At 47.9% G+C, this 64,293-nt stretch overlaps 1 protein-coding gene across 1 annotated transcript; it reads right to left on the bottom strand.

Moving 5' to 3' along the window:
- Positions 1 to 3,643: 3,643 nt before the first annotated feature.
- On the bottom strand, positions 3,644 to 34,268 carry LOC142187316 (matrix metalloproteinase-21-like). Its single transcript, XM_075261540.1, has 6 exons — positions 34,087 to 34,268; positions 18,286 to 18,446; positions 13,624 to 14,365; positions 10,334 to 10,473; positions 4,115 to 4,256; positions 3,644 to 3,927 (listed from the first exon to the last, which is right to left on the bottom strand). Exons 2-6 carry the CDS (start codon positions 18,427 to 18,429, stop codon positions 3,644 to 3,646), a joined length of 1,452 nt encoding a protein of 483 aa, XP_075117641.1. The 5' UTR covers positions 18,430 to 18,446; positions 34,087 to 34,268.
- Positions 34,269 to 64,293: the final 30,025 nt, after the last annotated feature.

Genomic DNA, 64,293 nt, shown 5'->3' with positions numbered 1-64,293 from the left:
CTATTCTGCTGGTGCAGTCACTGTGTACATACATTACATTACTTATCCTGTATTATACTCCAGAGCTGCGCTCACTATTCTGCTGGTGCAGTCACTGTGTACATACATTACATTACTTATCCTGTATTATACTCCAGAGCTGCGCTCACTATTCTGCTGGTGCAGTCACTGTGTACATACATTACATTACTTATCCTGTATTATACTCCAGAGCTGCGCTCACTATTCTGCTGGTACAGTCACTGTGTACATACATTACATTACTTATCCTGTATTATACTCCAGAGCTGCGCTCACTATTCTGCTGGTACAGTCACTGTGTACATACATTACATTACTTATCCTGTATTATACTCCAGAGCTGCGCTCACTATTCTGCTGGTGCAGTCACTGTGTACATACATTACATTACTTATCCTGTATTATACTCCAGAGCTGCGCTCACTATTCTGCTGGTACAGTCACTGTGTACATACATTACATTACTTATCCTGTATTATACCCCAGAGCTGCGCTCACTATTCTGCTGGTACAGTCACTGTGTACATACATTACATTACTTATCCTGTATTATACCCCAGAGCTGCGCTCACTATTCTGCTGGTACAGTCACTGTGTACATACATGACATTACTTATCCTGTATTATACTCCAGAGCTGCGCTCACTATTCTGCTGATACAGTCACTGTGTACATACATTACATTACTTATCCTGTATTATACTCCAGAGCTGCGCTCACTATTCTGCTGGTACAGTCACTGTGTACATACATTACATTACTTATCCTGTATTATACTCCAGAGCTGCGCTCACTATTCTGCTGGTACAGTCACTGTGTACATACATTACATTACTTATCCTGTATTATACTCCAGAGCTGCGCTCACTATTCTGCTGGTACAGTCACTGTGTACATACATTACAATACTTATCCTGTATTATACTCCAGAGCTGCGCTCACTATTCTGCTGGTACAGTCACTGTGTATATACATTACATTACTTATCCTGTATTACACTCCAGAGCTGCGCTCACTATTCTGCTGGTACAGTCACTGTGTACATACATTACATTACCTATCCTGTATTATACTCCAGAGCTGCGCTCACTATTCTGCTGGTACAGTCACTGTGTACATACATTACATTACTTATCCTGTATTATACCCCAGAGCTGCGCTCACTATTCAGCTGGTGCAGTCACTGTGTACATACATTACATTACTTATCCTGTATTATACTCCAGAGCTGCGCTCACTATTCTGCTGGTACAGTCACTGTGTACATACATTACATTACTTATCCTGTATTATACTCCAGAGCTGCGCTCACTATTCTGCTGGTGCAGTCACTGTGTACATACATTACATTACTTATCCTGTATTATACTCCAGAGCTGCGCTCACTATTCTGCTGGTGCAGTCACTGTGTACATACATTACATTACTTAACCTTTATTATACTGCAGAGCTGCGCTCACTATTCTGCTGGTGCAGTCACTGTGTACATACATTACATTACTTATCCTGTATTATACTCCAGAGCTGCGCTCACTATTCTGCTGGTACAGTCACTGTGTACATACATTACATTACTTATCCTGTATTATACCCCAGAGCTGCGCTCACTATTCTGCTGGTGCAGTCACTGTGTACATACATTACATTACTTATCCTGTATTATACTCCAGAGCTGCGCTCACTATTCTGCCGGTGCAGTCACTGTGTACATACATTACATTACTTATCCTGTATTATACCCCAGAGCTGCGCTCACTATTCTGCTGGTACAGTCACTGTGTACATACATTACATTACTTATCCTGTATTATTCTCCAGAGCTGCGCTGACTATTCTGCTGGTACAGTCACTGTGTATATACATTACATTACTTATCCTGTATTATACTCCAGAGCTGCGCTCACTATTCTGCTGGTACAGTCACTGTGTACATACATTACATTACTTATCCTGTATTATACTCCAGAGCTGCGCTCACTATTCTGCTGGTACAGTCACTGTGTATATACATTACATTACTTATCCTGTATTATACTCCAGAGCTGCGCTCACTATTCTGCTGGTACAGTCACTGTGTACATACATTACATTACTTATCCTGTATTATACCCCAGAGCTGCTCTCACTATTCTGCTGGTACAGTCACTGTGTATATACATTACATTACTTATCCTGTATTATACTCCAGAGCTGCGCTCACTATTCTGCTGGTACAGTCACTGTGTACATACATTACATTACTTATCCTGTATTATACTCCAGAGCTGCGCTCACTATTCTGCTGGTGCAGTCACTGTGTACATACATTACATTACTTATCCTGTATTATACTCCAGAGCTGCGCTCACTATTCTGCTGGTGCAGTCACTGTGTACATACATTACATTACTTATCCTGTATTATACTCCAGAGCTGCGCTCACTATTCTGCTGGTGCAGTCACTGTGTACATACATTACATTACTTATCCTGTATTATACTCCAGAGCTGCGCTCACTATTCTGCTGGTACAGTCACTGTGTACATACATTACATTACTTATCCTGTATTATATTCCAGAGCTGCGCTCACTATTCTGCTGGTGCAGTCACTGTGTACATACATTACATTACTTATCCTGTATTATATTCCAGAGCTGCGCTCACTATTCTGCTGGTGCAGTCACTGTGTACATACATTACATTACTTATCCTGTATTATACTCCAGAGCTGCGCTCACTGTTCTGCTGGTACAGTCACTGTGTACATACATTACATTACTTATCCTGTATTATACCCCAGAGCTGCGCTCACTATTCTGCTGGTACAGTCACTGTGTACATACATTACATTACTTATCCTGTATTATACCCCAGAGCTGCGCTCACTATTCTGCTGGTACAGTCACTGTGTACATACATGACATTACTTATCCTGTATTATACTCCAGAGCTGCGCTCACTATTCTGCTGATACAGTCACTGTGTACATACATTACAATACTTATCCTGTATTATACCCCAGAGCTGCGCTCACTATTCTGCTGATACAGTCACTGTGTACATACATTACATTACTTATCCTGTATTATACTCCAGAGCTGCGCTCACTATTCTGCTGGTACAGTCACTGTGTACATACATTACATTACTTATCCTGTATTATACTCCAGAGCTGCGCTCACTATTCTGCTGGTACAGTCACTGTGTACATACATTACAATACTTATCCTGTATTATACTCCAGAGCTGCGCTCACTATTCTGCTGGTACAGTCACTGTGTATATACATTACATTACTTATCCTGTATTACACTCCAGAGCTGCGCTCACTATTCTGCTGGTACAGTCACTGTGTACATACATTACATTACCTATCCTGTATTATACTCCAGAGCTGCGCTCACTATTCTGCTGGTACAGTCACTGTGTACATACATTACATTACTTATCCTGTATTATACCCCAGAGCTGCGCTCACTATTCAGCTGGTGCAGTCACTGTGTACATACATTACATTACTTATCCTGTATTATACTCCAGAGCTGCGCTCACTATTCTGCTGGTACAGTCACTGTGTACATACATTACATTACTTATCCTGTATTATACTCCAGAGCTGCGCTCACTATTCTGCTGGTGCAGTCACTGTAGAGGTCCGCACGGGGTCCTCATACCTTTAAAAAACAGTGTGAGGTCATTGTCATGTCTCCAGATATGTAGGAAGGCATCGATGTCCGAGTCCGGGAGCCCCCTCCAGCCATTAGACAAGATTCGGGGGTCTCGGTACCGAGTCCGATTGTGACGGTTCTCATACATCCAGTACCAGCTCTTACGGAAGAAGTACGTCTGGAAAACTGCTTCACTTGGCGAACTGAGGTTTCTGCGAACCCAGTCAAAGACCGTGCTGAATCTTCCGGAACATCGACCTGTGAGAGAAGACGTAGACGCATCAAAAGATGGGGCTAAACCTGCAGGGAGGAGGCGAGATGGGTGGTCAGGAGAAGAGGTCTATCCAATAGGACAGCTGGTGATGGAGGACAGAACTCAGCCATGTATGAATGTCACCAGTAGGGGGCGACTACCTTCTCAGCCTGCCCCTCTGAAGATACCCACCGTACAACCTCTGGATCTCCCTGCGATCAGTTCTACCAAGTTCCATCCTGCTGCTCGCTGGGATGTAGTTTGGCTGCATCACTGAGGTCATCTCATTCATATGGCTGAGGCCAAGGACATGTCCAATCTCGTGTACCGCCACCTACGGGTGACACAGGACAAGTGTGAGGGAAGGGCAACACAAAACAAAGACAAGACACCCCAGTAATATACTCCTCTCCTCATGGTTGGTACACATACTCCTCTCCTCCTAGGTGGTACACATACTCCTCTCCTCCTAGGTGGTACACATACTCCTCTCCTCATAGGTGGTACACATACTCCTCTCCTCCTAGGTGGTACACATACTCCTCTCCTCATATATGGTACACATACTCCTCTCCTCCTAGGTGGTACACATACTCCTCTCCTCATATATGGTACACATACTCCTCTCACCTCATGGGTGGTACACATACTCCTCTCCTCCTAGGTGGTACACATACTCCTCTCCTCATAGGTGGTACACATACTCCTCTCCTAATAGGTGGTACACATACTCCTCTCACCTCATGGGTGGTACACATACTCCTCTCCTCCTAGGTGGTACACATACTCCTCTCCTCATAGGTGGTACACATACTCCTCTCCTAATAGGTGGTACACATACTCCTCTCACCTCATGGGTGGTACACATACTCCTCTCACCTCATGGGTGGTACACATACTCCTCTCCTCATGGTTGGTACACATACTCCTCTCCTCATAGGTGGTACACATACTCCCCTCCTCCTAGGTGGTACACATACTCCTCTCACCTCATGGATGGTACACATACTCCTCTCACCTCATGGGTGGTACACATACTCCTCTCACCTCATGAGTGGTACACATACTCCTCTCACCTCGTGGGTGGTACACATACTCCTCTCACCTCATGGGTGGTACACATACTCCTCTCCTCATATATGGTACACATACTCCTCTCACCTCATGGGTGGTACACATACTCCTCTCCTCCTAGGTGGTACACATACTCCTCTCCTCATAGGTGGTACACATACTCCTCTCCTAATAGGTGGTACACATACTCCTCTCACCTCATGGGTGGTACACATACTCCTCTCACCTCATGGGTGGTACACATACTCCTCTCACCTCATGGGTGGTACACATACTCCTCTCATCTCATGGGTGGTACACATACTCCTCTCCTCATGGTTGGTACACATACTCCTCTCCTCATAGGTGGTACACATACTCCCCTCCTCCTAGGTGGTACACATACTCCTCTCCTCATATATGGTACACATACTCCTCTCACCTCATGGGTGGTACACATACTCCTCTCACCTCGTGGGTGGTACACATACTCCTCTCACCTCATGGGTGGTACACATACTCCTCTCACCTCATGGGTGGTACACATACTCCTCTCACCTCATGGGTGGTACACATACTCCTCTCACCTCATGGGTGGTACACATCCTCCTCTCACCTCATATATGGTACACATACTCCTCTCACCTCATGGGTGGTACACATACTCCTCTCACCTCATGGGTGGTACACATACTCCTCTCTCCTCATAGGTGGTACACATACTCCTCTCACCTCATGGGTGGTACACATACTCCTCTCTCCTCATGGGTGGCACACATACTCCTTTCACCTCATGGGTGGTACACATATTCCTCACCTCATGGGTGGTACACATACTCCTCTCTCCTCATGTGTGGCACACATACTCCTCTCACCTCATGGGTGGTACACATATTCCTCACCTCATGGGTGGTACACATACTCCTCTCACCTCATGGGTGGTACACATATTCCTCACCTCATGGGTGGTACACATACTCCTCTCACCTCATGGGTGGTACACATACTCCTCTCTCCTCATGTGTGGCACACATACTCCTCTCACCTCATGGGTGGTACACATATTCCTCACCTCATGGGTGGTACACATACTCCTCTCACCTCATGGGTGGTACACATACTCCTCTCTCCTCATGGGTGGCACACATACTCCTCTCACCTCATGGGTGGTACACATACTCCTCTCACCTCATGGGTGGCACACATACTCCTCTCACCTCATGGGTGGTACACATACTCCTCTCACCTCATATATGGTACACATACTCCTCTCACCTCATGGGTGGTACACATACTCCTCTCACCTCATATATGGTACACATACTCCTCTCACCTCATATATGGTACACATACTCCTCTCACCTCATGGGTGGTACACATACTCCTCTCTCCTCATGGGTGGCACATACTCCTCTCACCTCATGGGTGGTACACATATTCCTCACCTCATGGGTGGTACACATACTCCTCTCACCTCATGGGTGGTACACATACTCCTCTCTCCTCATGGGTGGCACACATACTCCTCTCACCTCATGGGTGGTACACATACTCCTCTCACCTCATGGGTGGTACACATACTCCTCTCACCTCATATATGGTACACATACTCCTCTCACCTCATATATGGTACACATACTCCTCTCACCTCATGGGTGGCACACATACTCCTCTCACCTCATATATGGTACACATACTCCTCTCACCTCATGGGTGGTACACATACTCCTCTCACCTCATATATGGTACACATACTCCTCTCACCTCATATATGGTACACATACTCCTCTCTCCTCATGGGTGGTACACATACTCCTCTCACCTCATGGGTGGTACACATACTCCTCTCACCTCGTGGGTGGTACACATACTCCTCTCACCTCATGGGTGGTACACATACTCCTCTCTCCTCATGGGTGGTACACATACTCCTCTCTCCTCATGGGTGGTACACATACTCCTCTCTCCTCATGGGTGGTACACATACTCCTCTCACCTCATGGGTGGTACACATACTCCTCTCACCTCATGGGTGGTACACATACTCCTCTCTCCTCATGGGTGGTACACATACTCCTCTCACCTCATGGGTGGTACACATACTCCTCTCTCCTCATGGGTGGTACACATACTCCTCTCTCCTCATGGGTGGTACACATACTCCTCTCTCCTCATGGGTGGTACACATACCCCTCTCACCTCATGGGTGGTACACATACTCCTCTCACCTCATGGGTGGTACACATACTCCTCTCTCCTCATGGGTGGTACACATACTCCTCTCTCCTCATGGGTGGTACACATACTCCTCTCTTCTCATGGGTGGTACACATACCCCTCTCACCTCATGGGTGGTACACATACTCCTCTCACCTCATAAGTGGCACACATACTCCTCTCACCTCATGGGTGGTACACATACTCCTCTCTCCTCATGGGTGGTACACATACTCCTCTCTCCTCATGGGTGGTACACATACTCCTCTCTCCTCATGGGTGGTACACATACTCCTCTCTCCTCATGGGTGGTACACATACTCCTCTCACCTCATGGGTGGTACACATACTCCTCTCTCCTCATGGGTGGTACACATACCCCTCTCACCTCATGGGTGGTACACATACTCCTCTCACCTCATGGGTGGTACACATACTCCTCTCTCCTCATGGGTGGTACACATACTCCTCTCACCTCATGAGTGGTACACATACTCCTCTCTCCTCATGGGTGGTACACATACCCCTCTCACCTCATGGGTGGTACACATACTCCTCTCACCTCATGGGTGGTACACATACTCCTCTCTCCTCATGGGTGGTACACATACTCCTCTCACCTCATGAGTGGTACACATACTCCTCTCACCTCATGAGTGGTACACATACTCCTCTCTCCTCATGGGTGGTACACATACTCCTCTCTCCTCATGGGTGGTACACATACTCCTCTCACCTCATGGGTGGTACACATACTCCTCTCTCCTCATGGGTGGTACACATAATCCTCTCACCTCATGGGTGGTACACATCCTCCTCTCACCTCATATATGGTACACATACTCCTCTCACCTCATGGGTGGTACACATACTCCTCTCACCTCATGGGTGGTACACATACTCCTCTCTCCTCATGGGTGGTACACATACTCCTCTCACCTCATGGGTGGTACACATACTCCTCTCTCCTCATGGGTGGTACACATACTCCTCTCTCCTCATGGGTGGTACACATACTCCTCTCACCTCATGGGTGGTACACATACTCCTCTCACCTCATGGGTGGTACACATACTCCTCTCACCTCATGGGTGGTACACATACTCCTCTCTCCTCATGGGTGGTACACATACCCCTCTCACCTCATGGGTGGTACACATACTCCTCTCACCTCATGGGTGGTACACATACTCCTCTCACCTCATGGGTGGTACACATACTCCTCTCTCCTCATGGGTGGTACACATACCCCTCTCACCTCATGGGTGGTACACATACCCCTCTCACCTCATGGGTGGTACACATACTCCTCTCACCTCATGGGTGGTACACATACTCCTCTCACCTCATGGGTGGTACACATACTCCTCTCACCTCATGGGTGGTACACATACTCCTCTCTCCTCATGGGTGGTACACATACCCCTCTCACCTCATGGGTGGTACACATACTCCTCTCACCTCATGGGTGGTACACATACTCCTCTCACCTCATGGGTGGTACACATACTCCTCTCTCCTCATGGGTGGTACACATACTCCTCTCTCCTCATGGGTGGTACACATACTCCTCTCTCCTCATGGGTGGTACACATACCCCTCTCACCTCATGGGTGGTACACATACTCCTCTCACCTCATGGGTGGTACACATACTCCTCTCTCCTCATGGGTGGTACACATACTCCTCTCTCCTCATGGGTGGTACACATACTCCTCTCTTCTCATGGGTGGTACACATACCCCTCTCACCTCATGGGTGGTACACATACTCCTCTCACCTCATAAGTGGCACACATACTCCTCTCACCTCATGGGTGGTACACATACTCCTCTCTCCTCATGGGTGGTACACATACTCCTCTCTCCTCATGGGTGGTACACATACTCCTCTCTCCTCATGGGTGGTACACATACTCCTCTCTCCTCATGGGTGGTACACATACTCCTCTCACCTCATGGGTGGTACACATACTCCTCTCTCCTCATGGGTGGTACACATACCCCTCTCACCTCATGGGTGGTACACATACTCCTCTCACCTCATGGGTGGTACACATACTCCTCTCTCCTCATGGGTGGTACACATACTCCTCTCACCTCATGAGTGGTACACATACTCCTCTCTCCTCATGGGTGGTACACATACCCCTCTCACCTCATGGGTGGTACACATACTCCTCTCACCTCATGGGTGGTACACATACTCCTCTCTCCTCATGGGTGGTACACATACTCCTCTCACCTCATGAGTGGTACACATACTCCTCTCACCTCATGAGTGGTACACATACTCCTCTCTCCTCATGGGTGGTACACATACTCCTCTCTCCTCATGGGTGGTACACATACTCCTCTCACCTCATGGGTGGTACACATACTCCTCTCTCCTCATGGGTGGTACACATAATCCTCTCACCTCATGGGTGGTACACATCCTCCTCTCACCTCATATATGGTACACATACTCCTCTCACCTCATGGGTGGTACACATACTCCTCTCACCTCATGGGTGGTACACATACTCCTCTCTCCTCATGGGTGGTACACATACTCCTCTCACCTCATGGGTGGTACACATACTCCTCTCTCCTCATGGGTGGTACACATACTCCTCTCTCCTCATGGGTGGTACACATACCCCTCTCACCTCATGGGTGGTACACATACTCCTCTCACCTCATGGGTGGTACACATACTCCTCTCTCCTCATGGGTGGTACACATACTCCTCTCACCTCATGAGTGGTACACATACTCCTCTCACCTCATGAGTGGTACACATACTCCTCTCTCCTCATGGGTGGTACACATACTCCTCTCACCTCATGGGTGGTACACATACTCCTCTCACCTCATGGGTGGTACACATACTCCTCTCTCCTCATGGGTGGTACACATACTCCTCTCACCTCATGAGTGGTACACATACTCCTCTCACCTCATGAGTGGTACACATACTCCTCTCTCCTCATGGGTGGTACACATACTCCTCTCACCTCATGGGTGGTACACATACTCCTCTCACCTCATGGGTGGTACACATACTCCTCTCTCCTCATGGGTGGTACACATACTCCTCTCTCCTCATGGGTGGTACACATACTCCTCTCACCTCATGGGTGGCACACATGTTTCTCACCTTCAAGAGATTTATCCCCTCTTCACTACTGGGAGGCACAAAGTGTTCATCATCATCAAAATGGATGTCTCCAAGGTGCCAGGCGTGAGCAAACTCCCGGCCGATCCCATCAAAGAGCTGAGAACAGCCCAAGTGCCGGCCTACAGAACAAAGACAAAGTGGTAGAGGATGAAGCCGCAGAAGATCTGTCACTGTTATGGGGCACTGTGGCTATTACTGTTATGGGGGTGCTGTGGCTGTCACTATTATGGGGGGGCTGTGGCTGTCACTATTATGGGCGCTGTGGCTGTCACTATTATGGGGGCTGTGGCTGTCACTGTTATGGGGGGGCTGTGGCTGTCACTATTATGGGGGCTGTGGCTGTCACTGTTATGGGGCTCTGTGGCTGTCACTGTTATGGGGCTCTGTGGCTGTCACTATTATGGGCACTGGGGCTGTCACTATTATGGGGGCTGTGGCTGTCACTGTTATGGGGCTCTGTGGCTGTCACTGTTATGGGGCACTGTGGCTGTCACTGTTATGGGGCACTGTGGCTGTCACTGTTATGGGGCACTGTGGCTATTACTGTTATGGGGGCTGGGGCTGTCACTGTTATGGGGCACTGGGGCTGTCACTATTATGGGGGCTGTGGCTGTCACTGTTATGGGGCACTGTGGCTGTCACTGTTATGGGGCACTGTGGCTGTCACTATTATGGGGGCTGTGGCTGTCACTGTTATGGGGCACTGTGGCTGTCACTGTTATGGGGGCTGTGGCTGTCACTGTTATGGGGCACTGTGGCTGTCACTGTTATGGGGCTGTGGCTGTCACTGTTATGGGGCACTGTGGCTGTCACTGTTATGGAGCACTGTGGCTGTCACTGTTATGGGGCTCTGTGGCTGTCACTGTTATGGGGCACTGTGGCTGTCACTGTTATGGAGCACTGGGGCTGTCACTATTATGGAGCACTGGGGCTGTCACTGTTATGGGGCTGTGGCTGTCACTGTTATGGGGCTCTGGGGCTGTCACTGTTATGGGGCTCTGGGGCTGTCACTGTTATGGGGCACTGGGGCTGTCACTATTATGGGGGCTGTGGCTGTCACTGTTATGGGGCTCTGTGGCTGTCACTGTTATGGGGCACTGGGGCTGTCACTATTATGGGGGCTGTGGCTGTCACTGTTATGGGGCTCTGTGGCTGTCACTGTTATGGGGCTCTGTGGCTGTCACTATTATGGGGGCTGTGGCTGTCACTGTTATGGGGCACTGGGGCTGTCACTGTTATGGGGCTCTGGGGCTGTCACTGTTATGGGGCACTGTGGCTGTCACTGTTATGGGGCTCTGTGGCTGTCACTGTTATGGGGCACTGTGGCTGTCACTGTTATGGGGCTCTGTGGCTGTCACTGTTATGGGGCACTGTGGCTGTCACTGTTATGGGGCTCTGTGGCTGTCACTGTTATGGGGCACTGTGGCTGTCACTGTTATGGGGCTCTGTGGCTGTCACTGTTATGGGGCTCTGTGGCTGTCACTGTTATGGGGCACTGTGGCTGTCACTGTTATGGGGCTCTGTGGCTGTCACTGTTATGGGGCACTGGGGCTGTCACTGTTATGGGGCTCTGGGGCTGTCACTGTTATGGGGCACTGTGGCTGTCACTGTTATGGGGCTCTGGGGCTGTCACTGTTATGGGGCACTGTGGCTGTCACTGTTATGGGGCACTGGGGCTGTCACTGTTATGGGGCTCTGTGGCTGTCACTGTTATGGGGCACTGGGGCTGTCACTGTTATGGGGCTCTGGGGCTGTCACTGTTATGGGGCTCTGTGGCTGTCACTGTTATGGGGCTCTGGGGCTGTCACTGTTATGGGGCTCTGGGGCTGTCACTGTTATGGGGCTCTGGGGCTGTCACTGTTATGGGGCACTGTGGGTGTCACTGTTATGGGGCTCTGTGGCTGTCACTGTTATGGGGCTGTGGCTGTCACTGTTATGGGGCTCTGTGGCTGTCACTGTTATGGGGCTCTGGGGCTGTCACTGTTATGGGGCACTGTGGCTGTCACTGTTATGGGGCACTGTGGCTGTCACTGTTATGGGGCTCTGTGGCTGTCACTGTTATGGGGCTCTGTGGCTGTCACTGTTATGGGGCACTGTGGCTGTCACTGTTATGGGGCTCTGTGGCTGTCACTGTTATGGGGCTCTGTGGCTGTCACTGTTATGGGGCACTGGGGCTGTCACTGTTATGGGGCTCTGGGGCTGTCACTGTTATGGGGCACTGGGGCTGTCACTCTCATAAGAGATTATATTCAGTGGGGCATTACTGAGGTGTTATATAGTGTGGGGGTCATTAGTGGGATGATACCACATAGGGGGGGGGCATTATATGTGTTGGATAACTAAGGGGACTTTATTCTATAGGAGAGCTCTATACTGACATAAAGGGACAATGTGGGGCAGAGACAGGGAAGGTGGGACTGGCTGGGGTTAGAGGCCTGACTTACAAACTAAGGGAGGGGACAACTGGCATCTCTAGTCACACTCCTAATGTTAAAGAAGTTTTATGCTGATGAGGACCACTCCATATAACAGCCACTCCTTATTAGGACCACTCCATATAACAGCCACTCCTTATTAGGACCACTCCATATAACAGCCACTCCTTATTAGGACCACTCCATATAACAGCCACTCCTTATTAGGACCACTCCATATAACAGCCACTCCTTATTAGGACCACTCCATATAACAGCCACTCCTTATTAGGACCACTCCATATAACAGCCACTCCTTATTAGGACCACTCCATATAAGAGCCACTCCTTATTAGGACCACTCCATATAACAGCCACTCCTTATTAGGACCACTCCATATAACAGCCACTCCTTATTAGGACCACTCCATATAACAGCCACTCCTTATTAGGACCACTCCATATAACAGCCACTCCTTATTAGGACCACTCCATATAAGAGCCACACCATATGAGGACCACTCCATATAAGAGCCACACCATATGAGGACCACTCCATATAAGAGCCACACCATATGAGGACCACTCCATATAAGAGCCACACCATATGAGGACCACTCCTACTGTTGACTTTTGTCACTTAAGCCACCTCGATGATGGAGTTTGTAGATCACTGACCTGTTCCTCATCTACTCGTGGTCTGTATATGTCTCCCACTCCCCACCTGCCATTATATACAGATATTCTGGTGGTCTCTCTATACTGTATATCAGGACCCCGGAGTGCTGTGCAGAGTCACACAACTATTCCATCCTTCTTGAGAAGTCAGATGAGAAGGTAAGCATTGTTACTTACGGGTACCAAAGCCTAGTTTGATGTCAATGAGGTGAGCAGGAGAAGTCAAATCCTCTTCAAAATTGAGTGGCACCACTTCGCTCCAGATCCGAAAGGCCCTCATTAGTATGGACCTCTGCTGGTTGATGTTCAGCCACTTGCTGTAGCCCTCACCCAGCAGCCGCCATTTAATCGTAGGCTTGGAGAAGGCCCCTTTCTTATTTTTTGCCTTTCGTAGTTCGCTTCGTTTCTTTCTGACGTAACGTCCCAGGTTCTGTATATTCCTTGGGTTTGGTGGGACTGGTCTTATGTTCTCCTTGAGTTGCCTTCGTATCCTTTCACTGGCAGATATGAGGGGCAGAGCAGTGGAGGTGAAGAGTGAGTTCTCAGCATCTTTGGTATCTGAGGTGGCTCTCCCAATTGGGTTTACACCTTCACGTTTCTCTACATCAAAGATCTTACGATCAGGAACTCCACATCGTGGCGCATTCATGGCCTCCCGTGTGGCCTCATCCAGCAGACCCGTCACTTTCAGCCTGTTGGCCTCCTGAAATCTTTCTAATGCTCTGATGAATCTTGGATTCAGTGTTGTATCTGGAAGCTCAGGGATATCTGGTGGAGCGAAGGATGAGGATTGGCCCTCGATCAGATGGCTGGAGATGTCTGCTGGGGCTACATGCTCCCCTGATGATGGCGGAGATCCCCGGAATGGCAAAGAGTCCCAGCGGACAGGCTCAATCCAGCCATATTTCCTGAGGTAGGTCTTCAGAAAACGGAGAGAAGAAATACAAGATAGCTATGGCAATGTAAGGACACTAATTCGTCACAGTCATACCCGCACCACCCTCCATCACCTCTACCCGCACCACCCTCCATCACCTCTACCCGCACCACCCTCCATCACCTCTACCCGCGCCACCCTCCATCACCTCTACCCGCACCACCCATCATCACCTCTACCTGCACCACCCACCATCACCACTACCCGCACCACCCACCATCACCTCTACCCGCACCACCCTCCATCACCTCTACCCGCACCACCCACCATCACCTCTACCCGCACCACCCTCCATCACCTCTACCCGCACCACCCTCCATCACCTCTACCCGCACCACCCTCCATCACCTCTACCCGCGCCACCCTCCATCACCTCTACCCGCACCACCCATCATCACCTCTACCTGCACCACCCACCATCACCACTACCCGCACCACCCACCATCACCTCTACCCGCACCACCCTCCATCACCTCTACCCGCACCACCCACCATCACCTCTACCCGCACCACCCTCCATCACCTCTACCCCCACCACCCTCCATCACCTCTACCCGCACCACTCTCCATCACCTCTACCCGCGCCACCCTCCATCACCTCTACCCGCACCACCCATCATCACCTCTACCTGCACCACCCACCATCACCACTACCCACACTACCCTCCATCACCTCTACCCGCACCACCCACCATCACCTCTACCCGCGCCACCCTCCATCACCTCTACCCGCACCACCCTCCATCACCTCTATCTGCACCACCCACCATCACCACTACCCACACTACCCTCCATCACCTCTACCCGCACCACCCACCATCACCTCTACCCAAACCACCCTCCATCACCTCTACCCAAACCACCCTCCATCACCTCTACCCGCACCACCCTCCATCACCTCTACCCGCACCACCCACCATCACCTCTACCCGCACCACCCACCATCACCTCTACCCGCACCACCCTCCATCACCTCTACCCGCACCACCCTCCATCACCTCTACCCACACCACCCTCCATCACCTCTACCCGCACCACCCACCATCACCTCTACCCAAACCACCCTCCATCACCTCTTCCCAAACCACCCTCCATCACCTCTACCCACACCACCTTCCATCACCTCTACCCGCATCACCCACAATCACCTCTACCCACACCACCCTCCATCACCTCTACCCACACCACCCACCATCACCTCTACCCATACCACCCTCCATCACCTCTACCCACACCACCCATCATCACCTCTACCCGCACCACCCACCATCACCTCTACCCGCACCACCCACCATCACCTCTACCCGCACCACCCACCATCACCTCTACCCGCACCACCCACCATCACCTCTACCCGCACCAGCCTCCATCACCTCTACCCGCACCACCCTCCATCACCTCTACCCGCACCACCCATCATCACCTCTACCCGCACCACCCACCATCACCTCTACCCATACCACCCACCATCACCTCTACCCGCACCACCCACCATCACCTCTACCCACACCACCCATCATCACCTCTACCCGCACCACCCACCATCACCTCTACCCGCACCACCCACCATCACCTCTACCCGCACCACCCACCATCACCTCTACCCGCACCACCCACCATCACCTCTACCCGCACCACCCACCATCACCTCTACCCGCACCAGCCTCCATCACCTCTACCCGCACCACCCACTATCACCTCTACCCGCACCACCCACCATCACCTCTACCCGCACCACCCACCATCACCTCTACCCGCACCACCCACCATCACCTCTACCCGCACCAGCCTCCATCACCTCTACCCGCACCACCCTCCATCACCTCTACCCGCACCACCCACCATCACCTCTACCCGCACCACCCTCCATCACCTCTACCCATATCACCCACCATCACCTCTACCCGCACCACCCACCATCACCTCTACCCGCACCACCCACCATCACCTCTACCCGCACCAGCCTCCATCACCTCTACCCGCACCACCCTCCATCACCTCTACCCGCACCACCCATCATCACCTCTACCCGCACCACCCACCATCACCTCTACCCAAACCACCCACCATCACCTCTACCCGCACCACCCACCATCACCTCTACCCGCACCACCCTCCATCACCTCTACCCGCACCAGCCTCCATCACCTCTACCCGCACCAGCCTCCATCACCTCTACCCGCACCACCCACCATCACCTCTACCCGCACCATCACCTCTACCCACACCACCCACCATCACCTCTACCCGCACCACCCACCATCACCTCTACCCCCACCACCCACCATCACTTCTACCCGCACCACCCACCATCACCTCTACCCGCACCACCCTCCATCACCTCTACCCCCACCACCCTCCATCACCTCTACCCCCACCACCCACCATCACCTCTACCCGCACCACCCACCATCACCTCTACCCACACCACCCACCATCACCTCTACCCGCACCACCCACCATCACCTCTACCCGCACCACCCTCCATCACCTCTACCCCCACCACCCACCATCACCTCTACCCCCACCACCCTCCATCACCTCTACCCACACCACCCACCATCACCTCTACCCGCACCACCCACCATCACCTCTACCCGCACCACCCACCATCACCTCTACCCGCACCACCCACCATCACCTCTACCCGCACCACCCACCATCACCTCTACCCGCACCACCCACCATCACCTCTACCCGCACCACCCTCCATCACCTCTACCCACACCACCCACCATCACCTCTACCCGCACCACCCTCCATCACCTCTACCCACACCACCCACCATCACCTCTACCCGTACCACCCACCATCACCTCTACCCGCACCACCCACCATCACCTCTACCCGCACCACCCTCCATCACCTCTACCCACACCATCCTCCATCACCTCTACCCACACCACCCACCATCACCACTACCCGTACCACCCACCATCACCTCTACCCGCACCACCCTCCATCACCTCTACCCGCACCATCCTCCATCACCTCTACCCGCACCACCCACCATCACCTCTACCCGCACCACCCACCATCACCTCTACCCGCACCATCCTCCATCACCTCTACCCGCACCACCCACCATCACCTCTACCCGCACCACCCACCATCACCTCTACCCGCACCACCCTCCATCACCTCTACCCGCACCACCCACCATCACCTCTACCCGCACCACCCTCCATCACCTCTACCCGCACCACCCACCATCACCTCTACCCGCACCACCCACCATCACCTCTACCCGCACCACCCTCCATCACCTCTACCCACACCATCCTCCATCACCTCTACCCACACCACCCACCATCACCTCTACCCGCACCACCCTCCATCACCTCTACCCATACCACCCACCATCACCTCTACCCAAACCACCCTCCATCACCTCTACCCGCACCACCCACCATCACCTCTACCCGCACCACCCACCATCACCTCTACCCGCACCACCCTCCATCACCTCTACCCCCACCACCCACCATCACCTCTACCCCCACCACCCTCCATCACCTCTACCCACACCACCCACCATCACCTCTACCCGCACCACCCACCATCACCTCTACCCGCACCACCCTCCATCACCTCTACCCACACCATCCTCCATCACCTCTACCCACACCACCCACCATCACCTCTACCCGCACCACCCTCCATCACCTCTACCCGCACCACACTGTATCACCTTTTTGTACATTGCACTTCATCACCTCAGCTGGGGCACATTTTACCCTACAGCTCAATGCACAGATAGACTTTATCCCACCAGAAATCATCTCTACCCCAACCCACATTGCAACCAGGTGACTCTCTATTATCTCCAGCCTGCACTACACTCTATCATCCCACCATGCAAACCCCAACATTTATTCCCAACCCAACCCGGACTGTCATACCTGGGCATACGCCTTAGTGAGTGCAGATTCTGCCTCGTCCTTGGGGTGGTCTTCTATGCTGGTGTGGTCCCATGCATGGTACTGTTTATCCCCTGTGCTTAAATATATGAAAAGCAGGACCAAGAGAGTGGCTCTGGACTCCATCTCAGGGGTTTGTACGTCTTTGAGTTTCTTCTTCTCGTTGAGCGTCGTTTCTATGAGACATGAAATGAACCTTAAGCTGCAATGTCACCTGAAGCCCTGGAGACCCTGGTCCAGTCACCAATGACTTCAGAATACATCTCCATTACTATGCAAGGCCTCATTTTATCTGACCCCTTATTGCTATAGATCAAGGTCACACATAAGATTAGAGGTAGGGGCTTTGTGCTTAGACCACCACCAGTATGACCACTGAGTCACAGCCGATGTCCAAACATGGAGAAGGACGCCAAGTTCTGGGACTATTTCTTGGATCCTGGGACCCGCAGTGACGTTCTCACCTCATTATTGCTGACTATGGTACTTCAATGATTGGAGGGGTTTAGATCTATCATGGAGTCTGGCAGCTCCACTCTCTCTGGCACTAGTGACCATGGGCATGGTGTGAGATCATCTGAGGAGCTGGTGCCAGGTATAATGTCCAGAACTTTCCAGAAGCAGCTGGATTTTCTGCAGGCTACAAGGTGGTTACGTCACAAGCTGAGATCTCAGTATACATGTGGCAGATGCCACCACCCATCACAAACCCCACCACCATACACATGGACATCTCTTCAGGATTCTCACCTGTTCTTCTGTTCCTCAGTTTCTGTTTTGGTGCGTAGCAGATCTGTAAAATAATGAGACATCTCAAGGTGACATCTGAAGGTTCTCCTGGGAGTTTGGCCTTCACACTTTGTGTCTCACATAGAGGACACAAGGACTAGTACAATACGTCATCTCAATTATTAGGGACTGTCTCCTCTCATCAGGTCTTACCTCTCCAGTAAACTTCTCTGTGGTCCTTGTATGTCCCTTGAAGTCTGACTTGTGGTGTATGACCTATCATGTCAGATGAGGGCACTCTCTTACCTACATTTGGGGAATCTCTCCAAGGTTTCGAGTCAAGGCAGTCTCTCTCCTGTATATGGGGTGTCTCTCTAAGGTTCCAGGTCAGGACAGTCTCTCTCCTGTATATGAGGTGTCTCTCTAAGGTTCCAGGTCAGGACAGTCTCTCTCCTGTATATGGGTTGTCTCTCTAATGTTCCAGGTCAGGACAGTCTCTCTCCTGTACATGAGGTGTCTCTCTAATGTTCCAGGTCAGGACAGTCTCTCTCCTGTACATGAGGTGTCTCTCTAATGTTCCAGGTCAGGACAGTCTCTCTCCTGTATATGAGGTGTCTCTCTAAGGTTCCAGGTCAGGACAGTCTCTCTCCTGTATATGGGGTGTCTCTAATGTTCCAGGTCAGGACAGTCTCTCTCCTGTATATGAGGTGTCTCTCTAATGTTCCAGGTCAGGACAGTCTCTCTCCTGTATATGAGGTGTCTCTCTAAGGTTCCAGGTCAGGACAGTCTCTCTCCTGTATATGGGGTGTCTCTCTAAGGTTCCAGGTCAGGACAGTCTCTCTCCTGTATATGGGGTGTCTCTAATGTTCCAGGTCAGGACAGTCTCTCTCCTGTATATGAGGTGTCTCTCTAATGTTCGAGGTCAGGACAGTCTCTCTCCTGTATATGGGGTGTCTCTCTAAGGTTCCAGGTCAGGACAGTCTCTCTCCTGTATATGAGGTGTCTCTCTAATGTTCCAGGTCAGGACAGTCTCTCTCCTGTATATAGGGTGTCTCTCTAAGGTTCCAGGTCAGGACAGTCTCTCTCCTGTATATAGGGTGTCTCTCTAATGTTCCAGGACAGGACAGTCTCTCTTCTGTATATGAGGTGTCTCTCTAATGTTCCAGGTCAGGACAGTCTCTCTCCTGTATATGAGGTGTCTCTCTAATGTTCCAGGTCAGGACAGTCTCTCTCCTGTATATGAGGTGTCTCTCTAAGGTTCCAGGTCAGGACAGTCTCTCTCCTGTATATAGGGTGTCTCTCTAATGTTCCAGGTCAGGACAGTCTCTCTCCTGTATATGAGGTGTCTCTCTAAGGTTCCAGGTCAGGACAGTCTCTCTCCTGTATATGACGTGTCTCTCTAAGGTTCCAGGTCAGGACAGTCTCTCTCCTGTATATGGGGTGTCTCTCTAATGTTCCAGGACAGGACAGTCTCTCTTCTATATATGAGGTGTCTCTCTAAGGTTCCAGGTCAGGACAGTCTCTCTCCTGTATATGACGTGTCTCTCTAAGGTTCCAGGTCAGGACAGTCTCTCTCCTGTATATGGGGTGTCTCTCTAATGTTCCAGGACAGGACAGTCTCTCTTCTATATATGACGTGTCTCTCTAAGGTTCCAGGTCAGGACAGTCTCGCTCCTGTATATGAGGTGTCTCTCTAAGGTTCCAGGTCAGGACAGTCTCTCTCCTGTATATGACGTGTCTCTCTAAGGTTCCAGGTCAGGACAGTCTCTCTCCTGTATATGACGTGTCTCTCTAAGGTTCCAGGTCAGGACAGTCTCTCTCCTGTATATGGGGTGTCTCTCTAATGTTCCAGGTCAGGACAGTCTCTCTCCTGTATATGGGGTGTCTCTCTGAGGTTCCAGATCAGGACAGTCTCTCTCCTGTATATGAGGTGTCTCTCTAATGTTCCAGGACAGGACAGTCTCTCTCCTGTATATGAGGTGTCTCTCTAATGTTCCAGGACAGGACAGTCTCTCTCCTGTGTATGAGGTGTCTCTCTAATGTTCCAGGTCAGGACAGTCTCTCTCCTGTATATGAGGTGTCTCTCTAGAGTTCCAGGTCAGGACAGTCTCTCTCCTGTATATGAGGTGTCTCTCTAAGGTTCCAGGTCAGGACAGTCTCTCTCCTGTATATGGGGTGTCTCTCTAATGTTCCAGGACAGGACAGTCTCTCTTCTGTATATGAGGTGTCTCTCTAATGTTCCAGGACAGTCTCGCTCCTGTATATGGGGTGTCTCTCTAAGGTTCCAGGTCAGGACAGTCTCTCTCCTGTATATGAGGTGTCTCTCTAAGGTTCCAGGTCAGGACAGTCTCTCTCCTGTATATGGGGTGTCTCTCTAAGATTCCAGGTCAGGACAGTCTCTCTCCTGTATATGGGGTGTCTCTCTAAGATTCCAGGTCAGGACAGTCTCTCCTGTATATGAGGTGTCTCTCTGAGGTTCCAGGTCTGGACAGTCTCTCTCCTGTATATGAGGTGTCTCTCTAAGGTTCCAGGTCAGGACAGTCTCTCTCCTGTATATGAGGTGTCTCTCTAAGGTTCCAGGTCAGGACAGTCTCTCTCCTGTATATGGGGTGTCTCTCTAAGATTCCAGGTCAGGACAGTCTCTCTCCTGTATATGGGGTGTCTCTCTAATGTTCCAGGACAGTTTCTCTCCTGTATATGAGGTGTCTCTCTAAGGTTCCAGGACAGTCTCTCTCCTGTATATGGGGTGTCTCTCTAATTTTCCAGGTCAGGACAGTCTCTCTCCTGTATATGAGGTGTCTCTCTAAGGTTCCAGTTCAGGACAGTCTCTCTCCTGTATATGAGGTGTCTCTCTAATTTTCAAGGTCAGGACAGTCTCTCTCCTGTATATGAGGTGTCTCTCTGAGGTTCCAGGTCAGGAAAGTCTCTCTCCGGTATATGAGGTGTCTCTCTAAGGTTCCAGGTCAGGAAAGTTTCTCTCCTGTATATGGGGTGTCTCTCTAATGTTCCAGATCAGGACAGTCTCTCTCCTGTATATGGGGTGTCTCTCTAAGGTTCCAGGTCAGGACAGTCTCTCTCCTGTATATGAGGTGTCTCCCTGAGGTTCCAGGTCAGGAAAGTCTCTCTCCGGTATATGAGGTGTCTCTCTAATGTTCCAGGACAGTCTCGCTCCTGTATATGGGGTGTATCTCTAAGGTTCCAGGTCAGGACAGTCTCTCTCCTGTATATGGGGTGTCTCTACAAGTTTTTGAGTCAAGGCAGTCTCTCTCCTGTATATGGGGTGTCTCTCTAAGGTTCCAGGTCAGGACAGTCTCTCTCCGGTATATGACGTGTCTATCTAAGGTTCCAGGTCAGGACAGTCTCTCTCCTGTATATGAGGTGTCTCTCTAAGGTTCCAGTTCAGGACAGTCTCTCTCCTGTATATGAGGTGTCTCTCTAATTTTCCAGGTCAGGACAGTCTCTCTCCTGTATATGAGGTGTCTCTCTAAGGTTCCAGGTCAGGAAAGTTTCTCTCCTGTATATGGGGTGTCTCTCTAAGGTTCCAGTTCAGGACAGTCTCTCTCCTGTATATGAGGTGTCTCTCTAATTTTCCAGGTCAGGACAGTCTCTCTCCTGTATATGAGGTGTCTCTCTAAGGTTACAGGACAGTCTCTCTCCTGTATATGAGGTGTCTCTCTAAGGTTCCAGGTCAGGACAGTCTCTCTCCTGTATATGAGGTGTCTCTCTGAGGTTCCAGGTCAGGACAGTCTCTCTCCTGTATATGAGGTGTCTCTCTAAGGTTCCAGGTCAGGACAGTCTCTCTCCTGTATATGAGGTGTCTCTCTAAGGTTCCAGGTCAGGACAGTCTCTCTCCTGTATATGAGGTGTCTCTCTAAGGTTCCAGGTCAGGACAGTCTCTCTCCTGTATATGAGGTGTCTCTCTGAGGTTCCAGGTCAGGACAGTCTCTCTCCTGTATATGAGGTGTCTCTCTAAGGTTCCAGGTCAGGAGAGTCTCTCTCCTGTATATGGGGTGTCTCTCTAATGTTCCAGGACAGGACAGTCTCTCTCCTGTATATGGGGTGTCTCTCTAATGTTCCAGGACAGGACAGTCTCTCTCCTGTATATGGGGTGTCTCTCTAATGTTCCAGGTCAGGACAGTCTCTCTCCTGTATATGAGGTGTCTCTCTAATGTTCCAGGTCAGGACAGTCTCTCTCCTGTATATGGGTTGTCTCTCTAATGTTCCAGGTCAGGACAGTCTCTCTCCTGTATATGGGGTGTCTCTCTAATGTTCCAGGTCAGGACAGTCTCTCTCCCGTATATGAGGTGTCTCTCTAAGGTTCCAGGTCAGGACAGTCTCTCTCCTGTATATGAGGTGTCTCTCTAAGGTTCCAGGTCAGGACAGTCTCTCTCCTGTATATGAGGTGTCTCTCTGAGGTTCCAGGTCAGGACAGTCTCTCTCCTGTATATGGGTTGTCTCTCTAATGTTCCAGGTCAGGACAGTCTCTCTCCTGTATATGGGGTGTCTCTCTAATGTTCCAGGTCAGGACAGTCTCTCTCCTGTACATGAGGTGTCTCTCTAATGTTCCAGGTCAGGACAGTCTCTCTCCTGTACATGAGGTGTCTCTCTAATGTTCCAGGTCAGGACAGTCTCTCTCCTGTATATGAGGTGTCTCTCTAAGGTTCCAGGTCAGGACAGTCTCTCTCCTGTATATGGGGTGTCTCTAATGTTCCAGGTCAGGACAGTCTCTCTCCTGTATATGAGGTGTCTCTCTAATGTTCCAGGTCAGGACAGTCTCTCTCCTGTATATGAGGTGTCTCTCTAAGGTTCCAGGTCAGGACAGTCTCTCTCCTGTATATGGGGTGTCTCTCTAAGGTTCCAGGTCAGGACAGTCTCTCTCCTGTATATGGGGTGTCTCTAATGTTCCAGGTCAGGACAGTCTCTCTCCTGTATATGAGGTGTCTCTCTAATGTTCGAGGTCAGGACAGTCTCTCTCCTGTATATGGGGTGTCTCTCTAAGGTTCCAGGTCAGGACAGTCTCTCTCCTGTATATCAGGTGTCTCTCTAATGTTCCAGGTCAGGACAGTCTCTCTCCTGTATATAGGGTGTCTCTCTAAGGTTCCAGGTCAGGACAGTCTCTCTCCTGTATATAGGGTGTCTCTCTAATGTTCCAGGACAGGACAGTCTCTCTTCTGTATATGAGGTGTCTCTCTAATGTTCCAGGTCAGGACAGTCTCTCTCCTGTATATGAGGTGTCTCTCTAATGTTCCAGGTCAGGACAGTCTCTCTCCTGTATATGAGGTGTCTCTCTAAGGTTCCAGGTCAGGACAGTCTCTCTCCTGTATATAGGGTGTCTCTCTAATGTTCCAGGTCAGGACAGTCTCTCTCCTGTATATGAGGTGTCTCTCTAAGGTTCCAGGTCAGGACAGTCTCTCTCCTGTATATGACGTGTCTCTCTAAGGTTCCAGGTCAGGACAGTCTCTCTCCTGTATATGGGGTGTCTCTCTAATGTTCCAGGACAGGACAGTCTCTCTTCTATATATGAGGTGTCTCTCTAAGGTTCCAGGTCAGGACAGTCTCTCTCCTGTATATGACGTGTCTCTCTAAGGTTCCAGGTCAGGACAGTCTCTCTCCTGTATATGGGGTGTCTCTCTAATGTTCCAGGACAGGACAGTCTCTCTTCTATATATGACGTGTCTCTCTAAGGTTCCAGGTCAGGACAGTCTCGCTCCTGTATATGAGGTGTCTCTCTAAGGTTCCAGGTCAGGACAGTCTCTCTCCTGTATATGACGTGTCTCTCTAAGGTTCCAGGTCAGGACAGTCTCTCTCCTGTATATGACGTGTCTCTCTAAGGTTCCAGGTCAGGACAGTCTCTCTCCTGTATATGGGGTGTCTCTCTAATGTTCCAGGTCAGGACAGTCTCTCTCCTGTATATGGGGTGTCTCTCTGAGGTTCCAGGTCAGGACAGTCTCTCTCCTGTATATGAGGTGTCTCTCTAATGTTCCAGGACAGGACAGTCTCTCTCCTGTATATGAGGTGTCTCTCTAATGTTCCAGGACAGGACAGTCTCTCTCCTGTGTATGAGGTGTCTCTCTAATGTTCCAGGTCAGGACAGTCTCTCTCCTGTATATGAGGTGTCTCTCTAGAGTTCCAGGTCAGGACAGTCTCTCTCCTGTATATGAGGTGTCTCTCTAAGGTTCCAGGTCAGGACAGTCTCTCTCCTGTATATGGGGTGTCTCTCTAATGTTCCAGGACAGGACAGTCTCTCTTCTGTATATGAGGTGTCTCTCTAATGTTCCAGGACAGTCTCGCTCCTGTATATGGGGTGTCTCTCTAAGGTTCCAGGTCAGGACAGTCTCTCTCCTGTATATGAGGTGTCTCTCTAAGGTTCCAGGTCAGGACAGTCTCTCTCCTGTATATGGGGTGTCTCTCTAAGATTCCAGGTCAGGACAGTCTCTCTCCTGTATATGAGGTGTCTCTCTGAGGTTCCAGGTCTGGACAGTCTCTCTCCTGTATATGAGGTGTCTCTCTAAGGTTCCAGGTCAGGACAGTCTCTCTCCTGTATATGAGGTGTCTCTCTAATGTTCCAGGACAGTCTCGCTCCTGTATATGGGGTGTCTCTCTAAGGTTCCAGGTCAGGACAGTCTCTCTCCTGTATATGAGGTGTCTCTCTAAGGTTCCAGGTCAGGACAGTCTCTCTCCTGTATATGGGGTGTCTCTCTAAGATTCCAGGTCAGGACAGTCTCTCTCCTGTATATGGGGTGTCTCTCTAATGTTCCAGGACAGTTTCTCTCCTGTATATGAGGTGTCTCTCTAAGGTTCCAGGACAGTCTCTCTCCTGTATATGGGGTGTCTCTCTAATTTTCCAGGTCAGGACAGTCTCTCTCCTGTATATGAGGTGTCTCTCTAAGGTTCCAGTTCAGGACAGTCTCTCTCCTGTATATGAGGTGTCTCTCTAATTTTCAAGGTCAGGACAGTCTCTCTCCTGTATATGAGGTGTCTCTCTGAGGTTCCAGGTCAGGAAAGTCTCTCTCCGGTATATGAGGTGTCTCTCTAAGGTTCCAGGTCAGGAAAGTTTCTCTCCTGTATATGGGGTGTCTCTCTAATGTTCCAGATCAGGACAGTCTCTCTCCTGTATATGGGGTGTCTCTCTAAGGTTCCAGGTCAGGACAGTCTGTCTCCTGTATATGAGGTGTCTCCCTGAGGTTCCAGGTCAGGAAAGTCTCTCTCCGGTATATGAGGTGTCTCTCTAATGTTCCAGGTCAGTCTCTCTCCTGTATATGAGGTGTCTCTCTAATGTTCCAGGACAGTCTCGCTCCTGTATATGGGGTGTATCTCTAAGGTTCCAGGTCAGGACAGTCTCTCTCCTGTATATGGGGTGTCTCTACAAGTTTTTGAGTCAAGGCAGTCTCTCTCCTGTATATGGGGTGTCTCTCTAAGGTTCCAGGTCAGGACAGTCTCTCTCCGGTATATGACGTGTCTATCTAAGGTTCCAGGTCAGGACAGTCTCTCTCCTGTATATGAGGTGTCTCTCTAAGGTTCCAGTTCAGGACAGTCTCTCTCCTGTATATGAGGTGTCTCTCTAATTTTCCAGGTCAGGACAGTCTCTCTCCTGTATATGAGGTGTCTCTCTAAGGTTCCAGGTCAGGAAAGTTTCTCTCCTGTATATGGGGTGTCTCTCTAAGGTTCCAGTTCAGGACAGTCTCTCTCCTGTATATGAGGTGTCTCTCTAATTTTCCAGGTCAGGACAGTCTCTCTCCTGTATATGAGGTGTCTCTCTAAGGTTCCAGGTCAGGACAGTATCTCTCCTGTATATGGGGTGTCTCTCTAAGGTTCCAGGTCAGGACAGTCTCTCTCCTGTATATGAGGTGTCTCTCTAAGGTTACAGGACAGTCTCTCTCCTGTATATGAGGTGTCTCTCTAAGGTTCCAGGTCAGGACAGTCTCTCTCCTGTATATGAGGTGTCTCTCTAAGGTTCCAGGTCAGGACAGTCTCTCTCCTGTATATGGGGTGTCTCTCTAAGGTTCCAGGTCAGGACAGTCTCTCTCCTGTATATGAGGTGTCTCTCTAAGGTTCCAGGTCAGGAAAGTTTCTCTCCTGTATATGAGGTGTCTCTCTAAGGTTCCAGGTCAGGACAGTCTCTCTCCTGTATATGAGGTGTCTCTCTAAGGTTCCAGGTCAGGACAGTCTCTCTCCTGTTTATGAGGTGTCTCTCTGAGGTTCCAGGTCAGGACAGTCTCTCTCCTGTATATGAGGTGTCTCTCTAAGGTTCCAGGTCAGGAGAGTCTCTCTCCTGTATATGGGGTGTCTCTCTAATGTTCCAGGACAGGACAGTCTCTCTCCTGTATATGGGGTGTCTCTCTAATGTTCCAGGACAGGACAGTCTCTCTCCTGTATATGGGGTGTCTCTCTAATGTTCCAGGTCAGGACAGTCTCTCTCCTGTATATGAGGTGTCTCTCTAATGTTCCAGGTCAGGACAGTCTCTCTCCTGTATATGGGTTGTCTCTCTAATGTTCCAGGTCAGGACAGTCTCTCTCCTGTATATGGGGTGTCTCTCTAATGTTCCAGGTCAGGACAGTCTCTCTCCCGTATATGAGGTGTCTCTCTAAGGTTCCAGGTCAGGACAGTCTCTCTCCTGTATATGAGGTGTCTCTCTAAGGTTCCAGGTCAGGACAGTCTCTCTCCTGTATATGAGGTGTCTCTCTGAGGTTCCAGGTCAGGACAGTCTCTCTCCTGTATATGGGGTGTCTCTCTAAGGTTCCAGGTCAGGACAGTCTCTCTCCTGTATATGGGGTGTCTCTCTAATGTTCCAGGACAGGACAGTCTCTCTTCTGTATATGAGGTGTCTCTCTAATGTTCCAGGACAGTCTCGCTCCTGTATATGGGGTGTCTCTCTAAGGTTCCAGGTCAGGACAGTCTCTCTCCTGTATATGAGGTGTCTCTCTAAGGTTCCAGGTCAGGACAGTCTCTCTCCTGTATATGGGGTGTCTCTACAAGTTTTTGAGTCAAGGCAGTCTCTCTCCTGTATATGGGGTGTCTCTCTAAGGTTCCAGGTCAGGACAGTCTCTCTCCGGTATATGACGTGTCTATCTAAGGTTCCAGGTCAGGACAGTCACTCTCCTGTATATGGGGTGTCTCTCTAATGTTCCAGGACAGTCTCTCTCCTGTATATGAGGTGTCTTTCTAAGGTTCCAGGTCAGGACAGTCTCTCTCCTGTATATGAGGTGTCTCTCTAATGTTCCAGGACAGTCTCTCTCCTGTATATGAGGTGTCTCTCTAATGTTCCAGGACAGTCTCTCTCCTGTATATGGGGTGTCTCTCTAATGTTCCAGATCAGGACAGTCTCTCTCCTGTATATGAGGTGTCTCTCTAAGGTTCCAGGTCAGGACAGTCTCTCTCCTGTATATGAGGTGTCTCTCTAATGTTCCAGGACAGTCTCTCTCCTCTATATGAGGTGTCTCTCTGAGGTTCCAGGTCAGGACAGTCTCACTCTTGTATATGGGGTGTCTCTCTAAGGTTACAGGTCAGGACAGTCTCACTCCTGTATATGGGGTGTCTCTCTAAGGTTTCAGGACAGTCTCTCTCCTGTATATGAGGTGTCTCTCTAATGTTCCAGGACAGTCTCTCTCCTCTATATGAGGTGTCTCTCTGAGGTTCCAGGTCAGGACAGTCTCTCTCCTGTATATGAGGTGTCTCTCTAATGTTCCAGGTCAGGACAGTCTCTCTCCTGTATATGAGGTGTCTCTCTAATGTTCCAGGTCAGGACAGTCTCTCTCCTGTATATGAGGTGTCTCTCTAATGTTCCAGGTCAGGACAGTCTCTCTCCTGTATATGAGGTGTCTCTCTAATGTTCCAGGTCAGGACAGTCTCTCTCCTGTATATGGGGTGTCTCTCTGAGGTTCCAGGACAGTCTCTCTCCTGTATATGGGGTGTCTCTCTAAGGTTCCAGGTCAGGACAGTCTCTCTCCTGTATATGAGGTGTCTCTCTGAGGTTCCAGGTCAGGACAGTCACTCTCCTGTATATGGGGTGTCTCTCTAATGTTCCAGGACAGTCTCTCTCCTGTATATGAGGTGTCTTTCTAAGGTTCCAGGTCAGGACAGTCTCTCTCCTGTATATGAGGTGTCTCTCTAATGTTCCAGGACAGTCTCTCTCCTGTATATGAGGTGTCTCTCTAATGTTCCAGGACAGTCTCTCTCCTGTATATGGGGTGTCTCTCTAATGTTCCAGATCAGGACAGTCTCTCTCCTGTATATGAGGTGTCTCTCTAATTTTCAAGGACACTCTCTCTTCTGTATATGGGGTGTGTCTCTAATGTTCCAGGACAGTCTCTCTCCTGTATATGAGGTGTCTCTCTAATGTTCCAGGTCAGGACAGTCTCTCTCCTGTATATGAGGTGTCTCTCAAATGTTCCAGGACAGTCTCTCTCCTCTATATGAGGTGTCTCTCTGAGGTTCCAGGTCAGGACAGTCTCACTCTTGTATATGGGGTGTCTCTCTAAGGTTACAGGTCAGGACAGTCTCACTCCTGTATATGGGGTGTCTCTCTAAGGTTTCAGGACAGTCTCTCTCCTGTATATGAGGTGTCTCTCTAATGTTCCAGGACAGTCTCTCTCCTCTATATGAGGTGTCTCTCTGAGGTTCCAGGTCAGGACAGTCTCTCTCCTGTATATGAGGTGTCTCTCTAATGTTCCAGGTCAGGACAGTCTCTCTCCTGTATATGAGGTGTCTCTCTAATGTTCCAGGTCAGGACAGTCTCTCTCCTGTATATGAGGTGTCTCTCTAAGGTTCCAGGTCAGGACAGTCTCTCTCCTGTATATGAGGTGTCTCTCTAATGTTCCAGGTCAGGACAGTCTCTCTCCTGTATATGAGGTGTCTCTCTAATGTTCCAGGTCAGGACAGTCTCTCTTCTGTATATGAGGTGTCTCTCTCTAAGGTTCCAGGTCAGGACAGATTCTCTCCTGTATTTGGGGTGTCTCTATAAGGTTCCAGGTCAGGACAGTCTCTCTCCTGTATATGACGTGTCTCTCTAAGGTTCCAGGTCAGGACAGTCTCTCTTCTGTATATGAGGTGTCTCTCTCTAAGGTTCCAGGTCAGGACAGTCTCTGTCCTGTATATGAGGTGTCTCTCTAATGTTCCAGGTCAGGACAGTCTCTCTCCTGTATATGGGGTGTCTCTCTAATGTTCCAGGTCAGGACAGTCTCTCTTCTGTATATGAGGTGTCTCTATCTAAGGTTCCAGGTCAGGACAGTCTCTCTTCTGTATATGAGGTGTCTCTCTCTAAGGTTCCAGGTCAGGACAGATTCTCTCCTGTATTTGGGGTGTCTCTATAAGGTTCCAGGTCAGGATAGTCTCTCTCCTGTATATGAGGTGTCTCTCTAAGGTTCCAGGTCAGGACAGTCTCTCTCCTGTATATGGGGTGTCTCTCTAAGGTTCCAGGACAGTCTCTCTCCTGTATATGAGGCTTCTCTCTAATGTTCCAGGTCAGGACAGTCTCTCTCCTGTATATGAGGTGTCTCTCTAAGGTTCCAGGTCAGGACAGTCTCTCTCCTGTATATGAGGTGTCTCTCTAAGGTTCCAGGTCAGGACAGTCTCTCTCCTGTATATGAGGTGTCTCTCTAAGGGTCCAGGTCAGGACAGTCTCTCTCCTGTATATGAGGTGTCTCTCTGAGGTTCCAGGTCTGGACAGTCTCTCTCCTGTATATGAGGTGTCTCTCTAAGGTTCCAGGTCAGGACAGTCTCTCTCCTGTATATGGGGTGTCTCTCTAAGGTTCCAGGACAGTCTCTCTCCTGTATATGAGGAGTCTCTCTAATGTTCCAGGTCAGGACAGTCTCTCTCCTGTATATGAGGTGTCTCTCTAATGTTCCAGGACAGGACAGTCTCTGTCCTGTATATGAGGTGTCTCTCTAATGTTCCAGGTCAGGACAGTCTCTCTCCTGTATATGAGGTGTCTCTCTAAGGTTCCAGGTCAGGACAGTCTCTCTCCTGTATATGAGGTGTCTCTCTAAGGTTCCAGGTCAGGACAGTCTCTCTCCTGTATATGGGGTGTCTCTCTAAGTTTCCAGGTCAGGACAGTCTCTCTCCTGTATATGGGGTGTCTCTCTAATCTTCCAGGTCAGGACAGTCTCTCTTCTGTATATGAGGTGTCTCTCTGAGGTTCCAGGTCTGGACAGTCTCTGTCCTGTATATGAGGTGTCTCTCTAAGGTTCCAGGTCAGGACAGTCTCTCTCCTGTATATGGGGTGTCTCTCTAATGTTCCAGGTCAGGATAGTCTCTCTCCTGAATATGGGGTGTCTCTCTAAGGGTCCAGGTCAGGACAGTCTCTCTCCTGTATATGAGGTGTCTCTCTGAGGTTCCAGGTCTGGACAGTCTCTGTCCTGTATATGAGGTGTCTCTCTAAGGTTCCAGGTCAGGACAGTCTCTCTCCTGTATATGGGGTGTCTCTCTAATGTTCCAGGTCAGGATAGTCTCTCTCCTGAATATGGGGTGTCTCTCTAAGGTTCCAGGTCAGGACAGTCTCTCTCCTGTATATGAGGTGTCTCTCTAAGGTTCCAGGTCAGGACAGTCTCTCTCCTGTATATGAGGTGTCTCTCTAATGTTCCAGGTCAGGACAGTCTCTCTCCTGTATATGAGGTGTCTCTCTAATGTTCCAGGTCAGGACAGTCTCTCTCCTGTATATGGGGTGTCTCTCTAATGTTCCAGGTCAGGACAGTCTCTCTCCTGTATATGGGGTGTCTGTCTAAGGTTCCAGGTCAGGACAGTCTCTCTCCTGTATATGAGGTGTCTCTCTAAGGGTCCAGGTCAGGACAGTCTCTCTCCTGTATATGAGGTGTCTCTCTGAGGTTCCAGGTCTGGACAGTCTCTGTCCTGTATATGAGGTGTCTCTCTAAGGTTCCAGGTCAGGACAGTCTCTCTCCTGTATATGGGGTGTCTCTCTAATGTTCCAGGTCAGGATAGTCTCTCTCCTGAATATGGGGTGTCTCTCTAAGGTTCCAGGTCAGGACAGTCTCTCTCCTGTATATGAGGTGTCTCTCTAAGGTTCCAGGTCAGGACAGTCTCTCTCCTGTATATGAGGTGTCTCTCTAATGTTCCAGGTCAGGACAGTCTCTCTCCTGTATATGAGGTGTCTCTCTAATGTTCCAGGTCAGGACAGTCTCTCTCCTGTATATGGGGTGTCTCTCTAATGTTCCAGGTCAGGACAGTCTCTCTCCTGTATATGGGGTGTCTCTCTAATGTTCCAGGTCAGGACAGTCTCTATCCTGTATATGGGGTGTCTGTCTAAGGTTCCAGGTCAGGACAGTCTCTCTCCTGTATATGAGGTGTCTCTCTAAGGTTCCAGGTCAGGACAGTCTCTCTCCTGTATATGAGGTCTCACTCTGAGGTTCCAGTTCAGGACAGTCTCTCTCCTGTATATGGGGTGTCTCTCTAATGTTCCAGGTCAGGACAGTCTCTCTCCTGTATATGAGGTGTCTCTCTAATGTTCCAGGTCAGGACAGTCTCTCTCCTGTATATGAGGTGTCTCTCTGAGGTTCCAGGTCAGGACAGTCTCTCTCCTGTATATGAGGTGTCTCTCTAATGTTCCAGGACAGTCTCTCTCATGTATATGAGGTGTCTCTCTGAGGTTCCCGGACAGTCTCTCTCATGTATATGAGGTGTCTCTCTGAGGTTCCCGGACAGTCTCTCTCATGTATATGAGGTGTCTCTCTGAGGTTCCCGGACAGTCTCTCTCATGTATATGAGGTGTCTCTCTGAGGTTCCAGGTCAGGACAGTCTCTCTCCTGTATATGAGGTGTCTCTCTGAGGTTCCAGGACAGTCTCTCTCCTGTATATGAGGTGTCTCTCTGAGGTTCCAGGACAGTCTCTCTCCTGTATATGAGGTGTCTCTCTGAGGTTCCAGGACAGTCTCTCTCCTGTATATGAGGTGTCTCTCTGAGGTTCCAGAACAGTCTCTCTCCTGTATATGAGGTGTCTCTCTAAGGTTACAGGTCAGGACAGTCTCTCTCCTGTATATGAGGTGTCTCTCTAAGGTTCCAGGTCAGGACAGTCTCTCTCCTGTATATGAGGTGTCTCTCTGAGGTTCCAGGTCAGGACAGTCTCTCTCCTGTATATGGGGTGTCTCTCTAAGGTTCCAGGTCAGGACAGTCTCTCTCCTGTATATGAGGTGTCTCTCTGAGGTTCCAGGTCAGGACAGTCTCTCTCCTGTATATGAGGTGTCTCTCTGAGGTTCCAGGTCAGGACAGTCTCTCTCCTGTATATGAGGTGTCTCTCTGAGGTTCCAGGTCAGGACAGTCTCTCTCCTGTATATGAGGTGTCTCTCTAAGATTCCAGGTCAGGACAGTCTCTCTCCTGTATATGGGGTGTCTCTCTAATGTTCCAGGTCAGGACAGTCTCTCTCCTGTATATAAGGTGTCTCTCTAAGGTTCCAGGTCAGGACAGTCTCTCTCCTGTATATGGGGTGTCTCTCTGAGGTTCCAGGTCAGGACAGTCTCTCTCCTGTATATGGGGTGTCTCTCTAAGGTTACAGGTCAGGACAGTCTCTCTCCTGTATATGGGGTGTCTCTCTAAGGTTACAGGTCAGGACAGTCTCTCTCCTGTATATGGGGTGTCTCTCTGAGGTTCCAGGTCAGGACAGTCTCTCTCCTGTATATGAGGTGTCTCTCTGAGGTTCCAGGACAGTCTCTCTCCTGTATATGGGGTGTCTCTCTAATGTTCCAGGTCAGGACAGTCTCTCTCCTGTATATGAGGTGTCTCTCTAAGGTTACAGGTCAGGACAGTCTCTCTCCTGTATATGGGGTGTCTCTCTGAGGTTCCAGGTCAGGACAGTCTCTCTCCTGTATATTGGGTGTCTCTCTAAGGTTACAGGTCAGGACAGTCTCTCTCCTGTATATGAGGTGTCTCTCTGAGGTTCCAGGTCAGGACAGTCTCTCTCCTGTATATGGGGTGTCTCTCTAAGGTTACAGGTCAGGACAGTCTCTCTCCTGTATATGGGGTGTCTCTCTAAGGTTACAGGTCAGGACAGTCTCTCTCCTGTATATGAGGTGTCTCTCTAAGGTTACAGGTCAGGACAGTCTCTTACCTGGCTCTGCAGTGTCTGTCTTAGCCCTGAGCTTGGAGCTGCGTACGTTCTCTCTCAGGAGATGTCTCTGCACATCTGGAGAACATCTCTCAGTTTTGCAGAGGTTGGACTGTAGAGTTGGGCCAATGAGGCGGCAGAACCTTATCTGACATTGACACTTTATTTCTTGAGTCACCTGACCAGGTGCCTCCTTATCTGAGCCGGAGTGCCCACATCACGTAGCGGGAGGAGACCTCACCCACACTGCCCGGACATCTCTACGCCTCCAGCTGCCATATGTATCTCCTCAGAGTCTGGAAAACATCGACCCAAGTGGAGAAAACAGAGGAGATATAATCAGGATCTCCAGAAGATCCCAACAATCCATCACTACCCTGTGACCTCACCAAGAGGATGACATCACCAGATTACTAACCAGACAACCATGTGTGACATCACTGAGAAGGCCCCGAAATATCACTGACACCCCGTAATGTGAATAATGGTAGAAACCTCATCAGCACAAAGAGACATGGAAACACTTGTGTAAAGGTACAGAAGCTCAACAAGATCATTACAAGGCGAACTATATACAGTATACATATATAATACATAGTGTCAGGGCTCCTAGGACTATATATATCTATAATACATAGTGTATGACACTGTCAGGGCTCCTAGGACTATATATATCTATAATACGTAGTGTATGACACTGTCAGGGCTCCTAGGACTATATATATCTATAATACATAGTGTGTGACACTATCAGGGCTCCTAGGACTATATATATCTATAATACATAGTGTATGACACTGTCAGGGCTCCTAGGACTATATATATCTATAATACATAGTGTATGACACTGTCAGGACTCCTAGGACTATATATATCTATAATACATAGTGTATGACACTGTTAGGGCTCCTAGGACTATATATATCTATAATACATAGTGTATGACACTGTCAGGGCTCCTAGGACTATATATATCTATAATACATAGTGTATGACACTGTCAGGACTCCTAGGACTATATATATATATATATAATACATAGTGCATGACACTGTCAGGACTCCTAGGACTATATATATATATATATATATATATATATATATATATATATATATATATATAATACATAGTGTATGACACTGTCAGGGCTCCTAGGACTGTATATATCTATAATACATAGTGTATGACACTGTCAGGGCTCCTAGGACTATATATATCTATAATACATAGTGTATGACACTGTCAGGACTCCTAGGACTATATATATATATATATATATATATATATATATATATATATATATATATATATATATATATATATATAATACATAGTGTATGACACTGTCAGGGCTCCTAGGACTATATATATCTATAATACATAGTGTATGACACTGTCAGGGCTCCTAGGACTATATATATATATCTATAATACATAGTGTATGACACTGTCAGGGCTCCTAGGACTATATATATATCTATAATACATAGTGTATGACACTGTCAGGGCTCCTAGGACTATATATATCTATAATACATAGTGTATGACACTGTCAGAGCTCCTAGGACTATATATATATCTATAATACATAGTGTATGACACTGTCAGGGCTCCTAGGACTATATATATCTATAATACATAGTGTATGACACTGTCAGAGCTTCTAGGACTATATATATATATATATATATATATATATCTATAATACATAGTGTATGACACTGTCAGGACTCCTAGGACTATATATATATATATATATATAATACATAGTGTATGACACTGTCAGGGCTCCTAGGACTATATATATATCTATAATACATAGTGTATGACACTGTCAGGGCTCCTAGGACTATATATATCTATAATACAGGACTCCTAAGACTATATATATCTATAATACATAGTGTATGACACTGTCAGGGCTCCTAGGACTATATATATATCTATAATACATAGTGTATGACACTGTCAGGGCTCCTAGGACTATATATATATCTATAATACATAGTGTATGACACTGTCAGGGCTCCTAGGACTATATATATCTATAATACATAGTGTATGACACTGTCAGGGCTCCTAGGACTATATATATATCTATAATACATAGTGTATGACACTGTCAGGGCTCCTAGGACTATATATATATCTATAATACATAGTGTATGACACTGTCAGAGCTCCTAGGACTATATATATATATATATATATATATATATATATATATATATATATATAATACATAGTGTATGACACTGTCAGGGCTCCTAGGACTATATATATCTATAATACATAGTGTATGACACTGTCAGGGCTCCTAGGACTATATATATACCTATAATACATAGTGTATGACACTGTCAGGGCTCCTAGGACTATATATATATATCTATAATACATAGTGTATGACACTGTCAGGACTCCTAAGACTATATATATCTATAATACATAGTGTATGGCACTGTCAGAGCTCCTAGGACTATATATATATCTATAATACATAGTGTATGACACTGTCAGGGCTCCTAGGACTATATATATACCTATAATACATAGTGTATGACACTGTCAGGGCTCCTAGGACTATATATATCTATAATACATAGTGTATGACACTGTCAGGGCTCCTAGGACTATATATATCTATAATACATAGTGTATGACACTGTCAGGACTCCTAAGACTATATATATCTATAATACATAGTGTATGACACTGTCAGGGCTCCTAGGACTATATATATATCTATAATACATAGTATATGACACTGTCAGTGCTCCTAGGACTATATATATCTATAATACATAGTGTATGACACTGTCAGAGCTCCTAGGACTATATATCTATAATACATAGTGTATGACACTGTCAGTGCTCCTAGGACTATATATATCTATAATACATAGTGTATGACACTGTCAGGGCTCCTAGAACTATATATATATATCATAGTGTATGACACTGTCAGGGCTCCTAGGACTATATATCTATAATACATAGTGTATGACACTGTCAGGGCTCCTAGGACTATATATATCTATAGTGCATAGTGTATGACACTGTCAGGACTCCTAGGACTATATATATCTATAATACATAGTGTATGACACTGTCAGGGCTCCTAGGACTATATATATCTATAATACATAGTGTATGACACTGTCAGGACTCCTAGGACTATATATATCTATAATACATAGTGTATGACACTGTCAGGGCTCCTAGGACTATATATATATATATATATATATATATATATATATATATATATATCTATAATACATAGTGTATGACACTGTCAGGACTCCTAGGACTATATATATCTATAATACATAGTGTATGACACTGTCAGGGCTCCTAGGACTATATATATATATCATAGTGTATGACACTGTCAGGGCTCCTAGGACTATATATATCTATAATACATAGTGTATGACACTGTCAGAGCTCCTAGGACTATATATCTATAATACATAGTGTATAACACTGTCAGGACTCCTAGGACTATATATATCTATAATACATAGTGTATGACACTGTCAGGGCTCCTAGGACTATATATATCTATAATACATAGTGTATGACACTGTCAGGGCTCCTAGGACTATATATATCTATAATACATAGTGTATGACACTGTCAGGGCTCCTAGGACTATATATATACCTATAATACATAGTGTATGACACTGTCAGGGCTCCTAGGACTATATATATATATCTATAATACATAGTGTATGACACTGTCAGGACTCCTAAGACTATATATATCTATAATACATAGTGTATGGCACTGTCAGAGCTCCTAGGACTATATATATATCTATAATACATAGTGTATGACACTGTCAGGGCTCCTAGGACTATATATATACCTATAATACATAGTGTATGACACTGTCAGGGCTCCTAGGACTATATATATCTATAATACATAGTGTATGACACTGTCAGGGCTCCTAGGACTATATATATCTATAATACATAGTGTATGACACTGTCAGGACTCCTAAGACTATATATATCTATAATACATAGTGTATGACACTGTCAGGGCTCCTAGGACTATATATATATCTATAATACATAGTGTATGACACTGTCAGTGCTCCTAGGACTATATATATCTATAATACATAGTGTATGACACTGTCAGAGCTCCTAGGACTATATATCTATAATACATAGTGTATGACACTGTCAGTGCTCCTAGGACTATATATATCTATAATACATAGTGTATGACACTGTCAGGGCTCCTAGGACTATATATATATATCATAGTGTATGACACTGTCAGGGCTCCTAGGACTATATATCTATAATACATAGTGTATGACACTGTCAGGGCTCCTAGGACTATATATATCTATAGTGCATAGTGTATGACACTGTCAGGACTCCTAGGACTATATATATCTATAATACATAGTGTATGACACTGTCAGGGCTCCTAGGACTATATATATCTATAATACATAGTGTATGACACTGTCAGGACTCCTAGGACTATATATATCTATAATACATAGTGTATGACACTGTCAGGGCTCCTAGGACTATATATATATATATATATATATATATATATCTATAATACATAGTGTATGACACTGTCAGGACTCCTAGGACTATATATATCTATAATACATAGTGTATGACACTGTCAGGGCTCCTAGGACTATATATATCTATAATACATAGTGTATGACACTGTCAGGGCTCCTAGGACTATATATATCTATAATACATAGTGTATGACACTGTCAGAGCTCCTAGGACTATATATCTATAATACATAGTGTATAACACTGTCAGGACTCCTAGGACTATATATATCTATAATACATAGTGTATGACACTGTCAGGGCTCCTAGGACTATATATATCTATAATACATAGTGTATGACACTGTCAGGGCTCCTAGGACTATATATATCTATAATACATAGTGTATGACACTGTCAGGGCTCCTAGGACTATATATATATATATATATATCTATAATACATAGTGTATGACACTGTCAGGGCTCCTAGGACTATATATATCTATAATACATAGTGTATGACACTGTCAGGACTCCTAGGACTATATATATCTATAATACATAGTGTATGACACTGTCAGGGCTCCTAGGACTATATATATATATATATCTATAATACATAGTGTATGACACTGTCAGGGCTCCTAGGACTATATATATCTATAATACATAGTGTATGACACTGTCAGGGCTCCTAGGACTATATATATCTATAATACATAGTGTATGACACTGTCAGGACTCCTAGGACCATATATATCTATAATACATAGTGTATGACACTGTCAGAGATCCTAGGACTATATATCTATAATACATAGTGTATAACACTGTCAGGACTCCTAGGACTATATATATCTATAATACATAGTGTATGACGCTGTCAGGGCTCCTAGGACTATATATATCTATAATACATAGTGTGTGACGCTGTCAGGACTCCTAGGACTATATATATCTATAATACATAGTGTGTGACACTGTCAGGGCTCCTAGGACTATATATATCTATAATACATAGTGTGTGACACTGTCAGGGCTCCTAGGACTATATATATCTATAATACATAGTGTATGACACTGTCAGAACTCCTAGGACTATATATATCTATAATACATAGTGTATGACGCTGTCAGGGCTCCTAGGACTATATATATCTATAATACATAGTGTATGACGCTGTCAGGGCTCTTAGGACTATATATATCTATAACACATAGTGTATGACGCTGTCAGGGCTCCTAGGACTATATATATCTATAACACATAGTGTATGACACTGTCAGGGCTCCTAGGACTATATATATCTATAATACATAGTGTATGACGCTGTCAGGACTCCTAGGACTATATATATCTATAATACATAGTGTATGACACTGTCAGGGCTCCTAGGACTATATATATCTATAATACATAGTGTATGACACTGTCAGGGCTCCTAGGACTATATATATATATATCTATAATACATAGTGTATGACACTGTCAGGGCTCCTAGGACTACATATATATATATATCTATAATACATAGTGTATGACACTGTCAGAGATCCTAGGACTATATATCTATAATACATAGTGTATAACACTGTCAGGACTCCTAGGACTATATATATCTATAATACATAGTGTATGACGCTGTCAGGGCTCCTAGGACTATATATATCTATAATACATAGTGTGTGACGCTGTCAGGACTCCTAGGACTATATATATCTATAATACATAGTGTGTGACACTGTCAGGGCTCCTAGGACTATATATATCTATAATACATAGTGTGTGACACTGTCAGGGCTCCTAGGACTATATATATCTATAATACATAGTGTATGACACTGTCAGAACTCCTAGGACTATATATATCTATAATACATAGTGTATGACGCTGTCAGGGCTCCTAGGACTATATATATCTATAACACATAGTGTATGACACTGTCAGGGCTCCTAGGACTATATATATCTATAATACATAGTGTGTGACGCTGTCAGGACTCCTAGGACTATATATATCTATAATACATAGTGTGTGACACTGTCAGGGCTCCTAGGACTATATATACCTATAATACATAGTGTATGACACTGTCAGGACTCCTAGGACTATATATATCTATAATACATAGTGTATGACACTGTCAGAACTCCTAGGACTATATATATCTATAATACATAGTGTATGACGCTGTCAGGGCTCCTAGGACTATATATATCTATAACACATAGTGTATGACACTGTCAGGGCTCCTAGGACTATATATATATATCTATAATACATAGTGTATGACACTGTCAGGACTCCTAGGACTATATATATCTATAATACATAGTGTGTGACACTGTCAGGGCTCCTAGGACTATATATATCTATAATACATAGTGTATGACACTGTCAGGGCTCCTAGGACTATATATATCTATAATACATAGTGTATGACGCTGTCAGGACTCCTAGGACTATATATATCTATAATACATAGTGTATGACACTGTCAGGGCTCCTAGGACTATATATATCTATAATACATAGTGTATGACACTGTCAGGGCTCCTAGGACTATATATATATATATATCTATAATACATAGTGTATGACACTGTCAGGGCTCCTAGGACTATATATATATATATATATCTATAATACATAGTGTATGACACTGTCAGGGCTCCTAGGACTATATATATATATATCTATAATACATAGTGTATGACACTGTCAGGACTCCTAGGACTATATATATCTATAATATATAGTGTATGACACTGTCAGGACTCCTAGGACTATATATATCTATAATACATAGTGTGTGACGCTGTCAGGACTCCTAGGACTATATATATCTATAATACATAGTGTGTGACACTGTCAGGACTCCTAGGACTATATATCTATAATACATAGTGTATAACACTGTCAGGACTCCTAGGACTATATATATCTATAATACATAGTGTGTGACGCTGTCAGGACTCCTAGGACTATATATATCTATAATACATAGTGTGTGACACTGTCAGGGCTCCTAGGACTATATATATCTATAATACATAGTGTGTGACACTGTCAGGGCTCCTAGGACTATATATATCTATAATACATAGTGTATGACACTGTCAGAACTCCTAGGACTATATATATCTATAATACATAGTGTATGACGCTGTCAGGGCTCCTAGGACTATATATATCTATAATACATAGTGTATGACACTGTCAGGGCTCCTAGGACTATATATATCTATAATACATAGTGTATGACGCTGTCAGGACTCCTAGGACTATATATATCTATAATACATAGTGTGTGACGCTGTCAGGACTCCTAGGATTATATATATCTATAATACATAGTGTATGACACTGTCAGGACTCCTAGGACTATATATATCTATAATACATAGTGTATGACACTGTCAGGACTCCTAGGACTATATACAGTCCTATGAAAAAGTTTGGGCACCCCTATTAATCTTAATCATTTTTAGTTCTAAATATTTTGGTGTTTGCAGCAGCCATTTCAGTTTGATATATCTAATAACTGATGGACACAGTAATATTTCAGGATTGAAATGAGGTTTATTGTACTAACAGAAAATGCGCAATATGCATTAAACCAAAATTTGACCGGTGCAAAAGTATGGGCACCTCAACAGAAAAGTGACATTAATATTTAGTAGATCCTCCTTTTGCAAAGATAACAGCCTCTAGTCGCTTCCTGTAGCTTTTAATCAGTTCCTGGATCCTGGATGAAGGTATTTTGGACAAACAATTCAAGTTCAGTTAAGTTAGATGGTCGCCGAGCATGGACAGCCCGCTTCCAATCATCCCACAGATGTTCAATGATATTCAGGTCTGGGGACTGGGATGGCCATTCCAGAACATTGTAATTGTTCCTCTGCATGAATGCCTGAGGATTTGGAGCGGTGTTTTGGATCATTGTCTTGCTGAAATATCCATCCCCGGTGTAACTTCAACTTCGTCACTGATTCTTGAACATTATTCTCAAGAATCTGCTGATACTGAGTGGAATCCATGCGACCCTCAACTTTACCAAGATTCCCGGTGCCAGCATTGGCCACACAGCCCCAAAGCATGATGGAACCTCCACCAAATCTTACAGTGGGTAGCATGTGTTTTTCTTGGAATGCTGTTTCTTTTTGGACGCCATGCATAACGCCTTTTTTTTATAACCAAACAACTCAATTTTTGTTTCCAAAATGAAGCTGCCTTGTCCAAATGTGCTTTTTCATACCTCAGGCAACTCTATTTGTGGCGTACGTGCAGAAACGGCTTCTTTCTCATCACTCTCCCATACAGCTTCTCCTTGTGCAAAGTGCGCTGTATAGTTGGCCGATGCACAGTGACACCATCTGCAGCAAGATGATGCTGCAGCTCTTTGGAGGTGTCTGTGGATTGTCCTTGACTCTTCTCACCATTCTTCTTCTCTGCCTTTCTGATATTTTTCTTGGCCTGCCACTTCTGGGCTTAACAAGAACTGTCCCTGTGCTCTTCCATTTCCTTACTATGTTCCTCACAGTGGAAACTGACAGGTTAAATCTCTGAGACAGCTTTTTGTATCCTTCCCCTGAACAACTATGTTGAACAATCTTTGTTTTCAGATCATTTGAGAGTTGTTTTGAGTAGCCCATGATGCCACTCTTCAGAGGAGATTCAAATAGGAGAACAACTTGCAATTGGCCACCTTAAATACCTTTTCTTATGATTGGATACATCTGGCTATGAAGTTCAAAGCTCACTGAGGTTACAAAACCAATTTTGTGCTTCAGTAAGTCAGTAAAAAGTAGTTAGGGGAATTCAAATCAATAAAATGATAAGGGTGCCCATACTTTTGCACCGGTCAAATTTTGGTTCAATGCATATTGCACATTTTCTGTTAGTACAATAAACCTCATTTCAATCCTGAAATATTACTGTGTCCATCAGTTATTAGATATATCAAACTGAAATGGCTGCTGCAAACACCAAAATATTTAGAACTAAAAATGATTAAGATTAATAGGGGTGCCCAAACTTTTTCATAGGACTGTATATATGTATAATACATAGTGTTTGACACTGTCAGGGCTCCTAGGATTATATATATCTATAATACATAGTGTATGACGCTGTCAGGGCTCCTAGGACTATATATATCTATAATACATAGTGTATGACACTGTCAGGGCTCCTAGGACTATATATATCTATAATACATAGTGTATGACACTGTCAGGACTCCCAGGACTATATATATCTATAATACATAGTGTATGACACTGTCAGGGCTCCTAGGACTATATATATCTATAATACATAGTGTATGACACTGTCAGGGCTCCTAGGACTATATATATCTATAATACATGGTGTATGACACTGTCAGGACTCCTAGGACTATATATATCTATAATACATGGTGTATGACACTGTCAGGGCTCCTAGGACTATATATATCTATAATACATAGTGTATGACACTGTCAGGGCTCCTAGGACTATATATATCTATAATACATAGTGTATGACACTGTCAGGACTCCCAGGACTATATATATCTATAATACATAGTGTATGACACTGTCAGGGCTCCTAGGACTATATACATCTATAATACATAGTGTATGACATTGTCAGGGCTCCTAGGACTATATATATCTATAATACATAGTGTATGACGCTGTCAGGGCTCCTAGGACTATATATATCTATAATACATAGTGTATGACACTGTCAGCACTCCTAGGACTATATATATCTATAATACATAGTGTATGACACTGTCAGGACTCCTAGGACTATATATATCTATAATACATAGTGTATGACACTGTCAGGGCTCCTAGGACTATATATATATCTATAATACATAGTGTATGACACTGTCAGGACTCCTAGGACTATATATATCTATAATACATAGTGTATGACACTGTCAGCACTCCTAGGACTATATATATCTATAATACATAGTGTATGACACTGTCAGGACTCCTAGGACTATATATTCCAAATCAAATGAAATCAAATCAAACAAGCTTTATTGGCACGTCCGAATAGATAATAGATATTTGGCATTGCCAGAGCTAGTAAAGTTTGTGTGTGGGGGGGGAGGAGTTGAATTCGGGTGGGTGAGTGGTGGGTATCGGGGGGTAGTTTGGGGTATAACAGTCTGAGGAGTCTCATCCTTCTCTTAGTTGGTGACCGCTATATGGGGGGGTGGGCGGGTGTATTGGGATAAATATAACAGTCCGTGGAGTCTCATCTTCCTCTTATTTGGTGACAGCTGGACACGTATTGCATACCTCCCAACCGTCCCGATTTCCGCGGGACAGTCACGATTTGGGTGACATGTCCCGCGGTACCGGTTGGAGGGAGGTATGTCCCGATTTCAACTCAGATCTGTGTCCAGAGGACGCAGATCTGAGTTGAACACATATGCGGCTGAAGCAAGGAGCTGACACAGGTCAGCTCCTCGCTTCAGCCACATATGTGTCAGCGAGAGAGGCGTGCAGAGAGCGGCGAGGGAGCGGAGGAGAAGGTAAGTTTAATGTGGAGGTGGAACGTGAATCTGGGGGCAGATGAAGGAGAGGACGGGCAGAGATGAATCTGGGGGCAGAGATGGGGGACATAAATCTGGGGGCAGAGATGGGGGACATAAATCTGGGGGCAGAGATGGGGGACATGAATCTGGGGGCAAAGATGGAGGGGACATGAATCTAGGGGCAGAGATGGGGAGACATGAATCTGGGGGAAGAGATGGAGGGGACATGAATCTGAGGGCAGAGATGGGGGACTTGAATCTGGGGGCAGAGATGGGGGACATAAATCTGGGGGCAGAGATGCAGGGACATGAATCTGGGGGCAGAGATGTGGGGACATGAATCTGGGGGCAGAGATGGGGGACATGAATCTAGGGGCAGAGATGGAGGGACATGAATCTAGGGGCAGAGATGGAGGGACATGAATCTGGGGGCAGAGATGGGGGGACATGAATCTAGGGGCAGAGATGGGGGGACATGAATCTGGGGGCAGAGATGGGGGGACATGAATCTGGGGGCAGAGATGGGGGACATGAATCTGGGGGCAGAGATGGGGGGACATGAATCTAGGGGCAGAGATGGAGGGACATGAATCTGGGGGCAGAGATGGGGGGACATGAATCTAGGGGCAGAGATGGGGGGACATGAATCTGGGGGCAGAGATGGGGGGACATGAATCTGGGGGCAGAGATGGGGGACATGAATCTGGGGGCAGAGATGGAGGGACATGAATCTGGGGGCAGAGATGGGGGGACATGAATCTGGGGGCAGAGATGGGGGACATAAATCTAGGGGCAGAGATGGGGGACATAAATCTGGGGGCAGAGATGGAGGGACATGAATCTGGGGGCAGAGATGGAGGGACATGAATCTGGGGGCAGAGATGGAGGGACATGAATCTGGGGGCAGAGATGGGGGACATGAATCTGGGGGCAGAGATGGGGGGACATGAATCTGGGGGCAGAGATGGAGGGGACATGAATCTGGGGGCAGAGATGGAGGGACATGAATCTGGGGGCAGAGATGGAGGGGGGACATGAATCTGAGGGCAGAGATGGGGGAACATGAATCTGGGGGCAGAGATGGAGGGACATGAATCTGGGGGCAGAGATGGAGGGACATGAATCTGGGGGCAGAGATGGGGGACATGAATCTGAGGGCAGATATGGGGGGACATGAATCTGGGGGCAGAGATGGAGGGACATGAATCTGGGGGCAGAGATGGAGGGACATGAATCTGGTGGCAGAGATGGAGGGGGGACATGAATCTGGGGGGACATGAATCTGGGGGCAGAGATGGGGGGACATGAATCTGGGGGCAGAGATGGGGGGACATGAATCTGGTGGCAGAGATGGAGAGGACATAAATCTGGGGGCAGAGATGCAGGGACATGAATCTGGGGGCAGAGATGGAGGGACATGAATCTGGGGGCAGAGATGGGGGGACATGAATCTGGTGGCAGAGATGGAGGGGGGACATGAATCTGGGGGGACATGAATCTGGGGGCAGAGATGGGGGGACATGAATTTGGTGGCAGAGATGGAGGGGGACATGAATCTGGGGGGACATGAATCTGGTGGCAGAGATGGAGGGGGGACATGAATCTGGGGGGACATGAATCTGGGGGCAGAGATGGGGGGACATGAATCTGAGGGCAGAGATGGGGGGACATGAATCTGGGGGCAGAGATGGAGAGGACATAAATCTGGGGGCAGAGATGCAGGGACATGAATCTGGGGGCAGAGATGGGGGGACATGAATCTGGGGGCAGAGATGGAGAGGACATGAATCTGGGGGCAGAGATGCAGGGACATGAATCTGCGGGCAGAGATGGGGGGACATGAATCTGGGGGCAGAGATGGAGAGGACATGAATCTGGGGGCAGAGATGGGGGGACATGAATCTGGTGGCAGAGATGGAGGGGGGACATGAATCTGGGGGGACATGAATCTGGGGGCAGAGATGGGGGGACATGAATCTGGTGGCAGAGATGGAGGGGGGACATGAATCTGGGGGGACATGAATCTGGTGGCAGAGATGGAGGGGGGACATGAATCTGGGGGGACATGAATCTGGGGGCAGAGATGGGGGGACATGAATCTGGGGGCAGAGATGCAGGGACATTAATCTGGGGGCAGAGATGGAGGGACATGAATCTGGGGGCAGAGATGGAGGGACATGAATCTGGTGGCAGAGATGGAGGGGGGACATGAATCTGGGGGGACATGAATCTGGGGGCAGAGATGGGGGGACATGAATCTGGGGGCAGAGATGGGGGGACATGAATCTGGGGGCAGAGATGCAGGGACATGAATCTGGGGGCAGAGATGGAGGGGGGACATGAATCTGGGGGGACATTAATCTGGGGGCAGAGATGGAGGGACATGAATCTGGGGGCAGATGAAGGGTGTATATGAAACTGGCGGAGAGATAGAGGGGGGACATATAATTTATGGGTGACTGTAGGAGGATTATACTGTGTGCGGGCACATGAAAAATTAACGAGTGGGCGGAGTCAACACAAAAGTGGGCGGGGCAAAATTTGCGCGCCGCACATTTTGTCCCTCTTTCGGTTCTTCAAAAGTTGGGAGGTATGCATATTGGGCAGCGATCTCCACAGTGGCCTCTTCTTCTCCCAGTAGGATGTAGAGTTTCCTCTTCTCGTCTGCAGATATGAAGTCTGGGATGTGGGCAGAGAGTCTTTGGTAGTAGACGGCCCTCACAGCTGAGTATTTGGTGCAGTGTAGCAGGAAGTGGGTCTCGTCTTCTAGGGCCCCCTAGAGGAGATTACTGGTTGGGGGGGTATCTGGTAGATGTATCTATAGTAATAGAGATTATCGGATGGGGTGGGGTGGGGGGGGTGTCTGGTTGATGTCACCTTCCCTTCTACATCATTATCTGTAATTATTTGGCCATAATGATGGATGTTGCCATACTGTGCTGATCGATCACGCCTTACGAGAGACCAAGAGACCTTCTGATTCATCACATGGGACTTTATTATACACAGGAACAAACCCTCAGATGTGAGAGCTAGACATCCCCAGTACTGTGGCATATACATGAGAAACACCCCAAGGATATATAACAAATTTTCCCCATCTCTGGGGCTCATTGGAGCACATACAAGAGAAGTTCCCTGGGTCACATAAGCAATCATCCCACCACTGGGGCACGTAGCTGAGAAGTACCCCATATATGTGCCCCAGTGTTGGAGATATCTGGTTATATATGAGGTGACCCTAGTTCTGTAGCATCTGCCGCCTCCTGTGGCCTCTGGATGAGAAGGAGCCTGCAAGAATAAAGGGGAAAATGGGTTAAATCTCCGAAAGTGCCAACAACTGTGAAACGGTCAATTATAGTGAGTCAGGGACTGTAGGATCACCACTGGTCACACTATAATGAGTCGGGGACTGTAGGATCACCACTGGTCACACTATAGTGAGTCGGGGACTGTAGGATCACCACTGGTCACACTATAGTGAGTCGGGGACTGTAGGATCACCACTGGTCACACTATAGTGAGTCGGGGACTGTAGGATCACCACTGGTCACACTATAGTGAGTGCAGGACTGTAGGATCACCACTGGTCACACTATAGTGAGTCGGGGACTGTAGGATTACCACTGGTCACACTATAGTGAGTGGGGGACTGTAGGAACACCACTGGTCAAACTATAGTGAGTCGGGGACTGTAGGATCACCACTGGTCACACTATAGTGAGTCGGGGACTGTAGGATCACCACTGGTCACACTATAGTGAGTCGGGGACTGTAGGATCACCACTGGTCACACTATAGTGAGTCGGGGACTGTAGGATCACCACTGGTCACACTATAGTGAGTGCAGGACTGTAGGATCACCACTGGTCACACTATAGTGAGTCGGGGACTGTAGGATCACCACTGGTCACACTATAGTGAGTGGAGGACTGTAGGATCACCACTGGTCACACTATAGTGAGTGCAGGACTGTAGGATCACCACTGGTCACACTATAGTGAGTCGGGGACTGTAGGATTACCACTGGTCACACTATAGTGAGTGGAGGACTGTAGGATCACCACTGGTCACACTATAGTGAGTCGGGGACTGTAGGATCACCACTGGTCACACTATAGTGAGTCGGGGACTGTAGGATCACCACTGGTCACACTATAGTGAGTGCAGGACTGTAGGATCACCACTGGTCACACTATAGTGAGTCGGGGACTGTAGGATCACCACTGGTCACACTATAGTGAGTCGGGGACTGTAGGATTACCACTGGTCACACTATAGTGAGTGGGGGACTGTAGGATCACCACTGGTCACACTATAGTGAGTGCAGGACTGTAGGATCACCACTGGTCACACTATAGTGAGTCGGGGACTGTAGGATCACCACTGGTCACACTATAGTGAGTGGAGGACTGTAGGATCACCACTGGTCACACTATAGTGAGTGCAGGACTGTAGGATCACCACTGGTCACACTATAGTGAGTCGGGGACTGTAGGATCACCACTGGTTACACTATAGTGAGTGGAGGACTGTAGGATCACCACTGGTCAAACTAGAGTGAGTGCAGGACTGTAGGATCACCACTGGTCACACTATAGTGAGTTGTGGACTGTAGGATCACCACTGGTCACAATATAGTGACTGGGGGACTGTAGAATCACCACTGGTCACACTATAGTGAGTGCAGGACTGTAGGATCACCACTGGTCACACTATAGTGAGTGGAGGACTGTACGATCACCACTGGTCACACTATAGTGAGTCGGGGACTTTAGGATCACTACTGGTCACACTATAGTGAGTAGAGGACTGTAGGATCACCACTGGTCACACTATAGTGAGCCAGGGACTGTAGGATCACCACTGGTCACATTATAGTGAGTGGGGGACTGTAGGATCACCACTGGTCACACTATAGTGAGTCGGGGACTGTAGGATCACCACTGGTCAGACTATAGTGAGCCGGGGACTGTAGGATCACCACTGGTCACACTATAGTGAGTCGGGGACTGTAGGATCACCACTGGTCACACTATAGTGAGTGGAGGACTGTAGGATCACCACTGGTCACACTATAGTGAGCCGGGGACTGTAGGATCACCACTGGTCACACTATAGTGAGTCGGGGACTGTAGGATCACCACTGGTCACACTACAGTGAGTGCAGGACCGTAGGATCACCACTGGTCACACTATAGTGAGTGCAGGACTGTAGGATCACCACTGGCCACACTATAGTGAGTCGGGGACTGTAGGATCACCACTGGTCACACTATAGTGAGTGCAGGACTGTAGGATCACCACTGGTCACATTATAGTGAGTGGAGGACTGTAGGATCACCAATGGTCACACTATAGTGAATGGAGGACTGTAGGATCACCACTGGTCACATTATAGTGAGTGCAGGACTGTAGGATCACCGCTGGTCACACTATAGTGGGTCGGGGACTGTAGGATTACCACTGGTCACACTATAGTGAGTGCAGGACTGTAGAATCACCACTGGTCACACTATAGAGAGTGCAGGACTGAAGGATCACCACTGGTTAAACTATAGTGAGTCAGGGACTGTAGGATCACCACTGGTCACACTATAGTTAGTGCAAGACTGTAGAATCACCACTGGTCACACTATAGTGAGTCGGGGTCTGTAGGATCACCACTGGTCAAACTATAGTGAGTCGGGGACTTTAGGATCACCACTGGTCACACTATAGTGAGTCAGGGACTGTAGGATCACCACTAGTCAAACTATAGTGAGTCGGGGACTTTAGGATCACCACTGGTCACACTATAGTGAGTCGGGGACTGTAGGATCACCACTGGTCAAACTATAGTGAGTCGTGGACTGTAGGATCACCACTGGTCACACTATAGTGAGTCGGGGACTGTAGGATCACCACTGGTCAAACTATAGTGAGTCGTGGACTGTAGGATCACCACTGGTCAAACTATAGTGAGTCGGGGACTTTAGGATCACCGCTGGTCACACTATAGTGGGTCAGGGACTGTAGGATTACCACTGGTCACACTATAGAGAGTGCAGGACTGTAGGATCACTACTGGTCACACTATAGTGACTGGGGGACTGTAGGATCACCACTGGTCACACTATAGTGAGTGGAGGACTGTAGGATCACCACTGGTCACACTATAGTGAGTGCAGGACTGTAGGATCACCACTGGTCACACTATAGTGAGTGCAGGACTGTAGGATCACCACTGGTCACATTATAGTGAGTGCAGGACTGTAGGATCACCACTGGTCACACTATAGTGAGTGCAGGACTGTAGGATCACCACTAGTCACACTATAGTGAGTCGGGGACTTTAGGATCACCACTGGTCACACTATAGTGAGTCGGGGACAGTAGAATCACCACTGGTCACACTATAGTGAGTCGGGGACTGTAGGATCACCACTGGTCACACTATAGTGAGTACAACACTGTAGGATCACCACTGGTCAAACTATAGTGAGTTGGGGACTTTAGGATCACCACTGGTTAAACTATAGTGAGTCAGGGACTGTAGGATCACCACTGGTCACACTATAGTTAGTGCAAGACTGTAGAATCACCACTGGTCACACTATAGTGAGTCGGGGTCTGTAGGATCACCACTGGTCAAACTATAGTGAGTCGGGGACTTTAGGATCACCACTGGTCACACTATAGTGAGTCAGGGACTGTAGGATCACCACTAGTCAAACTATAGTGAGTCGGGGACTTTAGGATCACCACTGGTCACACTATAGTGAGTCGGGGACTGTAGGATCACCACTGGTCACACTATAGTGAGTAGAGGACTGTAGGATCACCACTGGTCACACTATAATGAGTCGTGGACTGTAGGATCACCACTGGTCACACTATAGTGAGTCGGGGACTATAGGATCACCACTGGTCAAACTATAGTGACTGGGGGACTGTAGAATCACCACTGGTCACACTATAGTGAGTCGGGGACTGTAGAATCACCACTGGTCACACTATAGTGAGTGGAGGACTGTACGATCACCACTGGTCACACTATAGTGAGTCGGGGACTTTAGGATCACTACTGGTCACACTATAGTGAGTAGAGGACTGTAGGATCACCACTGGTCACACTATAGTGAGCCAGGGACTGTAGGATCACCACTGGTCACATTATAGTGAGTGGGGGACTGTAGGATCACCACTGGTCACACTATAGTGAGTCGGGGACTGTAGGATCACCACTGGTCAGACTATAGTGAGCCGGGGACTGTAGGATCACCACTGGTCACACTATAGTGAGTCGGGGACTGTAGGATCACCACTGGTCACACTATAGTGAGTCGGGGACTGTAGGATCACCACTGGTCACACTATAGTGAGTCGGGGACTGTAGGATCACCACTGGTCACACTACAGTGAGTGCAGGACCGTAGGATCACCACTGGTCACACTATAGTGAGTGCAGGACTGTAGGATCACCACTGGCCACACTATAGTGAGTCGGGGACTGTAGGATCACCACTGGTCACACTATAGTGAGTGCAGGACTGTAGGATCACCACTGGTCACATTATAGTGAGTGGAGGACTGTAGGATCACCAATGGTCACACTATAGTGAATGGAGGACTGTAGGATCACCACTGGTCACATTATAGTGAGTGCAGGACTGTAGGATCACCGCTGGTCACACTATAGTGGGTCGGGGACTGTAGGATTACCACTGGTCACACTATAGTGAGTGCAGGACTGTAGAATCACCACTGGTCACACTATAGAGAGTGCAGGACTGAAGGATCACCACTGGTTAAACTATAGTGAGTCAGGGACTGTAGGATCACCACTGGTCACACTATAGTTAGTGCAAGACTGTAGAATCACCACTGGTCACACTATAGTGAGTCGGGGTCTGTAGGATCACCACTGGTCAAACTATAGTGAGTCGGGGACTTTAGGATCACCACTGGTCACACTATAGTGAGTCAGGGACTGTAGGATCACCACTAGTCAAACTATAGTGAGTCGGGGACTTTAGGATCACCACTGGTCACACTATAGTGAGTCGGGGACTGTAGGATCACCACTGGTCAAACTATAGTGAGTCGTGGACTGTAGGATCACCACTGGTCACACTATAGTGAGTCGGGGACTATAGGATCACCACTGGTCAAACTATAGTGAGTCGGGGACTTTAGGATCACCGCTGGTCACACTATAGTGGGTCAGGGACTGTAGGATTACCACTGGTCACACTATAGAGAGTGCAGGACTGTAGGATCACCACTGGTCACACTATAGTGAGCCGGGGACTGTAGGATCACCACTGGTCACACTATAGTGAGTCGGGGACTGTAGGATCACCACTGGTCACACTACAGTGAGTGCAGGACCGTAGGATCACCACTGGTCACACTATAGTGAGTGCAGGACTGTAGGATCACCACTGGCCACACTATAGTGAGTCGGGGACTGTAGGATCACCACTGGTCACACTATAGTGAGTGCAGGACTGTAGGATCACCACTGGTCACATTATAGTGAGTGGAGGACTGTAGGATCACCAATGGTCACACTATAGTGAATGGAGGACTGTAGGATCACCACTGGTCACATTATAGTGAGTGCAGGACTGTAGGATCACCGCTGGTCACACTATAGTGGGTCGGGGACTGTAGGATTACCACTGGTCACACTATAGTGAGTGCAGGACTGTAGAATCACCACTGGTCACACTATAGAGAGTGCAGGACTGAAGGATCACCACTGGTTAAACTATAGTGAGTCAGGGACTGTAGGATCACCACTGGTCACACTATAGTTAGTGCAAGACTGTAGAATCACCACTGGTCACACTATAGTGAGTCGGGGTCTGTAGGATCACCACTGGTCAAACTATAGTGAGTCGGGGACTTTAGGATCACCACTGGTCACACTATAGTGAGTCAGGGACTGTAGGATCACCACTAGTCAAACTATAGTGAGTCGGGGACTTTAGGATCACCACTGGTCACACTATAGTGAGTCGGGGACTGTAGGATCACCACTGGTCAAACTATAGTGAGTCGTGGACTGTAGGATCACCACTGGTCACACTATAGTGAGTCGGGGACTATAGGATCACCACTGGTCAAACTATAGTGAGTCGGGGACTTTAGGATCACCGCTGGTCACACTATAGTGGGTCAGGGACTGTAGGATTACCACTGGTCACACTATAGAGAGTGCAGGACTGTAGGATCACTACTGGTCACACTATAGTGACTGGGGGACTGTAGGATCACCACTGGTCACACTATAGTGAGTGGAGGACTGTAGGATCACCACTGGTCACACTATAGTGAGTGCAGGACTGTAGGATCACCACTGGTCACACTATAGTGAGTGCAGGACTGTAGGATCACCACTGGTCACATTATAGTGAGTGCAGGACTGTAGGATCACCACTGGTCACACTATAGTGAGTGCAGGACTGTAGGATCACCACTAGTCACACTATAGTGAGTCGGGGACTTTAGGATCACCACTGGTCACACTATAGTGAGTCGGGGACAGTAGAATCACCACTGGTCACACTATAGTGAGTCGGGGACTGTAGGATCACCACTGGTCACACTATAGTGAGTACAACACTGTAGGATCACCACTGGTCAAACTATAGTGAGTTGGGGACTTTAGGATCACCACTGGTTAAACTATAGTGAGTCAGGGACTGTAGGATCACCACTGGTCACACTATAGTTAGTGCAAGACTGTAGAATCACCACTGGTCACACTATAGTGAGTCGGGGTCTGTAGGATCACCACTGGTCAAACTATAGTGAGTCGGGGACTTTAGGATCACCACTGGTCACACTATAGTGAGTCAGGGACTGTAGGATCACCACTAGTCAAACTATAGTGAGTCGGGGACTTTAGGATCACCACTGGTCACACTATAGTGAGTCGGGGACTGTAGGATCACCACTGGTCAAACTATAGTGAGTCGTGGACTGTAGGATCACCACTGGTCACACTATAGTGAGTCGGGGACTATAGGATCACCACTGGTCAAACTATAGTGAGTCGGGGACTTTAGGATCACCGCTGGTCACACTATAGTGGGTCAGGGACTGTAGGATTACCACTGGTCACACTATAGAGAGTGCAGGACTGTAGGATCACTACTGGTCACACTATAGTGACTGGGGGACTGTAGGATCACCACTGGTCACACTATAGTGAGTGGAGGACTGTAGGATCACCACTGGTCACACTATAGTGAGTGCAGGACTGTAGGATCACCACTGGTCACACTATAGTGAGTGCAGGACTGTAGGATCACCACTGGTCACATTATAGTGAGTGCAGGACTGTAGGATCACCACTGGTCACACTATAGTGAGTGCAGGACTGTAGGATCACCACTAGTCACACTATAGTGAGTCGGGGACTTTAGGATCACCACTGGTCACACTATAGTGAGTCGGGGACAGTAGAATCACCACTGGTCACACTATAGTGAGTCGGGGACTGTAGGATCACCACTGGTCACACCATAGTGAGTGCAGGACTGTAGGATCACCACTGGTCACACTATAGTGAGTCGTGGACTGTAGGATCACCACTGGTCACACTATAGTGAGTCGTGGACTGTAGGATCACCACTGGTCACACTATAGTGAGTCGGGGACTGTAGGATCACCACTGGTCAAACTATAGTGAGTGCAGGACTGTAGGATCACCACTAGTCACACTATAGTGAGTCGGGGACTTTAGGATCACCACTGGTCACACTATAGTGAGTCGGGGACAGTAGAATCACCACTGGTCACACTATAGTGAGTCGGGGACTGTAGGATCACCACTGGTCACACCATAGTGAGTGCAGGACTGTAGGATCACCACTGGTCACACTATAGGGAGTCGGGGACTGTAGGATCACCACTGGTCAAACTATAGTGAGTGCAGGACTGTAGGATCACCACTGGTCACACTATAGTGAGTTGTGGACTGTAGGATCACCACTGGTCACACTATAGTAAGTCGGGGACTGTAGGATCACCACTGGTCACACTATAGTGACTGGGGGACTGTAGAATCACCACTGGTCACACTATAATGAGTCGGGGACTGTAGAATCACCACTGGTCACACTATAGTGAGTGGAGGACTGTACGATCACCACTGGTCACACTATAGTGAGTCGGGGACTGTAGGATCACTACTGGTCACACTATAGTGAGTAGAGGACTGTAGGATCACCACTGGTTACACTATAGTGAGCCAGGGACTGTAGGATCACCACTGGTCACATTATAGTGAGTGGGGGACTGTAGGATCACCACTGGTCACACTATAGTGAGTCGGGGACTGTAGGATCACCACTGGTCAGACTATAGTGAGCCGGGGACTGTAGGATCACCACTGGTCACACTATAGTGAGTCGGGGACTGTAGGATCACCACTGGTCACACTATAGTGAGTGGAGGACTGTAGGATCACCACTGGTCACACTATAGTGAGCCGGGGACTGTAGGATCACCACTGGTCACACTATAGTGAGTCGGGGACTGTAGGATCACCACTGGTCACACTATAGTGAGTGCAGGACTGTAGGATCACCACTGGTCACATTATAGTGAGTGGAGGACTGTAGGATCACCATTGGTCACACTATAGTGAATGGAGGACTGTAGGATCACCACTGGTCACATTATAGTGAGTGCAGGACTGTAGGATCACCGCTGGTCACACTATAGTGGGTCGGGGACTGTAGGATTACCACTGGTCACACTATAGTGAGTGCAGGACTGTAGAATCACCACTGGTCACACTATAGTGATTCGGGGACTGTAGGATCCCCACTGGTCACACTATAGTGAGTGCAGGACTGTAGGATCACCACTGGTCACACTATAGTGAGTCGTGGACTGTAGGATCACCACTGGTCACACTATAGTGAGTACAACACTGTAGGATCACCACTGGTCAAACTATAGTGAGTTGGGGACTTTAGGATCACCACTGGTCAAACTATAGTGATTCAGGGACTGTAGGATCACCACTGGTCACACTATAGTTAGTGCAGGACTGTAGAATCACCACTGGTCACACTATAGTGAGTCGGGGTCTGTAGGATCACCACTGGTCAAACTATAGTGAGTCGGGGACTTTAGGATCACCACTGGTCACACTATAGTGAGTCGGGGACTGTAGGATCACCACTAGTCAAACTATAGTGAGTCGGAGACTTTAGGATCACCACTGGTCAAACTATAGTGAGTCGTGGACTGTAGGATCACCACTGGTCAAACTATAGTGAGTCGGGGACTTTAGGATCACCGCTGGTCAAACTATAGTGGGTCATGGACTGTAGGATTACCACTGGTCACACTATAGTGAGTGCAGGACTGTAGAATCACCACTGGTCACACTATAGAGAGTGCAGGACTGTAGGATCACTACTGGTCACACTATAGTGACTGGGGGACTGTAGGATCACCACTGGTCACACTATAGTGAGTGGAGGACTGTAGGATCACCACTGGTCACACTATAGTGAGTGCAGGACTGTAGGATCACCACTGGTCACATTATAGTGAGTGCAGGACTGTAGGATCACCACTGGTCACACTATAGTGAGTGCAGGACTGTAGGATCACAACTGGTCACACTATAGTGAGTGCAGGACTGTAGGATCACCACTAGTCACACTATAGTGAGTCGGGGACTTTAGGATCACCACTGGTCACACTATAGTGAGTCGGGGACAGTAGAATCACCACTGGTCACACTATAGTGAGTCGGGGACTGTAGGATCACCACTGGTCACACCATAGTGAGTGCAGGACTGTAGGATCACCACTGGTCACACTATAGTGAGTCGTGGACTGTAGGATCACCACTGGTCACACTATAGTGAGTCGGGGACTGTAGGATCACCACTGGTCAAACTGTAGTGAGTGCAGGACTGTAGGATCACCACTGGTCACACTATAGTGAGTTGTGGACTGTAGAATCACCACTGGTCACACTATAGTGAGTGCAGGACTGTAGGATCACCACTGGTCACACTATAGTGACTGGGGGACTGTAGAATCACCACTGGTCACAATATAGTGAGTCGGGGACTGTAGAATCACCACTGGTCACACTATAGTGAGTGGAGGACTGTAGGATCACCACTGGTCACACTATAGTGAGTCGGGGACTTTAGGATCACTACTGGTCACACTATAGTGAGTAGAGGACTGTAGGATCACCACTGGTCACACTATAGTGAGCCGGGGACTGTAGGATAACCACTAGTCACACTATAGTGAGTCGGGGACTGTAGGATCACCACTGGTCATATTATAGTGAGTGGGGGACTGTAGGATCACCACTGGTCAGACTATAGTGAGCCGGGGACTGTAGGATCACCACTGGTCACACTATAGTGAGTCGGGGACTGTAGGATCACCACTGGTCACAGTATAGTGAGTGCAGGACTGTAGGATCACCACTGGTCACACTATAGTGAGTGGGGGACTGTAGGATCACCACTGGTCACACTATAGTGAGTGGAGGACTGTAGGATCACCACTGGTCACACTATAGTGAGTCAGGGACTGTAGGATCACCACTGGTCACACTATAGTGAGTCGGGGACTGTAGGATCACCACTGGTCACACTACAGTGAGTGCAGGACCGTAGGATCACCACTGGTCACATTATAGTGAGTGGAGGACTGTAGGATCACCACTGGTCACACTATAGTGAGTGGAGGACTGTAGGATCACCACTGGTCACACTATAGTGAGTCGGGGACTGTAGGATCACCACTGGTCAAACTATAGTGAGTGCAGGACTGTAGGATCACCACTGGTCACACTATAGTGAGTTGTGGACTGTAGGATCACCACTGGTCACACTATAGTGAGTCGGGGACTGTAGGATCACCACTGGTCACACTATAGTGAGTGCAGGACTGTAGGATCACCACTGGTCACACTATAGTGAGTCGTGGACTGTAGGATCACCACTGGTCAATCTATAGTGAGTCGGGGACTGTAGGATCACCACTGGTCAAACTATAGTGAGTCGGGGACTTTAGGATCACTACTGGTCACACTATAGTAAGTCGAGGACTGTAGGATCACCACTGGTCAAACTATAGTGAGTCGGGGACTTTAGGATCACCACTGGTCACACTATAGTGAGTCGTGGACTGTAGGATCACCACTGGTCACACTATAGTGAGTCGGGGACTGTAGGATCACCACTGGTCAAACTATAGTGAGTCGGGGACTTTAGGATCACTACTGGTCACACTATAGTGAGTCGGGGACTGTAGGATCACCACTGGTCAAACTATAGTGAGTCGTGGACTGTAGGATCACCACTGGTCACACTATAGTGAGTCGGGGACTGTAGGATCACCACTGGTCAAACTATAGTGAGTCGGGGACTTTAGGATCACCACTGGTCACACTATAGTGAGTCGTGGACTGTAGGATCACCACTGGTCACACTATAGTGAGTCGGGGACTGTAGGATCACCACTGGTCAAACTATAGTGAGTCGGGGACTTTAGGATCACTACTGGTCACACTATAGTGAGTCGGGGACTGTAGGATCACCACTGGTCAAACTATAGTGAGTCGTGGACTGTAGGATCACCACTGGTCACACAATAGTGAGTCGGGGACTGTAGGATCACCACTGGTCAAACTATAGTGAGTCGGGGACTTTAGGATCACCACTGGTCACACTATAGTGAGTCGGGGACTGTAGGATCACCACTGGTCACACTACAGTGAGTGCAGGACCGTAGGATCACCACTGGTCACATTATAGTGAGTGGAGGACCGTAGGATCACCACTGGTCACATTATAGTGAGTGCAGGACTGTAGGATCACCACTGTTCACACTATAGTGAGTGGAGGACTGTAGGATCACCACTGGTCACATTATAGTGAGTGCAGGACTGTAGGATCACCGCTGGTCACACTATAGTCGGTCGGGGACTGTAGGATTACCACTGGTCACACTATAGTGAGTGCAGGACTGTAGGATCACCACTGGTCACACTGTAGTGAGTGCAGGACTGTAGGATTACCACTGTTCACACTATAGTGAGTGCAGGACTGTAGGATCACCACTGGTCACACTATAGTGAGTGCAGGACTGTAGGATCACCACTGGTCACACTATAGTGAGTCGGGGACTGTAGGATCACCACTGGTCACACTATAGTGAGTGCAGGACTGTAGGATCACCACTGGTCACACTATAGTGAGTCGTGGACTGTAGGATCACCACTGGTCTAACTATAGTGAGTGCAGGACTGTAGGATCACCACTGGTCACATTATAGTGAGTGCAGGACTGTAGAATCACCACTGGTCACATTATAGTGAGTGCAGGACTGTAGAATCACCACTGGTCACACTATAGTGAGTCGGGGACTGTACGATCACCACTGGTCACACTATAGTGAGTCGTGGACTGTAGGATCACCACTGGTCACACTATAGTGAGTCTTGGACTGTAGGATCACCACTGGTCACACTATAGTGAGTGCAGGACTGTAGGATCACCACTGGTCACACAATAGTGAGTGCAGGACTGTAGGATCACCACTGGTCACACTATAGTGAGTGGGGGACAGTAGGATCACCACTGGTCACACTATAGTGAGTGCGGGACTGTAGGATCACCACTGGTCTCACTATAGTGAGTGCAGGACTGTAGGATCACCACTGGTCACATTATAGTGAGTGCAGGACTGTAGAATCACCACTGGTCACACTATAGTGAGTCGGGGACTGTAGGATCACCACTGGTCACACTATAGTGAGTACAGGACTTTAGGATCACCACTGGTCAAACTATAGTGAGTCAGGGACTGTAGGATCACCACTGGTCACACTATAGTGAGTGGGGGACAGTAGGATCACCACTGGTCACACTATAGTGAGTGCAGGACTGTAGGATCACCACTGGTCACACTATAGTGAGTGCAGGACTGTAGGATCACCACTGGTCACACTATAGTGAGTAGAGGACTGTAGGATCACCACTGGTCACACTATAGTGAGTGCAGGACTGTAGGATCACCACTGGTCACACTATAGTGAGTCGGGGACTGTAGGATCACCACTAGTCACACTATAGTGAGTCGGGGACTTTAGGATCACCACTGGTCACACTATAGTGAGTCGGGGACAGTAGAATCACCACTGGTCACACTATAGTGAGTCGGGGACTGTAGGATCACCACTGGTCACACCATAGTGAGTGCAGGACTGTAGGATCACCACTGGTCACACTATAGTGAGTCGTGGACTGTAGGATCACCACTGGTCACACTATAGTGAGTCGGGGACTGTAGGATCACCACTGGTCAAACTGTAGTGAGTGCAGGACTGTAGGATCACCACTGGTCACACTATAGTGAGTCGTGGACTGTAGAATCACCACTGGTCACACTATAGTGAGTGCAGGACTGTAGGATCACCACTGGTCACACTATAGTGACTGGGGGACTGTAGAATCACCACTGGTCACAATATAGTGAGTCGGGGACTGTAGAATCACCACTGGTCACACTATAGTGAGTGGAGGACTGTAGGATCACCACTGGTCACACTATAGTGAGTCGGGGACTTTAGGATCACTACTGGTCACACTATAGTGAGTAGAGGACTGTAGGATCACCACTGGTCACACTATAGTGAGCCGGGGACTGTAGGATAACCACTAGTCACACTATAGTGAGTCGGGGACTGTAGGATCACCACTGGTCATATTATAGTGAGTGGGGGACTGTAGGATCACCACTGGTCAGACTATAGTGAGCCGGGGACTGTAGGATCACCACTGGTCACACTATAGTGAGTCGGGGACTGTAGGATCACCACTGGTCACACTATAGTGAGTGCAGGACTGTAGGATCACCACTGGTCACACTATAGTGAGTGGGGGACTGTAGGATCACCACTGGTCACACTATAGTGAGTGGAGGACTGTAGGATCACCACTGGTCACACTATAGTGAGTCAGGGACTGTAGGATCACCACTGGTCACACTATAGTGAGTCGAAGACTGTAGGATCACCACTGGTCACACTACAGTGAGTGCAGGACCGTAGGATCACCACTGGTCACATTATAGTGAGTGGAGGACTGTAGGATCACCACTGGTCACACTATAGTGAGTGGAGGACTGTAGGATCACCACTGGTCACACTATAGTGAGTCGGGGACTGTAGGATCACCACTGGTCAAACTATAGTGAGTGCAGGACTGTAGGATCACCACTGGTCACACTATAGTGAGTTGTGGACTGTAGGATCTCCACTGGTCACACTATAGTGAGTCGGGGACTGTAGGATCACCACTGGTCACACTATAGTGAGTGCAGGACTGTAGGATCACCACTGGTCACACTATAGTGAGTCGTGGACTGTAGGATCACCACTGGTCAATCTATAGTGAGTCGGGGACTGTAGGATCACCACTGGTCAAACTATAGTGAGTCGGGGACTTTAGGATCACTACTGGTCACACTATAGTAAGTCGAGGACTGTAGGATCACCACTGGTCAAACTATAGTGAGTCGGGGACTTTAGGATCACCACTGGTCACACTATAGTGAGTCGTGGACTGTAGGATCACCACTGGTCACACTATAGTGAGTCGGGGACTGTAGGATCACCACTGGTCAAACTATAGTGAGTCGGGGACTTTAGGATCACCACTGGTCACACTATAGTGAGTCGGGGACTGTAGGATCACCACTGGTCAAACTATAGTGAGTCGTGGACTGTAGGATCACCACTGGTCACACTATAGTGAGTCGGGGACTGTAGGATCACCACTGGTCAAACTATAGTGAGTCGGGGACTTTAGGATCACCACTGGTCACACTATAGTGAGTCGGGGACTGTAGGATCACCACTGGTCACACTACAGTGAGTGCAGGACCGTAGGATCACCACTGGTCACATTATAGTGAGTGGAGGACCGTAGGATCACCACTGGTCACATTATAGTGAGTGCAGGACTGTAGGATCACCACTGTTCACACTATAGTGAGTGGAGGACTGTAGGATCACCACTGGTCACATTATAGTGAGTGCAGGACTGTAGGATCACCGCTGGTCACACTATAGTCGGTCGGGGACTGTAGGATTACCACTGGTCACACTATAGTGAGTGCAGGACTGTAGGATCACCACTGGTCACACTATAGTGAGTGCAGGACTGTAGGATTACCACTGTTCACACTATAGTGAGTGCAGGACTGTAGGATCACCACTGGTCACACTATAGTGAGTGCAGGACTGTAGGATCACCACTGGTCACACTATAGTGAGTCGGGGACTGTAGGATCACCACTGGTCACACTATAGTGAGTGCAGGACTGTAGGATCACCACTGGTCACACTATAGTGAGTCGTGGACTGTAGGATCACCACTGGTCACACTATAGTGAGTGCAGGACTGTAGGATCACCACTGGTCACATTATAGTGAGTGCAGGACTGTAGAATCACCACTGGTCACACTATAGTGAGTCGGGGACTGTAGGATCACCACTGGTCACACTATAGTGAGTCGTGGACTGTAGGATCACCACTGGTCACACTATAGTGAGTGCAGGACTGTAGGATCACCACTGGTCACACTATAGTGAGTGCAGGACTGTAGGATCACCACTGGTCACACTATAGTGAGTGCAGGACTGTAGGATCACCACTGGTCACACTATAGTGAGTGGGGGACAGTAGGATCACCACTGGTCACACTATAGTGAGTGCGGGACTGTAGGATCACCACTGGTCTCACTATAGTGAGTGCAGGACTGTAGGATCACCACTGGTCACATTATAGTGAGTGCAGGACTGTAGAATCACCACTGGTCACACTATAGTGAGTCGGGGACTGTAGGATCACCACTGGTCACACTATAGTGAGTGCAGGACTTTAGGATCACCACTGGTCAAACTATAGTGAGTCAGGGACTGTAGGATCACCACTGGTCACACTATAGTGAGTGGGGGACAGTAGGATCACCACTGGTCACACTATAGTGAGTGCAGGACTGTAGGATCACCACTGGTCACACTATAGTGAGTGCAGGACTGTAGGATCACTACTGGT

The sequence above is a fragment of the Leptodactylus fuscus genome, unplaced genomic scaffold, assembly GCF_031893055.1.
Source record: "Leptodactylus fuscus isolate aLepFus1 unplaced genomic scaffold, aLepFus1.hap2 HAP2_SCAFFOLD_187, whole genome shotgun sequence".
Lineage (NCBI taxonomy): Eukaryota > Metazoa > Chordata > Amphibia > Anura > Leptodactylidae > Leptodactylus > Leptodactylus fuscus.
Note: the sequence above shows the minus strand (reverse complement) of the source record. Positions and strands in the feature narration are given on the sequence as shown.

Bases quoted from the DNA above. Each gene is read 5' to 3' on its own strand.
- LOC142187316 (XM_075261540.1), bottom strand. From the start codon at position 18,429: ATGGAGTCCAGAGCCACTCTCTTGGTCCTGCTTTTCATATATTTAAGC. The intron at 10,474-13,623 runs GTAAGTAACAAT...TTTGTTCTGTAG, and splicing joins CAAACTAGGCTTTGGTACCC to GCCGGCACTTGGGCTGTTCT. The intron at 4,257-10,333 runs GTGAGAAACATG...TGTCACCCGTAG, and splicing joins AGGGGATAAATCTCTTGAAG to GTGGCGGTACACGAGATTGG.